This window comes from Panthera tigris, chromosome E3 (assembly GCF_018350195.1).
Source record: "Panthera tigris isolate Pti1 chromosome E3, P.tigris_Pti1_mat1.1, whole genome shotgun sequence".
Taxonomy (NCBI): Eukaryota; Metazoa; Chordata; class Mammalia; order Carnivora; family Felidae; genus Panthera; species Panthera tigris.
In genome coordinates this window covers 240,076-311,303 of record NC_056675.1, presented here as the reverse complement: position 1 = coordinate 311,303, position 71,228 = coordinate 240,076, and the positions used below count along the sequence as shown (strand labels likewise).

Here is a 71,228-nt window from a genome sequence, read left to right as displayed (position 1 = left end):
AGCCTCCTGGCCAAATCACCAAAGTTCCGGGTCTCCTCCAGTTGTTGGGTGCAAGCCCCAGGTGGGCCCTCCTCCTGAGGCTCCCTGTCGTCTGCACACCTCAGGCTCTGGCTGGGGCACGTGGTCCGAGGGGGTCCCCCCCACCCCCCCCCAGCCCTCGCCAGGGAGGATGCCCACCCTCGTCCAACCCAGACAAAACCTGCTGTTCCCAGCGTTACCGTAGGAACAGATTCAGGACGGGGCTGAGCTCCTCCTCCCTGGTAACTTGGAGATCCCGAAGGCAGCCGGCATCCTGCTAGGCCCCTGCCGTGCCGAGGCATCCGATGGCAAAGGGCACTGCACCTGAGCACAGCACTGCCACTTGTCACCCAGGGGACAGGGCCCTGTGCTCCCAGGACTGTCAAGCACATTCTGGATGCTTTACTGCTACTAAGGTTGGGGGGGGTGGGGAGCTGCTGGCGGAGGGAGTCAGACTATGAACATGTTAAAAGTCAGGGGGGGTGTAAAGTTATTGCACATAAATATTCTGCAAACAGCTGCCTAGAATATTCCTTATATTGGAAAGCATGCTTTGAGGTCATTACTCAGGATTTTATAGGCCATTTCTTGGCTGAGCCCCAGGATGGCTTATGGCTTTGCAAAAAGGCGACGCCACATTTTATGAATGACAGGTGGCTTTTATCACACCTCTGCATTATCGCTACGGTAACAGGGCCGTGGCGATGCCCTGCGGCCGGGGGCACCCGAGCGGGTGCAGCGGGCACAGCCTGCAGGTCTGGCCTTGATTAGGGGTCCCCGGACGACACCGACTGAGGTCCATTTCCCACTCTGTTTTCCTGCCAGTGGAGTCAGTGCAGCAGAACAGCTGCTGGTGCCCCTGTATCTGGGCACAGCCCTGAGGCACAGCCCTGAGGCGGGCCGGCCTCCGCGGGGATTGGGTGCCACCCCCTCCCCAACCCGAGGGCCCCGCACTGAGGTCTTTGTCCTTCCTCCTCCCTTCTCTGCTCCGTGACCATCTGCACGGACCGAGCTGACCAACCTCCTCTCTCTATCGGAAGGCAAAATCAATTCCTGTTTTCGAGCTCTTCCAATTCAGGCCTGTGTCTAGTGGTCAAGACCAAAGAGCCCGTTCTCTCCTGTCACTCCGCTGCTGGCTCCCTGCCCTGAACCTCCCAGACCACCCTCCCCACCCATGGCCAGGTGACCTCTCTCCCCATCGCTCTGAGCAGAGCCTGCTCCTGGCTGTCCCCCCGATGGGATCTGACCATGGTCCACGCCGGTGCCCTTAAGGCAATCTTGAGAATGCAGGTGCAGAGACTTGGACGTTCCCAGTCTGGGACATAATACAGGAAATAATATTTGGACATAATTACAGGAAAAGGACATAGATACAGGAAAAGGAAAGTGGAGGTGCAGGGCCAGGGGGTGGAGGCACGCGGGATGCCCACAGTGACTCCACAGCAACGCTGACGCCTTTGGGTCCAGGTCCCTGTGCTCCAGGGCTGGTTCCCCTCGGCTGCCCACACACCTCACTCTGCCGACGGGCTTGGGGGAAGCCAGGAGTTTTGGAGTCTGGCCTTCCCAGCACAGGCTGCCCAGGGATCTGGAATTGCTCTGCTCTGATTCCGGCCTTGGGTTTGGCCGCAGGCCAGCACTGCAGGGCGGCTGAGGCCCAGGTGCCAGCTGGGGGCATGCATTCCTGACTTCCTGGGAGGTGACCACTGGAACCATGCAGCCTGCAGAAGGGCCCTGGCCTTTGGACTGTGATGTGGCACCACCACTGGGGAGACCCCAGAGGGGGGGGGGGGGCCCTGCACAGCGGCCCGGCCCGGCCCGAGCCCGCACCACGGACCCAATCCTGCTTGATGAACCAGGGACAAAGTCGGTGTTTGGAATCTGGTCGATGCCATTTTAAAAACTTAACAGACTAAAATCAGTGAATGTGAAAGAGGCCGACTGTCCGTCCTGCCTTCTACGCTCTGGCCCCGAGCTCCGCCACCCCTCGTGGTTTCTGTAGGTAAACCGGGTGGTGAGACCCAGGCCTGCAGGAAGGGTTATTGCCACTGTCTGCACCTCCCTGCAGCTCCTGCTTTGCCCGCAGGTCCAGCACGGTGGGCACGGGCTGGCCCGGCTCCGGGCAGGGTGCCTAAGAAGGGGTCCGAGTCCACTCAGGTGGCTGGAGGTTGGACGTCTGAGACCAAGTCGCCACCCCCCATATTTGACGTCTGGTGAGGACTCACGTCCTGATCACTACACTGCTGTCTTCCCCCTGTGCCCTCACGTGGCCGACAGGACAGAAGGGCTCTCTGGGGTCTCTTCGTTTTTCTTTCCTTTTTTAAAATGTTTATTTATTTTTGAGAGAGAGACATGCATGGGGGTGGGGGCAGAGAGAGGGAGACACAGAATCCGAAGCAGCTCCAGGCTCGGAGCGGTCCGCACAGAGCCCGACGTGGGACTGGAACTCACAAACCACGAGAATCATGGCCCACGGTGGGCTCTGTGCGGACAGCTCGGGGCCTGGAGCCTGCTTTGGATTCTGTGTCTCCCTCTCTCTCTGACCCTCCCCCACTGATGCTCTCTCTTTCTCTCTCTCTCTTAAAAATGAATAAATGTTTAAATTTTTTTTTTTAATTAAGAAACTGAGAACTCATAAAGCCTGTGTTTGCTGAAATCCATTTGGTGCCAAGAGCAGGAAGCCAGCAGGAAACCTTAGAAGACCCTCACCAGGCTCCGGGGACCCAGGGCCTTTGTTTATGCTGGCCCCGTGGCTCGGTGGGTCATCCACTCACCTTCCTGGTGAGCTCCTACACATGCTTCAAGGGCCTCTTCTGGTGTCTAGGCATCGTGAGCCTGCCTGATCTTAGCTCGCCTCTCTCTCCTCCTTCTCGGTCCCCCTCCGTCCTCGCTCAGCTGGGCCCTGAGCAGGTCACAGGCTGGGCTCCTCTGTCTTCCACAGCCTGGCGTGCAGCTTGGAACCGGTGTGCTGGGGGAGGGCCCTGGCTGAAGGTAGGAGGCACCACGTGGCCGGAGGCCGAAGGAGGCCGGGCAGTGTGGACCTGGGAGTTAGCATCCAGTGCGCCTAGTGCGTGCCTTCTGTGTGCAATGCGGGGTGCCTTCCACCCGGTTATGTCACAGGACACCTCACAGGTGGGTACCCTCACCCCACCTGAGGCGAGGAAACCGAGGACCCCAGAGCCCATGTTGTTCCCAGCGAGGCCGTGCAGAGCGGGCAGGAGGGTAGGCAGAGACCCTCCGTACTTGGAGCCACATCCAGGGCCAGGAGGGTGGGCAGCCAGACCCTCTACCGCTCGTCTTCTCAGAGGGGAGAGGACCCAGCCTCAGAATCTCTGTTGGGAAGACCAGCAGCCACGTAGGGGTCCAGCCCAGCAAATCCAGCCTGCGTCCAGCCTGCCTGCTGAACTCACAGTGGTGCACGTCCCCTCTTCAGGGGCCCATTGCGTCCGTCCTTGCACCTTCTGTCTGCCTGTCCCTGGGCTGGGGTGCAGGATGCACCATGATTGGAGGGAAGCGCTGTGGCATGGCAGGGGGGCCAGAAGCCCCTGGACAGGAGGGGACCCCAGACCCCGGCCCAACTCTATGGGCCAAAGCCTTGATTTCCACTCTGGGAACAGGAGCAGGCCACAACCCCTACAAGTGTCATATATGGGTGCACACAGGCCCGCTCACACCTGCACCCACAGGCAAATTTGTGGTGTGCACGTGTGCACATTTATGCACACTCAGACACATGCGTGCATAGTGCTTTTGCACCTACACGCACGTACATAGGTGCACACACAAGGGAGTCGTGAATTACGCAGAAGCTAGGGAAGCAGGACGGCAGGGGACGTCCATGCCAGTGTCCCCACGGCCACAGCAGACAGGCACAATCAGCTATCGTAGGCAGCTCCTGGGACTGGTCCAGAACCCGCACTGGAGTAGCTTGTAAAAGACAAAACATCAAACGTGCCCACCCCGTCTCCAAAACACACCCTTGTGCTCCCTCCGGCCACGGCGCCTCACCTGCTCTCCCGCATGGATCTGTACTTTCTGGCCGCATCTGCATACCCTTCTGAGGCTTGCAGGAAAGTCTTTTGACTTGTTTCCCCCTGAATCTGTCCCCATCTCAGCACCTGAACGTAGAGGTACAACCGTGAGCCCCGAGGACCGTCCTAGAGTTTACAGAAGGACCTCTAGATCTCTGCAGACCTGAGTCCCGCGTGGGGCAGCATCGCAGCTCAGTTCTGGGTGCTGGATGCCAACCTCTCTGAAGACCCCCTGCCTCTCTCTGTGGCTCCTGAGGGGTGGGGGCTCCTCTCGTCTGGGAGAAGTGGCAGCGTGTGTGAGGGAGAATGGAAAGAGGCTGGTGTCCTGACGCCCTCCCCGCCCCTGCGCCCGGGTAGGAGAGATGCTGAGGCCCCTTCCAGATGCAAACCTCTCCAGTGTCTTTAAAAGATATGAGGCCTGCAATAGCCAGGTGCTGGGGTCCTGCCACTTCCCTGGCCCTGCCCTACACAGCCTTTGTGAGGGACATGGGGGAGGGCGGCCTGACACACAGCCTCCCACGGGTGCTGGAGGGTCCCTAGCCTTCATGGTCCCTTTGCAGGGGGCTGAGGCAGTTCAGGGGAGCAGAAAGATGCGGGGGCGGGGGGGCATTCCTGGCACGTAGCCAGACGTCTGCTGGGGTCTGGCTTCTGGCCAGAAGAGGAGGCATGAGGACCCGGCACGCCCCCCCAGCACTGCCAGCCAGAGAGCACCCAAAACAGTGCAGAGCAGGCAAAGCTACTGGGCCTGAAGCACCCTTCCAGCCTTCCAAAAAAAAAAAAAAAAAAAAGCAAAAAGCAGGCAGAAAGTTTCTCTCTCTAGGCCAAGGATAAATGAGCTAAGGACACATGCAGCGCGACCATCATCTACCATCACGCGCCGGGGAGGGTGCTGGGAGCCCGTCCTGGCCTCCTGACTCAAGGGCAGAAGCTTCTGCTCTCCCTCATTATTTCTATTTTTAACAATTGCGTTCAGGCCTTTTGCAAAAATAGCGAGTGCTAGCCCCTCTTTGTCAGAAAACCACAGGGATGCAGGAAAAACCGGCCAGGATTTCGGCAGCGTGGGGTCGAGTCCTCCACCGTGGGAGCTGAAGTGGCCCCAGTGTCACTCGCGCCCATCTGCTCACTGCACAAGTGGGTAAACTGAGGCCAGCCGGGCCAGGCAGGTGCCCAGGTCAGTCAGGGAGTGAGCCCGGGTCCTGGGCGCCTGATGGGCAGGGGAGCAGCGAGAACAGGCGGCCGCGGGTACCCGGCCGCACAGCGAGGCGTCTCCTGAGCAGCCCTGAGACCTTGCAGGCTGCACTCCTGTCACCATCCCGTCACAGGGAATTAGGACGAGCCCCTGTGGGAGGTGCCCAGGGAATGAGGAACGCAGTCTCTGGTGCACACACGTGCGCGTTTACCCGCGTGTACGCATGCAGGCACGTGTACTCGAGTGCACGTGAGTTGGCGTGTGTGTGCGTGCACAACCTGAGAATCAGCCTCCTCTGCAAGGATCAGGAGGCCCCAGCGGCACCCGGAAGGGCGGGCGTCCGCCCCCGTCCCGGAGCAGCTCTGACGGGAGTAAGCCCAGGCTCACGGGTGGGGGCATTAGGGCAGCGGGTCTCAGTCGGCGAGGCCCGGTGAGTCTGGAGGGGCTGGCTCTCCCCCGGCACACCTGCGTCCACACCCCACTCCTCTTCCCCCACGGCCCCTTCAGCGCATCGTCTGGCTTCAGGCCCTGGGAAGGAGAACAGAGGAGAAGCCACGACAGGACGGCAGGCAAACCATCCAGCCCCCGGACCCACCAGCTCCCCTCACCTTTGACTACGTGGCCTCCCAACCCTGACCCTTGGAAAGAGTCCTCTGGGGCTGATGGTGGCCTTGCCCTTACCTGGAGGCCTTGGACTGACCCTCCGGCCCACTCACCCCTGTGATAAGTGAACAGGCATCCCAGAGCAGCTGCGAGGTGGCATAGGAGCGGACGACTGCATCCACAGTCCGACGTGAAAGAGGGGTGTGCAAAGTCGTCAGGCCCCGGGGGGTAAATGCGTGGGGCGGGTGGGGGGCCGGGGGCTGACATACATTGAGCACCGACCGTATACTGGCTCTCTGAGATGCCCTGTTCCCTCACACCAGCCTGGCGGGGGAAGTGGGGAGTGCTCCAACTCTGCTTATAGAGCGAAGCCAGGGCCAAGAAGCCCAGAGAAAGAGACTGCCTCTGCCTGGGGTCGACAGGGTCTTGGAGAGGGAGGGAGGTGCCCCTTTGGAATCACCCCTGCAGGCCTGCGGTCAGGGAAGGCAGACCAGCCCCTAACCCCAGCCTGGCCACAGCTTGGCCTCCGTGCCGGACGCTCAGCACCTCCATCAGAGCCCCCGGCCCCTGGAGATGCTGCCCTCAGCTCCCTGCCATTTGGGTCTCTCCATCAGCAGGACAGGGGCTTCCTCAGAGGGAGCAAGCGGAGGGCGAGGGGGAGAGAGAGGCCCCGGACGCATTCTTCTCTACCCAGCCGTCAAGAGAGAGCCAGCCAGCCGTTGGAGGCAAGTCCCTGGGTCCTGGCCACACAAAGTGGGGGGCGGGGGGGGGGCACTGCACAGGGTAGCTGACGCCTGGGAGGAGGTCATAAAACACAGGGGTGAGAACAACCCTATGTGACCCCTGTTCCTTGCAGAAGGAACCCACCCTGCAGACCTGCACAACCTTTTTGTAAATCTGACCCCTTCAAGCTATTCGTCTCCATTGCCCCTGTAAAGACATTACTCAACTGAAGAGAGAAACAAACACATAATAGCAGCTACAAACAGGCAAGCTTCCGTTCTTAAAGATGTCTGTGGCGTTACCTGGTAAAGTAGATGGATCAGGGAAAAGGATATCCCAGCCCTGGAGGGATGGAGGGCGAATCTTGAATTTCGAAGTTACCGGAATACAATGCAACGGTTTCCAAAATGACTCAGATCTGGAGAAAATAGTGCCGTTATCTGTGAAAACAGTATTACATGTGCACTAAGAAAGAAACCACTTAAAATGTCCACACACACTGAGAATGTTATTTGACGTGAGCCAATGTAGAAGAGTATTGTTTGAGCATCAGAATTTCGGTACGTGTTTTTCTCGTTTCCCCTTGAGGAAAAGACACAGGTTTTGCCAACACGGAGTGGGGGATGGTGGCTGGTGGGACAGCAGCCAGGCGGGTCTGAGCAGGGAGGTTGACAGTGGGCGTGAGGACCTGTCGGCAGGCGGTGCAGGCCTGTCGGGGTGCGGGAGGCCTGGCCGGTGGGGAGCCTCCCGTGAGGATTTATCATAATTAAACAAAGATCAATGGTGTTAACATTCTCCCCAAATGATGATGGAGAAACTAATTACTGAGAAGAATTTCTAGGATATGGGAAATAAGGTGTGTGCACACAAATATTTTTACCTTTTAATCAATTGTGATTAGAAGAGCCAGCGCCTTGAGCTGCTGTCTGGTGACAGGACGCAGAGCCTCATTCCAGCGGCCTGGCCATTACTTAACCAGGGGCTTGATGGCAAGAAACACATCACCCACTGGTTCATTTTATGGCTCATTAAGCAAGCATAGCAGACACCCATTACTGCTTTTTGGCATTAAGGAGATTTTGAAACGTATGCACGGCTAATGATGCTGGAATTAGCAAAGGTCAGAGCGACCGTTAATGGAATTCTTAGAACATTAATGGAATTCTTATCTGCACAGAGTAAGTGGGCCCGTTTCCTCCTCCTGGTAATGGTGTGGGTGCTATTAAGAGTAAGGCCGACACCCACACAATGAGGAAATTGCATCCCCTGGCAGGAGGCATCTGATGCCCACCCAATGCACAGGAGCCCCTACACAGCCAGGGTGCTCTGGGGGGGGGGGAGGGGCAGCCAGAGCAGAGGGGAGAACACACCTGTGCCCTCAGGCACCAGGACAGGGCCGAATTGACCTAAGGATACTTGCTTTCCAGAAGGCTCCATTTAGAATCTCACAGACAGGGTCTCCCCCTGAGGCAGGGGGCAACTCAAGTCCATTTCCCCTTTGAACTTGGTTTTTCACATCGAAGTGTTTTGGATTCAATGATTTAATACTCTATTTGCAATAAGTTTTTAGATAAAAGTGGATTAAAAATCACAACAGAGTCGCTAGGGAGTTGCCAAGGTGGGGGCCTAGAATCTCCCCCAGGCCTTTCCTCACCCCCATCTGATGGCTCCAGAGAGGCCCCTACAGTTCTGCAGGGTCTGAGGGACTGTGTTAGAGACCCTAGACTTTGACAGGCCCCGGCAGTGCCTTAACATTGGGTGCACCAGCCTGACGACATGGGCACTCCCTCCAAGTGGACCCTGAATTGGGACGGCTGGCGGATCTGGCTTCTTCCTGCAAGAGAGGTGTGACAGTGGACAACGTGTGGCCCGGCCAGATCACAATGCAGGACTGAGAGGTCGCACACACACATTGGCAGCAACTGGCCCAGGAGGTCGGGACCTGCGCAGCGGCTGCAAAGTTAGGGGTCAGCCTGAATCGTTGCTTCCCATCACTTCCGACTCAAGACCAACAGAGGAAGCTGGTTCCCCTAACCAGTCAGGCAGGGTGCCGTGTGGCCAGGAAGCCGCCTCACTCCCCAGGCGAGCAGCTGCCACCAGGACCCTCCTGGGCCCCCGTTCAGCACGATGCCAAACCCCGAGCCAGAGCAAGCTGCAAACCGGCAGCCTCTGTGAGTCCTCATCCAGGCGTCCTTGCGGGTCTGCACACACTGCCCGTGCCTGGTCACGCACGGTGATGAGCACGTGTGCCAGACAAGAGACACGGGCACCCGGTGAGGGAAAAGGCAAATTCTCTCTATTTATTATGTGTCTTGGGCCTTTCCATTGCTGGTCCTGAACTTCCGATGGGGAGGTGACAGTAATAAACCAGGACAGTGGGGATCACAGTCCCCTCGGTTCTCGGACGTGGTGCTCTGATTAGGCTGAAAGTGTGTGCCTGGTGGGAAGATCGCTGGGGCCACAGAAGCTTGTTTTTTTTAAACTGTAAGAAATAGTCATGAGCAACCAAACAGAGCCTCTTTCCCACTAGGCGCTGATCGGGAACGTGCCTCCTCCAGAGCCACCCCAGACATTTGCTGACTTGACCAGATGACCGCCCCCCCAGCACCCTTTGTCCCGTGTGCAGGGGCCTGGGCTCCCCCTCTGCCTGTGCACAGAGACCCTACAGTCTCTCGGCCAGTCTGCAGACAGGAGATCTGGGTCTGTCTCTGGGCCTCCCTCAGATGCTCTGAGACTGACAAGCAGGGTGGCCTCACCGCTGTCTTGATGGCTATGCCAAGAAGTGACAAAATCAGGGAGTTTGGGGGACCACCCAGGAGGAGAAAGAGGAAGCCCATGAAGGTTGAGCAGCATGTCCTGTGTGTGGCCCGAGGTGGGGCGGAGGATGGGTGGAGCCGCAGGCCAGCACGTGGAATAGTCACAGAACACAGACAGCCGAGTCTGGGGCTTCCCTAGGGTCCACTCCTCTGGAGGCTCCATCACCCCCTGAGTCCTGCTCCTCCCCAGCGCAGGGCCAGCCCTCTCCTTCGCAGCCCTTTCTGCTCCCGGGACCTCGGCTTCCAGGTCAGGACACTGTGGGGGGTGGAGGGGGGTGGTCAGGGCTGGGCCTCTTGAGCAGTCTACAGAGTCACTGAGGGGGTTTGCTTATCAGCCAAGATGAACACAGACATTTCTCAGGCTGAGAAAGGGGTGTTTGGTTATGCAAATATCCTTTGTCACCAGGGACACAAGACAAGCATTCATTTGCAAAGAAGGAGGACACTTTCAACGCGCGTGTGGAGCCCACGTGTCATCCTGTCATGAGCAGCCAGGTCCCAAAGGTGGCAGGAGAGGACCTGGCATCCTGACTATGTCCCCGAGGCAGCCAGGCCCTCGCTGGGCCCTCAGAGGGCCGTGCTCAGGTGCCTCAAGGCCCTGCTACGTGCTATCTTTGATGAACATCCGTGTGCCCCACACGTGCACAGTGAGTGAAGCTAACCCATGAGCATACCTCCTCACATCCTCCATGAGCCCAGCACTTTCCTCAACTCATCACGCTCTGCCCTGCCACTTCTGTGCCTCCTTCCACACCATCTCCTCCGGAAATATGTGAGTACCTGCTCTTCCCCCGCTTCCACTCATTAAAACACTAACCACCACCCCCAAGGCCTATTCAGATGTTATTTCCTCTTAACAGACACCACCCACCCACTCAGTGGCCCAGCCTTGTCTAGTGGCCCACACCCCCCTCTGTCTGCCTCTTGCCATAGGTCTCTCCCAAGGTCACTGTGAGACCCTCACAGGTGAGGTGCATAATCAAGGAAGGAAGGAAGGAAGGAAGGAAGGAAGGAAGGTTGGAAGGATGGATGGATGGAAGGTGGATGGATAGATGGATGGTTGGATGGATAGATGGATGGATGGATGGATAGATGGATGGATGGATGGATGGATGGATGGATAGATGGATGGATGGATGGGTGGATGGATGGATAGATGGATGGATGGATAGATGGTTGGATGGATGGATGGATAGATGGTTGGATGGATGGATGGATGGATGGATGGAAGCTGGATGGATAGATGGATAGTTGGATGGATGAAATGATGGATGGATGGATGGATAGATGGATGGATGGATGAATGGACGGATGGGTGGATGGATGGATAGATGGATGGATGAATGGATGGATGGATGGATGGATGGAAGGTGGATGGATAGATGAATAGATGGATGGATGGATGGATGGATGGAAGGATAGATGGTTGGATAGATGGATAGATGGATGGATGCATGCATGCATATATGGACGGGTGGATGTGTTAATAGATGAATAGATGAATCAGTGTTCTTCTACAAACCAGCCACTCCTCTCTCCCATCAGGGTGGTCTGCACAAGACCACCCAATGGCTTTTATTCCCTTCCTTCCTTGTCCCAGACTTTAGTCCTGGAAGGAGTACATAATGACTTCAAAGTGGTACATACCTATGTGCACTTTAAAAAGTTAAAGATTGCCAAATATAATTTTTGAAGAGACAAAGTAACAACTCTCAAACATCCAGAAAATGGTCACATGTCAAAGATTTTAGTTAACTCATTCACTGATGAGGAAATCAGCAAGATGTTACTTCTGGTTGTTGAGAGCATCTGGAATGCAGGGTGTTTATAGGCAATTTAACAAAGAAATGTTATGATGAGATCATTTGACTGGTAAGAATTGTGGGGTGACCTATCCCACAAGACAGAAATTACTGCATTTCTGCCAGGGTAACGGTGATGTACCTGAGCCTGAGGTCTCTACTCAGCAGTGAACAAGAACATGAACTAAGTGCCCCTGGACAGGTCTCAGCGCCCCCACCCACCCCCTGAGCAGTTCTTGACAGCTTGCCTTATTTCCAAGTCTCAGCTTCTGTTTCTGACAACAGTTGTATATTCATTTTTAAGGTATATTAAGAGAAATGTATTACTAAAAGTTCAAACCCATGACTGAAAATTTCCGTGTAGATACATTTATCTGATGAACACCAGTTATTTTAAAAGAACATATTCTAAGTAAAAACTTAGGTAGATACTGAGCAAATGTGGGGGAATGACACAATCCCAGGATGTGGTGCTTTAGCTGATACAAACCTCACCTCCCAGGTGCACAGCAAATCAGAGCGAGCTCCCCCCGACTGGGTTGGTGCCAGCTCTCCCTGTCACGTGAGTGCTCCGTGGAGAGAAGACTTCCTTCCCGGTCTCTCTCCCCGCCAACATCACCTCATGCCTACCAAAAGATATTTCCTCGGGCTTCCGTGAAGCCCAGGGCTGGGGACCTAATCCGGAGAGAAGGTGGACATCAGGTGCATTAGGCGGTAGATGGAATTGCTTCGGGCACCACGGAAACCCTGGGGAAAGTCACCAGGAAGTCACTCCTTTGTCATTTCAGAGAAGTCGCACCCCAAGCCGGGCTTTGGAACTCAGGGGACCACATTATTGCTCTCGGAATGATAGCCTTCCCCCCACAATGCCAATTTATCGTTTTTGATGGAATGGCCCATCTCTGTCACCAACCTCAATTTTGGGCATTACATGCCTTTGCATTTTGTTCTCTGAGAAGAGAGCGGTGAATTCAGGAACCCCCTGAAGCCTGTCCCACCTCTGGGAAGGCTCTGGGTCCCTCAGGGCCCCAGACCCAGCTCCCTGCTCAGACTTCTGTCCAGAGTCCTGGGAGCAGTATGTTTTCTCTCTCCATAGGCTGGGTCTAGATTTCAAGTTTTTAAAAATAAAGATGCACACTTCCCAGCCCTCCTGGCGAGGTGTGTTTTCACAGCACCGTCCGTAACACCAGGCCGAAGCCTTTGGTGACGGATGACAAGGCCGTCCCGCACCGTGCCGTCTGCTCGGATCCTGATGTCCCGGTGTGCACTGCAAGGAGCCTCCTGGATTCCCTCTTCTCCAAGGCCAGACAGGGCTTTGTGAAGGTTCACAGCCAGGAAATGACCATCATAGCCTCTGGCGAGGTGATGGCCACTCACCGTGGCCACAGTGGCCTCCAGCACGGTGAGTGGTGCCACATTCAACCGAGGGCAAATCTGGTGTCAGTTTCCTCACACGTATTTACTCCTGCCACTCTACCTTCCCTTTGCGCTCCAGGTTCCAGAACTTTGTTCCCAAGTCCTTGTTCACTCCCGGCGCCCACAGCTGCTGTGCTCAACTAACTGCCAGGCTCGCACCAGGCTGCCTTCCTCCCAGGCACATTGGCGATGTCTTTGTTCTCAGAGGCAAGGGTGCTTCGAGGCCATTGTCCAGCTGATACCGCCCAGGTGCTTGGCAACTGAGACCTGTCACCCAAGCCCCCGAACGCGGTCCCCTCATTTGGGCTCTGGTTTCTGCCCATGAGCATAACAGCCTCGGACTGCTGGGCAGGTACCAATGGGAACATCCCTTGACCACCTGGCACTCACTTTCCCCACCCTCCTTCCCACTCCACTCAGAGTCAGGCAGGTGTGAGGCCTCCGGGCAGGAATCCCCAGACCGCTTGATCCGCAGTCTTTCTGCTAGAAACCCCCAAGCCCCCTGCCCAGCGACTGGACTCGGCGCCCTCCCATGGGACCTTCCTCCTAGCATTTCTGGCGGGCAGCCTGGAGCTCAGAATGGGACCCCGTCCCTCCCCAAATACGCCCTGCTGATTTCCCCCAGCCTGGAGGGTTAATAGAACTTTCCAGGTGCAGATGGAAGAAGCAGCATCTGTCGGCACAGACTGCGCGCCACGGTACAGGAGTGCCAAGCTGGGACTGCACGTCCACAAGGGCAGAAGGGGCTGTGCGTGGCCTTAGGGAGTTGGACTTGAACCTTGGGGCAGAGAGCTGGGAATGCAGTCTTACTCCTTCCTCGGGGTGTGTGACGGGGTGGGTGGCTGCTCCGTGCATATGACCGCAGCAGGCGCTGCGCTGAGCCTCACGGCTGCCAAGGCGGGAACAGACTTGACTCCTGTTCAGCAGGTACCTCTCCTGCCCTTGGCTGCCACGTGTGGAAACCGTCTGTCAGTGGGACGTTGGTGGGTGGGATGTTGGCCAGCTCTGCAGTGCGCTTGGGGGGTTGGGCTCTCTCTGGAGCTTCTGCCGCCACCACGGACCCAGAATGAGAGACACAGAGAGCAGACCCAGACCCAAGCAGATGCCTGGGCTCCTCAACTTGCGCGGGATGGTGCACGCTCATTCACAGGAGCTGCTAAATTTGGGTAATTCACTCTGCGGCATCTTTGCATCCACAGCCTGCGGAGAGGAGATTCTCCCGTGCACGTCAAATTAGAGGCCGGCCCCCCTCCCCGCCCTCCCCTGCAGCTCCCCAACCATTCACCCTACGAGCCTCCGACCAGCCTCCCAGTCCGGGCAAGGTCTCCGCCGGTTTTCTTATCAGGGCTGTGCAACCTCTGCTTGTCTTGCCAGCAGCTCAGGGCTCCTGAGGGGCCCGTGCGCCTCACCCACAGCCACGCTGAGGGGTGCTCACCGGGCAGCTGCAGATCTGAGTGGGCGGGTGACACCCAGGGCTGTTGGGGGGGGGGGCACTCTAGAACTGGTGCCTTCTGCCGGCCCTGGCCCTGTGCTCCTGGAGGGTCAACCTGCATCTCAGCCCTTGTCAGGCTGGGGCACCTCCATCGGCTCCCACAGTCCTGGTGCAAGGGTGACCAGTCACGAAGACCCCACAGATCTGGCCCACGTGGTTCGGCTGTCGGGCCGTGGTCAAACCCCACCGGTGTTCACGGTGCGGTGGGGAGGAGGCGGCTGCCCCCACGGGGATGCTGCAGATGGACAGGCCACTGTCCCCAGTGCCTCCTGCCCGCAGCTCTGAGGGCTGGGAGCCCCTGCTTGGGTTGGGAGAGTCGTGCTTGTGCCACGCTGTGTGGCCACCAGCCCTCGAGACAGCACCTCGCCTGAGCGCGTCGTGTGAAGCTAGTGGCACAATTTGACACGACGCTCCAGTTTCAAGAATGCCTGGCTCTGCCATCAGAAATGGTTGTGTGTTCACAGGTCGTCCGGGAACCCTGCTGTAAACGCGTCTATGCCAAAGCAGCCCAGTGCTGCATGGGGACAACCTGTGTGGGTGACTTGACCCTTTCTAGGATGCCTGCCGTCATGACTGGTTTGTAAAGTGTTTTCTGAGCACAATAGTTTAAAAACCACCGGCTTGTCCTCTGGGCTGGAAGGGGACTGCTGTGGCCCTAGGTACCTATCCAACCAACTTGTGTGTGAGACTGCTCAGCGATGTCACACCCCCAGGGTGATGGTGAGGGGACCCACCAAGGGGGAGAGACATTCAGCCTGTCTGGGCTGGAGGCTTGGCAGGAGAACCTCGTCCTTCCCTGCTGGCGTGTCCCCTCCCGTAAAAGGGTGGTCAGAGGTGGAGGGAAAATGGGGGTGGGGGTCATGTGAGGCACTTAGCAACTGGCCAGAAGCAACGTCTCTAGTCCCTTAGGAGGGGAGTTCTGTCTGGGGCGCAGGGAGCTTGTCCAGCCAGGTTGTCTGGTGCTCCAGACGACCACCGTGTGTGTGTGTGTGTGTGTGTGTGTGTGTGTGATCTGGCTCCAGAGCTGAGAGTCCTCTGCAAATTAAGCTCACAGCTGGGAGAGCATCGTCGTCTCTTACGGCAGGAGGGGAGGGAGGGAGCTGCCTCTAAGAGCACCCGCACATGGCTTCCACACATGGTTGGGTTGAGAGCTGACCTCCCAGTTCACTGCTGAAGAACTGGTCGCTCACCTGGCTTTGCCTCACAGCCCTGTCCTCTGGGACCCAGTGAGCCGAGGGTGATGTAAGAGGAGGGCACGTGTTGCCCAAGAACTCCAGTCCCCATCGGTAACGGTGTCTACTCAGAGCACACAGGACACAGTCCTTGCAAATGGCTCAGACCTCATGAAAAGATGTCCATGCGGGTGGCAGTCCAAATGAGAACATTGGGCTGGTGACGGGTTTGCTCCCTGAGCCCCAAAGGTCTTCCCCCAGGGGAGCTGAGGTGCGTGCTGATGAAGCTGGGTGCCGGGGGCCTGAGCTGGCCCCCTGGGGTGGCCCCCACCAGGCGCTGCTGCCAACAGAGGCCCTGGCTCCTCACTCTGCAGGGGTGGCCCTGGGCAGCACGGCTCTCCTGCTCCCGTGTCCTTGTGAACCGTCCCCCGGGCCCTCCTCCAAGGTGGGTGTGAGTGTCTTGTGTGGCCGGCCAACAGAACCAGCAGCTGAGACGAGTACCCTTGAAAATACTTCCATCAGGAAACACTCAGACACTTTAAGTATATGCCTCATATCAAGTTAAATGACTACTTTTCTGCCTCTGATAACTATGATTTCTTTACCTTCCAGTAAACAGGGACCTGGGCGTTTTATATTTACTTTGCAGAATAAAAGATTGCTCATTGAATCCTTCCCCGGCGGCTGCCAGTACAACCTCTCTCACAGGCTTCGGGGGAAGGGGCGATGCATAACTTCGCAGGAGGTCTCTGCCTCGATACCCCAGTGCCCGACCCCAAATCCAGCAGGGGCGGGAAACCCACCCGAGGGGCCAACAGAATCAGAACAGGGTGTGATGGTGATACCCTCTGCTCTAGCACGTCCGCATCAGGCCCCTGTGTCCTGGAAGGACCTGTGAACGTGACCTGGCCTGTCAGCAGGGCTGGAAGGCTCCCAGGGAATGGCACCAGCACCCCCAGTTCTACTCTGTGGAGGGCAGCCGCGGCCTTGGTGGCCCTGAGTGAGCTGTGCTGGGGCCACTCCCTCTTCTCTCCCTTCCACCCGCTGGGGTCGGGGGCACCTGTGGGAGCAGCTCCCTGCAGAGGCTGGCCCATCAGAGTCCCCGTCCCTCTGGTCACACGCCTGGTCCAGGGTCAGACCATCTCCCGGGCTGATGTGGACGCACATGTGGGGGCGGAGGTCGCCAGCTCCAAGGGTGACACCAGCCCCGGGGCAGTGTTGCTCCCTGGCTGCCCTCTGCGAGGGGCTTCTTGAGTGAGGCAGACAGAAGAGGGGGCCCAGGGACACTGTTGGGATCTTAGGAAGTTTTCAACGAACTGGGCCAATAAAATTATGTTTTAACTTTTATTTTCTCTGGCTATTGGTTTGGCTTTGATTTCTACCGCTTAGAACCAGAAGAATCTTTAGTTCTATACCATGGGAGGAAGATGTCACTCCAGTTCGCATCAGAGAAATTTGAGGCTTTGAAGGTGCATTGCACTGAATGCTCGAGTGCCCCCCAAATTCATGTGGTGCCTTTTAAGTTAAGAACACTCAGGTGCTGGTGTTCAGAGGGGATTAATGCCTTTATGGAAGGGACCCAGCGAGCTCTCCACCCTTCCACGGGTGAGGACTGCGGTGAGAAGCTGGCCCTCACACAGTCACGCTGGCGCCTTGATCTTGGGCCTCCAGAACTTCAAGAGATAGATGTCGTTGTGTATATGCCGCCCAGGCTGTGGTATTTGTATGGGAGCGACGAGAATGGACTAGGACGGACCGGCAAAGGGACTTGCCCAAGTCACCAGCTAGAACAGGAGCAGCCTCCCTGACCTCCAGCCACCTTAGTCACTACTCAGATGCCTGTGGCTCTCAGGCTTGAACAAACCTGGGATTCACTGAAGGGGCCTGTTTCATGGGAACGGCAGGCCCACTGGCACGGATTCTCTTGGTAGGTTCGGGCAGGTCCCTGGAGTCTGTGTCTTCTACGAACACCCCAGGTGATTCTGATGCAGGCCCGTGTCACCGAGGATAAAATCTGCTGGGTGACCCATGTGTTATCTCTACGCCTTGAGTGTTCTCATTGGATCCGCACTGACGAGGACCAGGGAGAAGGGAGGGGCTCGCTGCCCCACCGGCCTCCCCACCAGCTGCTGGGCAGTTCTGCGGGTCCCTCTGGGCCTGTGCTCAGCAGCTGCCGCCTCTCCCGGAAGGTGATGTACATGGGAAGGCCAGGTGACAGTTCTGAGGCTGAGCGCCACACCGGCACTGTCCTCGGGCCGTGACAGAGCTTAGCCCCCACAGGCAGCTGGGAGCTCGGCTCTGGAGGCTGGGGGGGAACCCAGGAGAAAAACGTCACTGTGTGCATATTTCCTCTTCCCTTTGATTCCCTCGAGTCTGTGCCTCACCATGTACGCCGTGTGGCTTTCTGGAAGGGGCCTCAGACAAGCCCAGTTTGGAATGAGAATGGGTATCAGAAGCAGGCCGCCTTGAACTGCACCTCATAATTTAGGACGTCTGTTTAGACCTGAAAATTTGCTGAGCGCGAACAGCTTTGATCATCAGAACTGCGCCATTAAAATTCATATTTCATAGGCTCTTCCTAAATAAAAGGGATGCAAATAATTTAGGGTTAATTGTTTCCCAACAGCTGAGTAACACAGCACAACTCAGGTCAGCAGAAGGGGGAGGGGCAAGAGGGTGGGAAGAGCCTTGTGCCAGAGGCACAACGTGATAAGAGGTTTCACAGTCCTCAGTGTAAACCGATTATTGAAAAGTCCTAGACCCGGTTGGTGGTTGGGCTCAGAAGAGGTAAAAGGCCACACAGGGTGGCCACGGCGCCTCACACAGACCCACGGCAGGCTTGCACAGGGCCACCCCTCCCTTGCGTGGCAGTGACGCGCTCTTTCCACAAAGCCATGGCCTCCGCATCGTGAGGTCCCTCTCTGCCCCCCTCTGATTGTGCTTGACCAGCGGCACTCTACACCATGAATTGCCCCTGACTGGTTCCCCCCTTCACCTCGTGCCTGGTTCTGTTTGCTCTAATCTGGCCTCCCGGCTCCTTTCCCCTAGGGACCTCAGCAGCAGAGCCCGCGGCCCCAGCCCTGCACGGCCTTCCTCCCTCAACACTGCCGTCTCTGCTCACACGCTCCGCCCAGCCTCCTCATGCGCTCAGGTCCACATCCCCCCTGCCTGTGCGGCGTGTCCCGTTGGTTACAGGCATGCTGGCCGTGTCCTCCAACATGTTCCCCCGGCCCGACCCACCACAGTCCCCCGTGCAGTAAACATCCGGCAGCCTGCCGTCCTGAGAGGCGCCGTCCCCTCTCTGTCCACACTCTGTGTGTCCCCATTCACACCTGTCCTGCCAGCAGATCCTGTGCCCTATCTTCATGACCTGTGACACTCCAGGACATTGGCTGCAGTACGTGGAGGAGAAGGAACCGGAAGGCTACTGAGGAAGTCCATGTTCTTGGGCTAACCTCTTTTGGAAAAAGGCCAGGCAATCTTTCTCGACCTTCTGTGTCACAACAATTAAGCATCTGGTTTATGAACCGTTAAGCTCACTGGGCTCACTGATGATATTTTAGGTTTTGTTGAAATTCATAAGCTGGTTCATCTTTCATAATAATCCAACAATGGGTCATCCATCACGTTTACAGCTTTGGAAAGAGAGGGCAGCAAGTGTCACATCCTGTAATGTTTCCAGCAATGTTTATTTTTTCCTCAATTACATCCTGAAAGCAACGTTGTCCGTGTGGATGGCAGAGAGGTGGTGAGGAAAAGCTCCTGCAGCTGCTGGCGGGGCCTGAATGCGGGTCTTACGGGCTGCCTCCTCATTCCAAGGAGAATCCAGAAGTGACCGGAAAGCCCTCCTCCCCTCCTTCCATCCAGGCCTCACTCTGCAGTTGTGCAGGCTCCTGGGCCAGTCCCAAGAGGAAGCTGGCTGTGGCTGGGTGGCCTGTGGGGACTGTCTCTAGCTTCACAGACTTCCCATGACCACCCGTCACCTGATGTCTCCGGGATTATCCTGGGCATTGTGAGTTGTACCCCATGTCGCACACACAGCCCCGTGTATTCCATGGAGGGCGGGGGGTCTGTTCAGAAGCAGCCTGGGCAAATACTCCTGCACCGTGAGACCCTCAACGTCTTCCAACTCTGTGCTCGGGGAAGGCCAGCCTAGCCCGGTCTTGGCATTTGCGGAGGTGACCCTTGCCATCCACACGGTATTCTGGGCAGGGACTGGTTACGTGCTCCCAGGGCCAGCCTTCTGCCCCCTCAGGAGTGCCCATGAATCAGTATTCCCCTAGAAGTCTCCGGAAAGACCAGGCCACTGAGGTGTGAGCCGTAAGGCTGCTTGGTGCTTTTCAGCTGCTGCTGCAGGAACCTCTCAGCTCCCTGTGAGCACAGATGTGGAACAGAGCAGGTCCCAGACCAAGAGAGCATGGCAGTGGGAGGGAGGGGACAGCTCGGGGAAGGGATGGCCCAGAATCCTGGAGACTCCAGACGGGGAGAGAAGAGGTGGAGCCATCTAGGACCAGCCTCCTAGAGACTGCTGAGAAGGAGACTGTGATGTGTCAGCCTTATTTAATCCTTGTACCAAAAAGAACGGCGCTTATAAATTTTAAGAACTAAAGCTATTAGTGTAAATATAAAGAAACTTAAATGTGGCATGATGTTAGAGAAGAAATGGCACAGATGGAAAAAGTATTTGGCCTTAGTGCTGGCAAGGTTTCCTTCCCACTGGCTCAGGCTCGTGCTTCTGGGCCAGCAGGGAGGGACTGCTGTCCTGGGCCCTAAATACACTGCCACACAGACACTTGAGGCCAAGGGAGACTTAACTATGGTTACGGAACAAAAGAGATATCTTACTAGCTTTGCAATATAAAAATAACCATCTGATAGGAGCTGGGAGAGGCAGAGGGACCGGCAGGGCACCAAACTCCTCACGTTGTCAGAAACGGACAGAACAGATTGGTCCCAGACGTGCGGCACAGCTAGCATAATCCAGTTCCCCTCATGGGAGGCACCGGTGTGGCCCTGCCGCCGATGTGCTCACTCCTGCCTTGCTTTCAGGTGCTCTCTCTTGGCCCGGGGGGCCCGTCGTTTGTGGGCATCTCCTCCGTTCCCTTATTTCCCGAGGCCCACCAGCAATGCAGCACTCTAGAACAGCTTTTCTCTATTACAATCCATTTATCCCAAAACTCTTCAGTAGCATTGGAAATATCAGTTTAAAAAATCAGCCAGAGGATTACTGACAAAACAGAAGCTATTTCCCAAAGAAATTTTATCTAAAAATATAGCAGTTTCTATTCTCACCTCATTTAGCAGAGCACTTTGGAGGAAACACTGGGACCTGAATCCAGGTGATGGTCATTTCTAATGCCTCTTCTGCCTTATTCCCAGGAATTACTCAAAAATAGATAGAAAATAATCTATGACAATAGAGAGGGTTGTCTAAAAAGAAATGTGCATATAAACAAGTCTTCCCAGGTAAGCCAAACAAATTTTCTGCACAAATAATTCAGATAAACCAGGATAAATGGTGTATTGATCGTGAAGGAACTCAGGACCAAGCCATCCGGGTTAGACGTTGTTGCTGATGGATCTTGAAAAGATCGTATCGAAGGATTCTGCGAGCTGTCTCATCTATGTCCATCATTATTCCCTTGATCTCTGAAACGCTTTCATCACCCCAGAATTAAGTTAGGGGCTTCTGCAAGGGCTGTGAAGACAGTTCAATGGACTGGGTCTTCCCGCCCAGGGCTACTTTACTTAACTCCATTAAAGTTGCTGATGATGAACAGATCCTGTTAGTGTCACATGCACTTGATTTCATTCCCCATTTGCAACAGTGAAAATTGTCTAATGGCATTGTTAAGTATCCCAGAATTATAATTAATTCTAATTAGCTAATAAAATCTTAGTGCTCTAAAATCTTGATGAACCAGAACTGAAATAGCCAGAATTGTTATATTGTATTCCATTTTTAGGAGAAAGAGACAGATCAAGCAGAAATATAATCTAAAACCAAATTATAATAGAAATGCCAGAAGACGTTCTGGGACTGATACATATCTATCTTGGTCTAACATTGCTCTCACCTGTAAGGCAGGGCACATTCAAACTTGCCCATGAGGACCTTGCTTCGGCTGCTTGGCCCCTACAGTCTGCCAGGTCCAAGGCTTCCTCGCCTCCCCTCCACCCTGGAGGTGCCGGGTCCCCCGCCCTCCTCCTGAAGGCTCTCTCTCAGCCTCCGTTTCAGCCTGGGCCTCGACTGCTCAGTCTCATTTCAAACACTGGGCTGCAGGAGTGGCCATGATTCTCTGGCTTTTGTTTTCATTGTCTTTTACGAATACATCACTCCTGCACGTACAGTGATTAAGACCTACCTCCCACTCATCTCCCCATTCCCATCCCCACGAACCCGAGAGCCACAGCCCCCACATCTCAAGAAACACAGTGGTGACAAGCTTCGGCTTCTCAGGGGGTGTGGAGTGTGAGGGGGCTCCCCGGCACCATCACAGGGGGCAAACTCTGAACAGAAGCCTCTGCAACCCCACCCAGCCCATCTCTCACGTTAAGGGTAAAGGAGGCATCACTCTGTCCCCTCAGCCCCAGACTGCACAGAGCCTATTTGGCCATGGTGTGTGTACCTTCTCTGTCCATTATGTGCAGGTTAACTTATCCCCGGGATTGACACAGGCACCTCTGTATTGCACGCTGGGCCATGTTCTCTGGCTTTTCTGACCCAGCCTCTCCCACCCACTTTCTGGACTGTGAAGCACCGCGCATTCCCGCGGGCCATCAAAGGAAGCCTGGCTGCCCTCTGTGTTTGGAGCAAAGGCAGTGATTCCTGCGACACCCCTAGTTGACTCCCTCCCCCGCAGATTTCCCCATCTAAAACTGGAAATGCTCCAGTCCCTTCTGGTGCTGAAGTCGTCAGTGAACCAGCTCTGAGTGGCTTCCACCCACTTCCCAGATTCATTCCTCCAAGGTCCCCCCTGGTCTGACCCCACGCTCCCCACAGAGTCCAAGCTGGGCTCCTGGTGGCTGAGAACCTTGCGGAGTAGCGACCTCCCCCACAAAGACCCCGCAAGGTAGCGAGGAGCTTCGCTGGCCTCGGGCCTTTGGAACTCAAATTAGGCCAAGATGATCAGTGGTACCGAGGCCACCACGAGGGCATTAAAGTGTGACCGTTCCTATGTACGTTCAAAACAGATCATTAGTGTTTAAGAAAACGTAATTCATGACGTCCTTGTGAAGGGTTACACTAAAAATGAAAAACTCGAAGAACTGTGTGTCCGAGCAGGTGGCGACCCTCACAGGTGCAAACTCAGACACAAAAGAACCCCCCCCCAAAAAAAATGGGGTCTCGCGCACGCGCAGACCGGAAAGGCTCAGCGCCACATGACTCCACCACAGGAGCCGTCTGCGTGGGGTGGCTCAGCGCACGCGTAGAGCCTATCGCAGGGCGCCGCACGACACTCTTGTAGAGACGGCTGAGGGAGGAAGGAGAGGCTCTGCGCACGTGCAGAACGGACTGCCTTACGACACCGCCACCCCAAACGGCTGAAGGGGGGGGGGGGGGTGAGGGGCTCCGCGCACGCGCAGCGCGGCACAACAGGGCTGCAGGACGTTAGGAAACGGGGAGGCGGCTCCTGCGCTCTCGAGCGGAGACACGGGGGTGGGTGGGGGAAGATCGGGTCAAGATGGTGGTCGAGCGAGCTAAAGAAAACCCAGATAGTGTGTGTGCCTCCGAACTGAGCGGACGACGTGTAGCTTCTCAGCGAGAAACTTGAACGTGCCTGAGGAGAAAACGCGTTGAAGACAGCGCTGCGCAGACGCCGCTTGCAGCTGGACTTGCGCAGGCGCGGAGTGTAGCTCAGGCCGGCACAGGCGTACTGTGGCGGCAGCCCCTGCGCAGGCGCGGTTTGGAGGCCAAGACTCTGGAAGTCTGGCGGGCTGAGGGGGAGGCTGGCCCTCTGTCCTTCAGCGTTTGTCGCCCGTCTAGTCCGCAGGTCCCCCTTCCGCAGGTGTTTATTGGTGCCTGTTGCGCGTGGCCGCCGCGGGGCAGGAGCGCGCGTCGAGAGCCGGCCCCGGCTTCGACTTGGGCCCGGGTTCCAGTCGGCGAGCCTTAGGGTGACGCGCTGTGCGCTCAGGGTGCGCGCAGGCCTGTGACTCCATCGGGAGGCGACGGGAAGCCCCCGGCCCCCATCCGCGTCCCCGCCCTATGACATCGCGAGAAGGTGCCTCCCGTCCCGTCCGTCCAGCTCCCTTCCTCTCCTGTCACCTTCCCCTCGTCCCCTCCCCGCCCCCGTGAACGTGGCACCTCCAGTCGCTAGCCACGACCCCCTTCCCGGGCGGCGCGGTGCCCCTCGCTGTCCTCGGGAGGGAGAGCCCCGCCGTCCGGTGGTGGCCGCTCTGCGCTCCCCCCACCCCGGCTGCGAGCGCTCGGGTCTGCCTCCGCGCCCCTCTCTTGCGCCGCTTTGTCCGTGTCCCCGCCGGGGGACCGAGCCTTCCCAGGACTGCAGAGAATAGGGAGTAAGACGGCGCGCCCGAGTCCCCGTGGCCCGGACATACTGCCTGACTGTTGTCAACTGTCTGTGTTTAAAGAAAGGAAAATAGGCAGCATTCCTCCTCATCCATTTGTGGGCATTTCGTGTTTCGTGTGTACTATGATAGAATGTGATTTTCATTAATGTTCCTTAAAAGCAACTTGGCTGAGAAAAATAACGTCTTACATGGAAATGAAGAACACTGTATATTTTTTGATATTTTTCGATCATGAGCATACATTAGGGTTTTAAATAGTAATTTTTTAATCTATTTGTAATTATACCCATGTATTATCAAACCACTGCCTTTACAAATCTTGTGTAACTCTCCTTGGCAATTCTGATTCCCCCCCTCCCCCCCACCCCCCCCCAGTGAAGAGTTGGTATTCTGGATGAACCCAAAAATTCTTTGGTCACTTTCCTTCTCCATTTTTGTCCCTTCAGGAGTAAGTGGAGTTGTCAGGTTGGCAGATAAACATGTTCAAGTATGTGAATGGCTGGTTTTAAAGTACTAAAATTGTACTGTTTATTACCATAATGTCTATAAAAAGAATTGGGTAATGGAAGTTGGTACTATCAGAGACAGCACCTGTGAACGAAGTCACGCGTATGTGTACATATCTGTACCTTAATACATTTTTTTTCCTCCAGCCTAAGCTCCTGCTTGATGGACTGGTTTTGCCTGCCCCTCCTCCCCGCTCTCTCCCTTCTCTGCCTGCAAGGAGCCTCTGCCCTGCTCCCTGCATTCCAGGTTTACTGAACTGCTGTGCTCCCCCAAGTGCCATGCTGTTTCATCCATTGTCCCATCTCGTCATTAATTTATCGTCTGTCTGATGCCCTTTCGGACGCTCCCTCGTTCCTCCATCTGCACTGTGTCTTTGGAGACCTACCTCAGGTATCATCTCTTGGTAGCCTTTCCTGACAGTGGAGAAGACGCGGGTCCCTGTTGCGTGGGCGTACTGTGCTCCAGAACTTGGCACAACCGGTTACTGATCGCAGTACTGTGCTGATTTCACTCTGTGTCTCTTCACCTCTTCTAAAGTACAGGGTGGACTTTGTCATTTGTACTCCCAGCTTCTCTTAATACAGGGCTCGGAGCTGACAGACACAATAAATACTTGCTGCCTGACCAGCTTAATGAATGAATAAATGAATGTACTGTTTTCTGAAGTTTCTGTCTTGTTCAGCACAGGAGAGAGCAGCAAGGCAGGCACCTAGAGAGAACGAAGAGGGTGTTGATGTTGTCGAGACAGTGCTCCGGGACTGTAGACACAAAGCGAAGGTGTGACTTGGTGGGTGGTGTGCAGGCGAGAGGAAGAGAGGAGTCACATGATGAAGAGGTATTGAGTCCAGAGCAGCATTTACTTCTTTTTAAAAATCAACTCTTGGGGCGCCTGGGTGGCTCGGTCGGTTGAGCGTCCGACTTCGGCTCAGGTCATGATCTCACGGTCAGTGAGTTCGAGCCCCACGTCGGGCTCTGTGCTGACGGCTCGGAGCCTGGAGCCTGTTTCGGATTCTGTGTCTCCCTCTCTCTGATCCTCCCCCGTTCATGCTCTGTCTCTCTCTGTCTCAAAAATAAATGAACGTGAAAAAAAAAAAAGAAAAACTCTTTGAGGTATAACTTACATAAAATGCAGCCACTTTAGATGTACATTTTGACAAAATTAGGCAAATGTGAGCACTCTTGTAACCATGACCGTATTCGAGACGTGGAACCTCTCCATCACCAGAGATGTTGCCATGTGCTCCTTTCCAACCAGGCCCTCATACCCCAGTCCCAAGCACCTCTGATCCCCTCCCTCCCTCCCTCCCTCCCTCCCTCCTTCCCTTCCTCTTTCTTTCTTTCTTTCTTTCTTTCTTTCTTTCTTTCTTTCTTTCTTTCTTTCTTTCTTTCTCTCTCTCTCTCTCTCTCTCTCTCTCTCTCTCTCTCTTTCTTTCCTTTTATTTTTGAGAGAGAGAGACAGAGCGTGAGTGGTGGAGAGGCAGAGAGAGAGGGAGACACAGAATCCGAAGCAGGCTCCAGGCTCCAAGCTGTCCGCACAGAGCCCGACGTGGGGCTTGAACCCACGAACCGTGAGATCATGACCTGAGCCGAAGTTGGACGCTCAACCAACTGAGCCCCCAGGCGCCCCGTCCTCTTTCTGTCCCTATAGAGATTTGTCCTTTTGTTGAGGCACCTGATGCGTGGTAAGCCAATGATTGACATAGTTCTTGAAGCACAGAAAGCTTTATTATCAGAAGGGCAGCCCAACGAGGAGGCAGGGGGTCATTCCCAAAGCTGCCTTGCCTTGTTGAATCTAGGGGCAGTTTATATGTGATTGGTTAGGAATGCGAGTATGTGAAGGGAAGTTTATGGGCTTCTTGAAAGTTGAGGGTAGTCTTGAAACCACTGAAGGTATGCATTCTTCTGGACAGTGAGGCGCCATCTGGGATCTGCCTGGTACATCAGATAGTTTTAAGAAAAATGTTATCTGTTTTCCGTCAGATTCTTATAATCAATGTGCAAACAAGGGATAAAGTGTAAAGGGCACAGTTAATGATGAGTCATGCACAGGGCTTAGAGAAACACAAGAAAAGAATGGGATGGGAGGCTAGGTTAGTAATACGACTATCGTACAGCTTCTGCTTTCAGCAGGCCCCAGAACCAAGTGTCTGGCCTCGCTTTCCATAATGTTGTGTAAGTGGAATCACACAGCACGTACCGGTTGGTGGTTTCTTCACTCGGCATGTGTTTGCTGTTGAGCAACACTGGGTGAAGCGGTAGCTGGCAAAAAAAGACTGATGATAGATGCGTAGAAGGATGGAAAAAATAGAATTGCGTGACGAACCAAAGTGTTAATGTAGTGAAAGTATTAATAACAATATCATTAGTAATGGTAATTAGTAATAGTAATGGAGTATCCCTATATGTCTGTACATTATAAGTCTTTTTTTTTTTTTATGTTGATTGATTGGAGAAAGCGTGAGTGGTGGAGGGGCAGAGAGCAAGAGAGAGAGAGAATCCCAAGCAGGCTCTGGGCCAGCAGCACAGAGTCTGACATGGGGCTCAATCCCACGAACTGTGAGACTGTGATCTGAGCCGAAATCAAGAGTCAGATGCTTAACCGACCGAGCCAACCATGCACCCCTGTACATTATAAAACATGTTTTATGTGTGTGTGAAAGTTTTCATACACCTTGAGAAAAATACATATGTTTTTAAGTCAGAGGTTCCTACTTTAAAAAAAAATTTTTTTTTTTAGTTTATTTTTGAGAGAGACAGTGTGAGGGGGAGAGGGGCAGAGAGAGAGAGGGAGAGAGAGAAAATCCCAAGCAGGCTCTGCACCACCAGCATAGAGCCTGATGCAGGGCTCGAACTCATGAAACTGTGAGATCATGACCTGAGCCAAAACCAAGGGTCAGACACCGAACCCACTGAGCCACCCAGGTGCCCCCAGAGGTTTCTACTTTTATCCATTATCTTAAAGTAGTGGTATCCAGTTATGAATTCCAGTACCTCTTAGGGATGTGAAGAGGTTGACAATGGGATGCTTCCAGTTTTTTTCTGAATATTTTTAAAAGGCTTTGGAAATTCCACCACTTATCCATAGTTAGCCACACTTGCTGATGTGTCCACTATGTTTTATTTCAGCCTGTTGGAGTCACGCTGGTTATCTTGTGCTTGAAACATGCTCAGAAGGTGCTTGAAACGTGCCAGAAACGTGTGGGCAGGTCATGCTTGACAACGACAACTGGGGAGACTCCTCATCTGTTGGGTGCTGTTCGGGAGGCCTGCATCTTAACACGTGTGTGAGGTTCATGGCTGAGAAATGATGAAGGGCGGCTGGTCATGGGGAGGAGATGAAGGGCAGCTCCCAGGAGCGACCTCACCCCCACGTGACAGTGATGGGGATCTGCACACACCGGGAGTGGTGACTGGGGTGGGTCCTGTGTGCTCGAGGAGGCCACAGGGCCACCTCCAGCTCATACAGACCCTTTGTGCCGATGGAAGAAGGCCTCCACTGGGGAGGTGGCCAGAAGATGTGTGCCCACTCCGGCGGGTGTGCCCCTTTGGGCACCAGGCCTGGTGGACAAAGCACCCCCTTGGTGGCACACACTGTCCGGCTCTACCTGGTGGCCTCAGGGTAAGACGGGCTCAGTCCTCAGCCTCTTGCAGCTTGTATTTAGGGACAGGGGCAGACCAGTACACGGAGAAACGAAGGTTGGGAGCGGTTTCCGTTCGCTCGGGGGGAGGCCTGAGGAGGGGACCTGGCGTCAAATGGCTGGTGCGGCACGATGTCACGAACAGGCAGCGTAGGAGGTACAGGCCAGTGTTGTGTCGTGGACGGTTGCTAATGTCTTCAGGTCTCCTCCCCACTTGGGTTTTAGCTCATCCTGGGCCTCTTTGGCTTCTCTGTGGTTGTTTGAAGGGTCATGTGGAGCCGGGTCAGGCCAGCCAGGGACTAGTCCCATCTGAGAGCTGTGCGTGTTTGGGAGTGTGGGTGCAGGGGCATGGGAGTCTGCTCTTCTCTGGGAGGCTGAGGTGCTGGTCTCCCTTTGACTCCGTCGCAGCCCTGCCTTCGCGAGGAAAGGGAGTACCCACTCCTCCCCTTGTTGCCCTGGACCTGCGGGCCTGCTTGGACGGTAGACACCAGCGGCCTGAGTGTAGGTAGGACCCCGGCATCCCAAGGAGCCCCAGGTCCCTCCGGGAGCTTAAGGAGGGAATTCCCTAAGCAGAGTACACCACAGATCAACAAAACTGGGGTGTGGGGGGACACCGAGACCTTAAAATACATGGATGAATGCCCTAGTGTGCACCTGGGATGTTTTGGAAAGAAACCAGATGACCTCCTGTAGCCTGGGTCAGGGCATCTAGGTGAAGAAAGAGCCACTGTGGGGCCGTTTGGCATGCAGGGTTGTGTAAGTCGCATGGAAAACTGCGTGTTGGTTCGTGGCATTTTCTGTGGGCAGAGGCAGGTCCCTTCGCCCTGCTGTCCCCCTGCCCTCTGATTTGCGTGTTTCTCCTGTACAAGACGGGGGCCCTGAAGCGTCTGGGAAAAGAAGCTGGAACAGGCACAGGACCTAGGCCACCAGGATGCTGGTCGCCAGTGGTCGTGCCCAGTGGGGATGCTCCCCTGGACCCAGGGTTGTCCTCCCTGACGTGAGGCCACCAAGCTGAAAAGACTTTCTTCAGTTTCTTCCGGCGTAAAAGGCTTCCACTGCGCGAGGATTCAGGAATCATGCATAAGTGTGGCTTCTTGGCCTTTTCAGGGGCAGCGATGGCTGAGAGGATCCACAAAGGCCCAGGTGCATGGCCGTACAGACCTTCCCATCCCTGCTGCCCACATTTCTGCAGGCGCTGTGCTCATATCACATGCCCTTAGCTCTCTTTCCCCACGCTGAGAATCCTCCCAAGTTCTTATCCCATGTCTAGACTCAGGAATGCTAGGACAAAACCACAAGCCTACACATTCCTCCTCCCTCTGGAGGGGCCCGCTTCTCTGGTATGAAGCTGAGCGCTGCCCACAGCAGTTAGACTTGTCTGGACGTGTCCGGAGTCAGGCCACGAGCCCCTGCGCTCCAGCCATGCAGATGCACAGAGCGTGTTCTCAAAGTTCTGCCCGAGCCTTCATACGTATTCTGAGTCCTCTCCCCAAGTGCAAGATTACCTTTAATACAAAGTGATCACCAGCAATTTGAAAACCAGACAGAGATCCCTCTGAAAAGGCTGTAATCCTGGTGATGCCAACACTGAAAAGGGCCGAGTAAGAGGGAGGAGCTGCCACTCCTCGGTGTCCACTGTGTATGATTTGTTCCTTTGGAAGGAGTGTTCCTGCAGGTACTGTAAGTGACAGAGTGTCTGTTTTACCCCCACACCACCCTTAAAAGTGGCCCAAACTTGCTGGCGCTCCCCGAACTGTCCAAGGGTGTCCCCTCTGTGGCCCCATTGGACTTGCTATCTCCAGACATCGCCATACACTCACCTCCTTGCCTTCCCTGGTCTCGGACCCTGGGATCTTGGAAGTGCACGGATTAATGCAGCGGGCGCCTGGCTCCAGAGCAGCTGCGGAGGGACTAGATTGCAGCCTCCAAGCTGAGCCTGGCATCAGAGAGGGTCAAGGCCAGGCACAGCTGTGCAGGGTCTGTGCTGGGTCCGTGCTGGGTCCGTGCTGGGTCCGTGCTGAGTCCGTGCTGGGTCCGTGCTGGGTCCGTGCTGACTCTGTGCTGGGTCCGTGCTGGGTCCGTGCTGGGTCCGTGCTGACTCTGTGCTGGGTCCGTGCTGGGTCCGTGCTGACTCTGTGCTGGGTCCGTGCTGGGTCCGTGCTGAGTCCGTGCTGGGTCCGTGCTGGGTCCGTGCTGGGTCCGTGCTGACTCTGTGCTGGGTCCGTGCTGGGTCCGTGCTGGGTCCGTGCTGGGTCCGTGCTGACTCTGTGCTGGGTCCGTGCTGGGTCCGTGCTGGGTCCGTGCTGAGTCCGTGCTGGGTCTGTGCTGAATCTGTGCTGAGCCCTGACTTTGGTGGGGGTGTATGGGGGGGTCCTGCACCAGCACAAGTGACCCCCACCCATAGAGGGCCTGCACCCAGCGCCTCTCAGCAATTCACTCCTGTATCCCACCAATCAGTGAAGCATCCTTCTTCTTCACTGGGATTTGGTGAAGGCTTCTCTACGTTCACTTCAGGTACCTCCTGGGTCCTGGGGTGAGGCCAGAATCAGCCCCACAGGTAGCGCTGGACTCCCAGGCCGAGGTCAGGAAATCAGTCTCTCTCTCCTAGGGAGCCTACTTCAGGGCTTTTCCTACCTTAAGTCCTAACAAGAGTGAGTCTGTCCCATCAGGTCTCCCAGGCCCCCCAGTAGTGTCTAAACTCTGGAATGGGCAGAAGAATCTCAATGGCTCGAGGTCCCCTGTCTGGGAGGTGCAGGGTGGGAAGTGACCCGTGCTGCAGCATTGCCTGGAACTGCCCAGAACACTGGCCTGGGCTCCATCCACTGCTCCCTGTAAATGTGAGTCAGCTGGGCCACTGTGGACCCAGGTGTAGTGCAGTGTCCCCACCAGAGATGCACCAGGGTCCCAGGCCCAGGAGGGCCAGTCCAGCCTCCAGAGCCACAGCCATCTGCCCCTGGCCTCATTGCCTCACTGGCAAAGGGACTTTGCGCCCTGTGTCACACCTGGGCTTGCAGAGAAGGCACTGACTGTCCCGTCTGCAGGACTCCCTCCAGAAGTCAACACCATCACGGTCAGCCTGGTATTGGGTCTCTGCAGCCCGCCGGGGGCCTGGGGACTTGTTTCTGAGGGAAGGATGAGAAGCGAACACTGAGGCCGATGTAGAGGAGAGGGAGGGGCCCTCGCAGGCTCGTTTGCTTCTGTGATCATTCCCGCAGTCAGAGGCCACATGTCCGATTGCAGCGCGTGCGAGGGTGAAATTGGCTCTTCCAACAATGTTTAGAAACATTGTCACATTTATACTCAGCACGTCTTCACCACTGCTAACAGTGGCAGCCCTCTGCCCCACAAGGAAGCCCACCTGGGTGCCTTCCAGGGGTCCTGTCATGGCCCCAGGTGGCCTGTTAGAGAGCTGTGGCCACGCAGGCTCCCCTCCTGGGTCCTGGGCACCAGTCACCCACCACGAAAGGAGAGTTGGGGTGAGTTTCTGCCCTCTGCTTAGAAATCTAAAAGATGGAACATTTTCTGTATTTTAGGCAACTCTCCAGGACATTTGTGTTCCCTCAACCTCACTTAAATCTCTAACTGGAAAAGTTCTTAGTCTAAGGTGGATGGTATTTCCCTTTCATACAGGATCCTGCTCCTACCCCTGACAATGATGAAAATCATTAAATTTTATTTTATTTAAAATACACTTATTCTTTCATTGTGAAAGTAACAGAAGTAGCACTTTTAAAAAAATGTATATGATTTATGGCCAGGTTAGCTACGTACAATGTATACAGTGGGCCCTTGGCTTTGGGAGTAGATTCCTGTGATTCATCGCTTACATACAACACCCAGTGCTCATCCCATCAAGTGCCCTCCTCAATGCCCATCACCCATTTCCCCTCTCCCCCACCTCTCTACTCCCTCAACCCTCAGTTTTGTTCTCTGTATTTAAGGGTCTCTTATGGTTTGCCTCCCTCCCTCTCTGTTTGTAACCATTTTTTCCCCTTCCCTTCCCCTATGGTCTTCTGTTATGTTTCTCAAATTCCACATATGAGTGAAAACATGATATCTGCCTTTCTCTGACTGACTTATTTCACTTAGAAGAATACCCTCCAGTTCCATCCATGTTGTTGCAAATGGCAAGATTTCAATCCTTTTTCATTACTGAGTAGTATTCCACTTTATATATAACTCACATCCTCTTTATCCATTCATCAGTCAGTGGACATTTGGGCTTTTTCCATAATTAGGCTATTGTTGAAAGTCCTGCTATAAACATTGGGGTGCACGTGCCCCTTCGAATCAGCACTCCTGTATCCTTTGAATAAATTCCTAGTAGTGCAACTGCTGGGTCGTAGGGTAGTTCTGTTTTTATTTTTTGGAGGAACCTCCACACTGTTTTCCAGAGCGGCTGCACCAGTTGGCCTTCCCACCAGCAGCGCAAAAGAGATCCTCTTTCTCTGCATCCTCGCCGGCATCTGTTGTTTGCTGAGTTGTTAACGTGAGCCACTGTGACAGGTGTGAGGTGGTATCTCAGTGTGGTTTTGATTTGTATTTCCCTGATGATGAGTGATGTGGAGCAGTTTTTCATGTGTCGGTTGGCCACCTGGATGTCTTCTTTGGAAAAGTGTCTCTTCATGTCTTCTGCCCATCTCTTCACTGGATTATTTGTGTTTTGGGTGTCGAGTTTGATAAGATTTTGGATACTGACCCTTTATCTGATATGTCATTTGCAAATATCTTCTCCCATTCCGTCGGCTGCCTTTTAGTTTTGCTGATTGTTTCCTTTGCTGTGCAGAAGCTTTTTATCTTGATGAGGTCCCTGTAGTTCATTTTTGTTTTTACTTCCCCGCCTTTGGAGACATGTTGAGTAAGAAGTTGCTATGGCCGAGGTCAAAGAGATTGTTGCCTCTTTTCTCCTCTAGGATTTTGATGGCTTCCTGTCTCACATTTAGGTCTTTTATCCATTTTGCATTTATTTTTGTGTATGTGTAAGAAAGTGGTCCAGTTTCATTCTTCTGCATCTTATTTATTTATTTCAATGTTTATTTATTTTTGAGAGAGAGAGACAGAGACAGAGTGCAAGTGGGAGAGGGGCAGAGAGAGAGGGAGACCCAGATCCGAAGCAGACTCCAGGCTCCAAGCTGTCAGCACAGAGCCCGACGCGGGGCTCGAACTCATGAACTGTGAGATCATGACCTGAGCTGAAGTCGGCCGCTTAACTGACTGAGCCACCCAGGTGCCCCTCATTCTTCTGCATGTTGCTGTCCAGTTCTCCCAGCACCATTTGCTAAAGAGACTGTCTTTTTCCCATTGGATACTCTTTCCTGTTTTGTCGAAGATTAATTGGCCATACATTTGTGGGTCCAATTCTGGGTTCTCTATTCTATTCCATTGGTCTAGGTGTCTGTTCTTTGTGCCAATACCATACTGTCTTGATGATTATAGCTTTGTAGTAAAGGCTAAAGTCTGGGATTACGATGCCTCCTGCTTTGTTTTTGTTTTTCACCATTTCTTTGGCTATGCAGGGTCTTTTGTGGTTTCATACAAATTTTAGGATTGTTTGTTCTAGCTCTACAAAGAATGCTGGTGTTCTTTTGATAAGGATTGCATTGAATGTGTAGATTGCTTTGGGTAGTACCGACATTTTAACAATATTTGTTCTTCCAGTCCATGAGCATGGAATGTTTTTTCATTTCTTTGTGTTGTCTTCAATTTCTTTCATAAACTTCCTATAGTTTTCCGCATACAGATCTTTTACGTCTTTGGTTAGGTTTATTCCTAGGTATTTTATGGTTCTTGGTGCAATTGTGAATGGGATCGATTCTTTCTCTTTCTGTTGCTTCATTACTGGTGTATAGAAATGCAACCAATTTCTATACATCGATTTTATATCCTGCGACTTTGCTGAATTTATGTGTCAGTTCTAGCAGTTTTTTGGTGGAGCCTCTTGGGTTTTCCATGTAGAGTATCATGTCATCTGTGAAAAGTGAAAGTTTGACTTCTTTGCCTATTTGAATGCGTTTTATTTCATTTTGTTGTCTGATTGCTGTAGCTAGGACTTCCAACTCTATGTTAGACAACAGTGGTGAGGGTGGCCAACCCTGTCGTGTTCCTAATTTCAGGGAGAAAGCTCTCAGTTTCTCCCCCATTGAAGATGATATTAGTGTGGGCCTTTCATATATGGCTAGAAGAAACAGTTCTGTGAAGCCAACATGATCTGTCATTTAAATATAAAAGCTGTGAAAATAGGTAATAGACAGGAAGGAGATACAGGCTACATATATTTTGACTTAAAATTTGTAGCTATCTGTGCATTAATTTTTAACAACTTTATTGAGATCACTTTTCATAGAGTGAAACCTTCAGGTTTTAACTGCACATGTTGGTAAGTTGTGACAAATGTGGAAAGTCGGACAAGATGCATGACAATGTCATGGCTCCAGGAAGCCCCCTGCTTCCTTCCTGGTCAGTATCCCGCCCAGAGGTCACCACACCCCTAACCGCCTTCCTAATGTGGCCACTTCTGGCTCCTGTCACAACTCTGGATGTTTCTGTATGGGGCTGAAGAGTCTGAGTGAGCACTTGTCTCACAACTGGATTCTTAGTCTCCATTTTTAGTATAAACCGCATCCTTAATTTGTCTTCCTAAGATGTGTGGTTTCAGTGTTTTTCTAAAGTGGACTGAGAAATCGAGTGTATTTGTAAGGCAGTCTAAGACCAGAATTCTTCCAAATATTCAAAAATTATTTTCTGTTTAATAGTTATCTTGTCTATACCTAATTCAAGATCCATTTTTAAAAGAACCTCAACTTGCCTTTATCTTGATTTTCCAAGTCAAGTTTATCCTGGTTTTCATAGAAACCACTTTCTTTCATTAGCACTAGCCGGAAGCTGGTTTCCATAATAATAAACGAGCTCAGCAGTAGGGAGAGTGTGGACAAGCGGCATAAACGTGCTTGGGTGCAAACCTGAGTGTCCTGGTGAAGCTCACAGTAAGAAGTGGTCTACTGCGTCTCACTGAAGTGATGAGCCCGCTGAGCCCGCAACCACGTGAGTGGCAGAGCAGAGGCGGGTGTGTTACAGGTGCTTTACATACACATACAGACTGATGAGAACACACATGTGCGTGCTGCACCCCAGAGGTATCTACTTTCAGCATTTTTCCAGATAGTTTTCCGGGCTCTCAAGTGCTCTCATGCACATAGAGCTAACATTATTGCAGGGTTTGAGGGAACAGACTGCAAGTAGGGGGTGCCCCAGTAGGACTCTCAGAGCTCAGTGAGAGCTGATGTACTCAGGGCCATGGTTTATTTTTTTAAATTTATTATTTTTTTTAACGTTTATTTATTTTTGAGACAGAGAGAGAGCATGAATGGGGGAGGGTCAGAGAGAGAGGGAGACACAGAATCTGAAGCAGGCTCCAGGCTCTGAGCTGTCAGCACAGAGCCCAACGCGGGGCTCGAACTCACGGACCATGGGATCATAACCTGAGCCGAAGTTGGACGCTTAACCGACTGAGCCACCCAGGCGCCCCAGGGCCGTGGTTTATTACAGCAGAGGGATACAGGCGAACGTAACACAAGGAGAAGGCCACAGGGCAGAGTCCAGACGGAGCTCCCAGCTGTCTGTGGACAGCAGTCCTCCCTGGCATCCACGTGTCCTCACCAGAGCCCAGACTGGGCCACTGGGCCCCTGGGCCACATGTGCTTTGGTGTTGGCCTCTGGCAAGCAGGGCAGGGATGGTCGGGTTGGGGGGTGTTTTCCTTCCTTTAGATGCCACAGAAGCTCAGACTTTGCCCAGGTACTGTTAGCAGGCAAGTAGAACATGGTGACAGAGGTAAAATGATCTCTGCCGGCAGGAATGCCCTTCCGTCTGGCCCGCCCATTCCGCTCTTTCCATCTTCTCCGTCTGTCCCACTTGTCTCATCCGTCCTGATGATGTTTTGGGGTGATGGGTTCATAGGGTCTGGGGCCAACAGCCAAGAAAGAATTCTTGAAGATATCTTTGATGCAAAAAGTTCATTTTATTAAAGTGTGTGGACAGGACCCATGGCGGGAAGAGCTGCTCTGGGGTCGTGACAGGTAACTCATTCTTTACCCGTAGGTTGGGAGGGGGTCAGGGATAGAGTAAGTCTCTAAGGAATTTTGGAAACAAGGTTTCTGGGACCTTGAGGGGTTAGCTGTTGCTAGGGAAACACCATTTATTACCATTTAGTAAAACCTCGGTCATGAGACCCCCCCAGATGTTTATCGGGGGGCCATAAGTTTGGAGTGCGATTGCCAGCATGTATCTTGGGGCGGTTGAGATAAAGGAAGTAGACTTACAGGAACCTTGAGGTTGGGATAATGTTAAGCTAGGGTTCTGTTTTGGCCCCGGCAAAGTGTCATCATCGAGGCATCTGAGCTCCTAGCGGGAGGTCATTCTGCGGGTCTCAAGGACTTGTCAGTGGGCTGTAGGCAGTAAGGAAATTTAATTTTTCATTTGCTGCAGTTTCCCACATCACCATGGCAAGCACTTAAACCCCTTTCCTTTGTTCTTGGGCAGCCAGGAGTGTCCGAGGAATATCACACATATTCCACCGGGGAGGGAGGTGGGGGTGATGCCAGCCTGCGTTTGCCCTCGTCGTGCCCCAAGCTCCCTCATCACTTCCATCCGCCCCACCTGCCTCACTGGCCCCATCGACCCCACCCCTTCCGTCTACCCCATCCGCTCCACCTCACGTGGCCCAGCCAGAGTGTGTGCAGGTGCACCTCTTTATGGTTCGAGAAGCCTGCCTCTACTGTGATGACTTCCCCGGTGGTCACAGCTCCTGCTTAGGGCAAAGGCCAGTAGACGCTTGGAAGGGTCTTGACCAACCTGAAGAGACGGGCAGATAAATTGCTTGCCTTTTCTCTAGAAGGTCTAGAGAGGCAGTGGTTCCCTAAAGTCTCCCTGAAGATAACTCAGTGAGCCATCATCTTGCTGTTTCCTTTATCATCTGTGGCAAGCCAAAAAAAAAAAAAAAACAAAAAAAACCCAAAAAAACCCACCAACAACAAAACCAAAGGGCATCACTTTGTATTTATTCCCCTTTCTTCCCACTGACACTCCTGCTCCTGCCTCTTACTCCTTCCCTGGGATTGCAGCCCTCACCCCATTCCCAGTGCACTGGTCTCTGGCTCAGTTTTCTGAAAGACACCATATCACCTCATGCAGAGGCCTAGCCATGCTGAGACAGAACTGAATGTTTGCCCTGTTAGAAAAAAATGTGAAACATTAAGGTAGAAAAACAAAAAAATTATTGTCGTTCCCCCTCTAGGTTTTGTGATTCAGTTCGGGCCTGTGCCTTTTATTGCCTTGAGCTATTTTACAGCTTTTAAACTGTAGGAAAACTTATAATAATGCAACTAATTGTTGCCCATAGAAATGCAACTAAATTTTGTCCTTTGGAATGCAATTGCCCTGTTGATACTGACATCTATTTGTAGATTTATTTCAGCATTTCTGATTGCCTGTATACAAATGTGTGTGAACTCTGCCTTGAACTGGTTGTAATATCTTACGTGTTCCTCACAAGTTAAGCAAAGTATGTGCCGTGTTGCCGTGTTTTTGTTTTTGTTTTTTTTTTTGTGTAGGACTCATGACTTTGAAAACAAACGTCCTTTACAGCCCCCACCCCCAGCCTGTGCCTGGAGTCTGTCTGGAGCAGGTTTGGAAGGGCTTCCCTTATGTGTCTTTCAGCCAGAACACGGCACGGTGCAAACTGTCACTCGTCTTCCTACTTGTTCACCGTAAACGGTGGCCAAACACGCCACCCCAAGACGGCCACCCCACTTTGGCATAAGATGATTCGAGCAAAAGGCACTTGAAAAACAGCAGGTACAAGAAGAACGTCCGTACCTCCCCCTTTCTTCCTGAGAGCAGGACACAGACCAGGGTGAAGTCGCTGTCCCTGCACCAGGGGGAAGGAAGTGGTCTTGCCAAGGGGACGGGAGCCCAGGCCGAGAGGGTTCTTGTTGAAATAACTCCTATCCAGGTATTTTCTGTTCACACTAGCATGAAACCTCTCGTTTTTGCCACTCCTGGGTCTTCATTCTCCTTATGAGGGCTCCCTCCCATGTGATGAAAAACTTATGTAAAATAAACTTGTGTGTCTTTCTCCTGCTAAGTCTCAGGCCCAGGCCAGAGACCCCAAGAGGGTTGAGAGAACGGCATTCCTCCCTCCACCAGACGGAGTGCCTCCAGCGCAGGACCCTGTCCGTCTTGCTTCCCTCCCACTGACTCCTCAGTCCCAGAGCCCCTCGGGCAGGAAGTGGGGACTGTCTGCCGAGTAAATGATCTGTGTCCACAGCACCCACCCATCTCCTTCCCGCCTCAGCCCATTCACGCTCAGACCAGCATCAGCATAAGGGAGGACAGTGGTTTGCTTACACGCATCCTTTAGGAAGACACGTGCCCTTACAGGGCTTGAGCGGCTGACAAAACAAGGACTTCTCTGTGTATACACTGGCACATACTAATGCTCCACGTTCCCAGTGGAGCTCCAGGAGCTAAAAATAACCACGCGTGTTCTGTTTTATACAGAAAAGAGGAAATGTGGAGCTTAGTTTGTAACATTTACTATTTTTGAAAACCTGATTTTTTTCCACATGTATTTTTAAAATGTCTTTGGAGATGTCCTTGCAGGAAAATGCACAATGCAGATTTCACCAGAGGTCCCTCCATTCTGTAATCCACATCTTCAGGAAACAATTGCTGGAGACGGGATACACTTGACGAGATGGGTTTTCGGGAAGCCGCCCAGATGCAGATCACCAGGGGTCATAGGAGGGCCAAAGGGCCCCGGGACCTCGGAAGCCAGGTCTCTGCCTAGTCTGCCCCCTGTTCAAGGAGGGGCACATGATCCCATGACCACAGGCTGACAGTGGGAGCGCGGGCCTCTGTTATCCTGAGAGATGAGCGAGAGGTGACCGTCATGCAGTGTCGCTCTGACCGCCACTGAGCGCGGTCTTTCGTGAAAAGACGGGAGGGAGGTGTGTGTGCTATAGGTCTTCATTTCATACTGCGTATTTGCTCCTTAAGTGAGTGTGGGGAGGGTCTCGGTTTCTAAGGCTCCCCTGTAAGAGACGGCAGGCTATGATGAGCTGGTGGTGTTCAGTGTTGTTCGCTGCCCTTCCTTCTCACAGGGATTCTGGGAGGTTGAAAAATATGTAAAGAACAAATGAAGTAAAAAGAAAGAGACACAAGTTGCCTACAGCACAGGAAGTTGGGAACGTGGGTGAGTAATCACAGACCACGGAGGTATTTCCATGAGCAAAGAGCACAGGGACTGCGGGTGGGTGTGTGGGTGTGGGTTTGGCAGAAGAGGGTCCCTGCTGGCTCTGGGCACATCAGAGGGTAGGGCTGCCTGGACGTCTTCTGGGGGGTTCTTCCCCAAGTCCACCATGGTGGGCCCTTCCCATCAGGACCTCTCCTTCCAGATGCAGGGAGCTGGCTACATGGCTGGCCACTGCAAACCTGAGCAAATGTGTCTGGGGTATAGAGCCAGGGCGGTGGGGGGAGGTGGGAAATGCATAGTATTTTGTAGTGAGGACAATGGCAACAAGATGTATGAAATGAGCATGTTTCCAAAGAAAGTCCGTAGTGATTTGGAAAATGTGATAGGGACAAACTGAGGCCTGATCTCAGTGGTAAGTACCTAGGAATTAACTTCTCCAGAAAGACAGTGGCTTAATGTGGAAAATGCTCACTATCTCACTGAGGTTTTTAAAACAGTGAGTGAAAGAGACACCATCACCGGAAGGCAAAGACTGAATAGCATATGCGTTAATTCTCCTGGGTTTTAGAGATGTCGTATGAGTCACGACAAAATTATATCTCGATCTTTGAAGCCTGCTACTGTGATTCAAGCTCACCTGGAGAAGAAGTGAATGTGAAGAACCACAAGCACTTTAAGAGAAGAGGTCTCTCTTGAGGTCAGAGATTACTTATCAGACCTCCAGCTGTAGTCCAAGCTGCAATCAGCCACGAAAGGTAGTGTGCCTGCAGGAGCCCTCATTTATATCAATGGAAGATCATAGATCACTCTGGAAAGAATCAGAATTTATGCAATAATCTTACGTGTTCATGTAACAATCTACTAAATGTTAATAGGATCATCATTAATCAATGAAGAACAGTTATTCAGTCAATCATATGGGACCAAGAAATAAATTACATACACTAAAAGTAGATCTTAGAATGTGCTAAGAATGTACTTAGAATGTAGTAAATTCTAGGCAGATTTGATTTCAAAATAAAACCACAAAAGAACAAGAAGACAAGACAAAACAGGACTCTAAGTAGAAAAGTCTAAGTTTTATCCACTCTAAGATGAAAATGTAATTTTTAAGAAAAAAATGTAAGCGAGCACACAAAAAACAGATTTGAATTGACATTGAAATTATAAATTAAGATGAAAATAAGGATGAAAAATTAGGAAGGTAATTTAATTATAAAAAATTTATAGGCCTGCTCCCCTAGTATGTAAGAATTTCTTAGAAATGATTATCAAAAGGCAAAAGACATGGAAGACAAACACAAAAATGAGAATAGTAAACACGGAAAAATGTTTAGCATCGTTACTGAGCAAATCAGACTTAGATAGGAAATTGTTACTGACTTTAAGAGGATTGTATGCAGCGTTGGTAATGAGGCATTTCAAGTTCTCGTGGTGGTACTGGTGGTAGGAAAATACAGACTTTCTTCAGCCTTAATTAATGAGAGATGTTGACACGGCTCCTCTTTTTCTACTTCCCTTTCACTGTTCAGTCCCTTCCTAAAGATTTCAGGGCCATTCTTTTCGGGGAATGAGCCCAGGGGCAAGGGCAGGATGAGGCCAGCATGGTGGGTCATCACTCAGAGCTTCCTTGGAGGAGGCAGCATCCACTGGGGAGCCCGCAAGTAGGCAACCCGGCACTCTGCACACAGCACCCCGAGAGATTGGCCCGAGTACCCCTTGCACTAAAAGAAATGAGGACTTTTTGGGCCGACAGCTCATTTTGGCGCTGGAGCAGGGAAAGATGAGCAGGAAACATCAGACTGTGTGAGACAGGAAATGTTTCCAGAATGGTGGCAACACATCAAACACCACAGAAGCCAGTATGGAGGGTCCCACCTGCCAACTGTAGGACAATTGCAGCATCAGAATAAGTAAAATTAGGGACAGCTTGCATATACTAGAAACCACACATTAAACTGATGTAAAGAAATGCACAAATAAGTTCAAAATTCCATGAGAAATGGAACATTGAAATAGACTCAAAGTTCCTCCTCTCAAAATTCTTTTTTTTTTTAAGTTTATTTATTTTGAGAGAGAGAGGGAGCACACACGGGTGGGGGGGGGGGAGGCGGAGAGAGAGGAGAGAAAGAGAATCCCAAGCAGGCTCCGTACTGTTAGTACAGAGGCCAGTGCAGGGCTCAAACTCCCGAACCGTGAAATCATGACCTGAGTTGAAATCAAGAGTCGGATGGTCAACTGACTGAGCCACCCAGGTGCCCCTCTCTCAAAATTCTTATTAACTGCAAAGAAAATAAGTGGAGAAGACTAGGGGACACGGGGGTAGTCAGGTGACAGGAACATCATCCGTAAGGGGACAAATTGCCACCTGATGTGTGATTAGGACAGTTCCTTGTGCAGGATTCCTGCTAGAGGTGCATCTAATCATGACGAGACATCAGACAAACCCAAATGGACAGATGCTCCACAAAATAACTGACCTGTATTCTTCAAATGCACCAAGATCGCGAGAGTCCCGACGAGACTAAGAGCTTCTCCTGACTGAGAAGAAAGAGGGTAAAGAAGCCAGCACACAGCTCTAAGCTGGACCTTCTTTCTCTAATGGCAGCATGGGGACAAATGGCAAAACTTGGATGGAGCCCAGGATTAGGTTAGTGCAGTGTAACGGGATTAACAAAGCATCGTGTCCCTTTCCTGGTTTGATTTTGATGGTTGTGCCACCCTGATGTAGCACAGTGTCCTCGTTTGTGGAAAGATTCTGGGGGTGATGGAGCCTTCCAGTCAGCAGCTTATTTTTAGAGCAGTCAGACAAAAATCCTTGCACCACACTTGCAACCTTTGCGTAGGTTTGAGATTGTCACCCGCACCCACGTAAACACACGCACACACACATGCACACACGCACACACATGCAGCCTTGGAGTAAACAGACGTGCTCTTTGGCCCAGCAGTTGTCCTTCAGGAATCTTTCCTAGGACAGTAGCTAGAGTCCCCACCCAAGCTGCGTGCAGGAAGAGGTTCACTTCATTATCGTGACACGCTGGAAACCAGGTGAGTGCCTACTAGCAAGGAGGTGCATCCTGAAGCTATCGTGTGGTGAATGTCTGTTTCATCACTAGGAGCCGTGTTTATGAAGAATGTTCGACAACAGTGGAATCTGTCCACAGCATGCTGTTCATGGAGGTAAGTTTACAGACTAGTGTAGCCAAAGTTTTCCCGGTCAAACAAATACGCAGAGATGTGAAGGTCGGGGAGGTTCGGGACAGCAGGCGGACTTGGTATGAGATTCGGCACACACAGAGACAGGAGGATGGAGGAGGGGGAGGGGCTAGAGCACCTTTAGGAAGCAGGGCGACGGGGGACCCTCCCAGGCTTACTTATGGCTGGGCCTTCCCTTGGGAAACCAGCCCCAGGATCAGCTCAAACTCAGAGTCTGGTGGCGGTTGGACTCTCACAAGCCCCCCAAGCTGGGCACACTCCCAGGGCCGAGCACGAAAGGAAGTGAGCCTTCCAAGGACGTGGCTCCCATGTCTCCCATGGCCTCTGGGCTGCAGCTGGGGCTCTCAGGGAGTGTTGCGTTCCCCAGGCTGGACCACATGCTCCCCACCCTCCATGCTGCTCCTTCCGCATACGGCCACCTTCTGGAAGGACAGCACTCTCCCCCAGACTCCCACCATGACTCTCCTGTCCTGAGTGGACCACATCCCTCTGTGGAAGGGAGCAGCCTCAGTGCAGGCCCAGGCTCTGGGAGGAAGCTCCAGGCACAGCTGCCAATAGTGAACATTCAGGCGCAGCCAGCAGCCGACGCAGGGCCATGGTGACAGGTGCTGTGGACAGGTCTCTGTCACTGGGCGTGTCCACCCTGATTAGCGTCTGTGTCTCCAGCCTGGCTTGTCTTGGGCCCTGCCTGCGCCAGCCTGTCATTTGCCAGGAACTGGAGACGGGGAGCTTCTGTAATGAGAAGATGGCTGTCAAGCTCTGTTTCTCTCCAACACCCGAATCTCCCGACAAGGATTACAATCGAAGCCTGATTTGCAAGGACATGAACCCGTTCTCTGGCGGCTGTGATGCTGCTTCTTGGGGTCTCTGGGTCCAGCGTGTGTGGGGTGGGCGGCTCAGAGAAGGGTTCAGGTGCAAGGGAGGCAGCCCCAAATGATCCACAGCAGGGCCGGTGCCTGTGGGCCTGGGGTCAGGCTATGGGAGTTCAGAACCCAGCAGTTAGTCACTCTCTTCATGCCTCAGTTTCCCCAACTCTGCAGTGGGTGTGATAACAATACTTACTACTTCATAGAGCTTTTAAGAAGCAGCTACAATATGTAGAAACTCCAAGAGCAGAGGCTGGCCTGGAGGGAACTCACTCCGAAGTGTTAGCAGCCTAATGTCAGTTCTAATAACAGAGTAGGCACCAGGCATGTGTGGGGCCCTTACTTGGCCTCTGGCCACTCAGTGCAGAGCAGGTGAAGGGCTCTGGGCTGGAGTTTTGTCACTGCCCATAAAAAACACAGCTACCCGTTGGTTGCTTCCTAAAGGGTAGACAGTGAGAGGGGTCCAGGGTTACCCCACTCACCCCAACCATTTGGCACAACCTGCTCTGGTGCCCCAGGTGCCCCTGTAATTGATCTAATTAGCCTGGACCATGAGAGGCCAGGGAGCTGGGCTGTGACCTGCGTTTCGCAGCCAAGGGTGGACTGATGGGATGTGTCTAGCAGGCCCAGCCCCTCAGCAGCTCTCCTTAGTGGTATTTTCTGACCCATCTGGGAGCAAGGACTGGCTGGAGCCCTGGGCCTCACAACAAGGTTGTTTCCCCTTCCTTGGACTCACGGGGCAAGCAGTGGTGTTGGGATGTGTTCCTTGATGGTGGCCCAACTCGAGGGGTCCCCGGGCTCCCAGGAGATAGCCAGCCTGGGGGAATCTCCTCCTGACAGGAGTCTCACTGGATGGACACCTGCACTTCTAGTGGTGGAATGAGGATGAGGGATGTGCGCTTTCTGGCCAGATCGAGGCCCAGGCTCACTGGCCGGTGGTCTTCTGCCACCCTCTGCAGTTCTCCCAGGTGGACCCCAGCACAGAGATGCAGGTAAGGCTGGAACTAGAGGGAAAGTTGTAGCCTCAGTGCATATGTGAGAATATAGGAACACCTAATCACTGATAAGTTCAGCATTTGTCGTGCATTAGGAAAGGAGAAGTAAAACTACAGGTGACCCTTGAGTAACATGGGTTTGAACTGCATGGGTCCACTTATACAAGGGTTTTTTTTTCTTCAATAAATACAGTACAGTACTTTAAATGCATTTCTTCTTCCTTATGATTTCTTAGTAACATTTCTTCTCTAGCTTACTTTACTGTAAGAATACAGTCTATAATACGTGTAACATACAAAATATGTGGCAATCAACTGTTTATGTTATCAGTAAAGCTTCTGGTCAATTGTAAGGTATGAGTAGTTAAGTTTCTGAGGAGTCAGAAGTTACACATGGATTTCCAACTGTGTGGGGAATTGGTGCCCCTACCCCCGTGTCGTTCCAGGTCAACTGTCTTCTATAATACCCATACGTAGTGAACCCAGTGCCTGAAATGGAAAGACTGACAGTCCTAAGTATCAGCACAGGTGTGTAGCTGCTGAGATTCTGCGGGCCTGCAAGTGGATGTTTGTAAGTGCATGGGATCTTTTTTATTTCTGGATCTGAGTACAAAGTACACACGTGTTTTCACTTTATAAAGCTTTTGTGTATGTAAGCCACACCTCAGTAAAAACATGTATTTATTTATTGTATTAAAAAATATTTAATGGGGGCACCTGGATGGCTCAGTCGGTTAAGCGTCCGACTTTGGCTCAGGTCATAATCTCACGGTCCGCGGGTTCGAGCCCCGCGTCGGGCTCTGTGCTGACAGCTCAGAGCCTGGAGCCTGCTTCGGATTCTGTGTCTCTCTCTCTCTCTCTGCCCCTCCCCTGTTCACGCTCTGTCTCTCTTTGTCTCAAAAATAAATGTTAAAAAAAATTTTGAGACAGAGAGAGAGAGAGAGAGAGAGAGAGAGGGACAGAGCATGAGTAGGGGAGGGGCAGAGAGAGAGGGAGACACAGAACCTGAAGCAGGCTCCAGGCTCTGAGCTGTCAGCACAGAGCCTGACGCGGGGCTCGAACTCACATACCGTGAGATGATGACCTGAGCCGAAGCCGGATGCTTAACTGACTGAGCCACTCAGGTGCCCAAAAATGTGTATTTAGAGAAAAAAAAAAATGAAAACACATTGACAGTGGGGCCTGCAGTACTGACCTGTGCGAGGCCCCTCTGTGACCTTGGACAGCCCCTTTCTTGCTCTGGGACTCGTTTTCACAATTGCAGAGCAGAGGAGGCCACATAGATCTTGCTGTTATTCTGACACAATGAGGTGGCACCCCAATTACCCTCCGAGGTGGGACCCACCAGCGCACACTGTCCCAGGGACCCGTTGAGAGCAAGGCCACCCCAGACAACCGTCCACGTGGGCAGGGGCTCCAGCACATGTTGGAGCGGTGGGGTAGCAAACGTCAGGGGGCTCCAGGCTCCAGCGTGCGGGCACTAATACAAAACCCAGTTTTGCACAAATGCCAAGCATCAGGCCTGGAAATAGACCTCGTTTCCCCCTGCGCCCTGATTGCACAGGAATGTTTCCTTCACTGCTGGCCCTGCAGAAGTCTCTTGTCAGTATTATCTACTCCTTTGGTTTTCCTCATTTTGTTCAGGGAGAGAGGGATGCCTGCGGGATCCACGGCTCTTGCCACGGCTCCCCCCGAGGGCCTGGAATGTCCCATTCTTGTGTATGGACGCAGTAGCATTTTCCACACTGTGTCCATTTGCATCTGGCCAGCAACTAGCATCAGAGCCCCAGCCCCTGTCCGTGGGCATCTTCACCATGACCTTGACCTTAGGGCCCCATGGCCCTGAGCAGCCTGGCTCAGTCACCCATGACTCATGGAGTCCACAGACTCCCACTTCCTTTGGATTGTCTAGAATTGGCCCATCTGTCAGGCTGATCTCATTTTCCACTTGGAGAGAGAGAGGGGCCTCCAAGTGAACCCTCCACTGCCGAGAGGGTGGTAGGCCCACAGATCTAGGCTGAGGCCGTGACCTTCACCCAGGAGCACAGTTCCCATTTTCTGTCAGACCCACTCCCGGTAGCTGAGAAGGAGCCTCTGACCGTTGCTGAAATGCCCATTGGTTCAGGAAATCTTTTACTAACATATAAACACCCAGACAACACGTGTCAGTCTGTGCTACAGACTGAAATTGTGTTATCGCGTTTGCTTTCAAAGCATCCCCTCGCCGGAGCGGCCCCAGGCCTGCAGGCGGCAAGAGCACCGTCTCACAGAAGGGCAGACGCAGCTCCCCGAGTGAGGTAGGCTGCTCAGCCTCACAGAGGTGGCCCCGGTGCTGGCCGCAGTCCCCAGCATCCAACGTCAGGCAGTGCTCACTAATTTGCTCCTTTTCCCAGTTTCCTTGTTCATTCCTTCTTCCTTTTGTTCACTCAAACAGCTTCACTGAGCTGCGATTCACCTAGCACCCAAGTCACGCATTTAAAGGGTATACTCCTGTGGTCTTAGTGTGTTCATAAATGCGTAACCACTGGCCACGGTAAATTCTGGAACATTTTCACCAGCACAGGTGCCCGTATGCTTTACCTAGCAGTCCACAGTGACTATACGGCCACAGTTGGCCAGGTGTTGTGGAGAGCCACCTGTGGCTTGGCTCCTGGTGCCATGGCCCCTGACCTGCCCTTGCTGGTACCCAGCTCAGCTACGGCTCTGCTGTGCTTCCCAGCCCTGCCCAGCTCCTGGTACAGAATGCCTGCTTAGGGGCAGGAATGTGGGACCGGGGCCTCAATAAAGTGGTCCAGACCTGGGTAAAACACCAACATAAAATAGGAATCGCATAGACAGGCCTCATCTTAACTATTGCAGTGGCACCTGCCCTGCGTTCTCCAAGGTCATAGCACAGTTTGCCTTAAAACCTCCCATGGTGGCTGTGGATGCTTGATGTGGCATGGGACCCAGGGACCCTACCCCCAGTTAAAATAGTTACTGAGGCCCTCTGTGAATCAAAATCAGGCCCTCAAGGATTGAGACCTTAGGCAAGTGAAGGGCGATTATTTCCACACTTGTCCAGTCAACAGCCTGCCAACCAGGAGAGCATAGTCCCTTGGTAGTGGCCACCACCTCACTGCTGGGGGCCCGCAGTGAAGCCCCGCACCCGACATTACTGAAGTCACTGAGCCCATGTGACAGGAGCTGATGGGGATTTTGCTGTTGCAGATTTGACCGATCGGTTCTATGGATGCCCATTTCAGCCGCAGTGTCTTTATGCTGGCAGACATCTTGGCCTGTGCTCACCACCCTGCAGTTTCTCTGCCCCTGGGAGCCGAGGCTGTAAGGCCCTGGGCACCACTGCCCCCTCCTTCCCAGAGACACACCCTGGACAGACTGTGGGGCCTGGGCAGCTGAGTCTGGATTTGGGGTTGCCGCTGGCCCTGCTCCTTCATCCAGGAGCTGTGGCTCAAGAGAGTGAAGCATGCAGACATTTTTGCTGGCCTGGCAGCGTCCCCTTGCCCGCAGGCAGAAGGAACCCTCACATAGGATGGGCAGAGAAAGCACTTCGGGGCACCAGCAGGCTTAGCTGCCTTCTGGCTGCAGAGCGGTGCCCGAGGCAGGCATGGGCCCACCCGCCTTGTTCCCCCAGTGCATTCGGGCAAGGCTTGGCTCCTCTGGGAAGACAGCTGATCTGGGAATGAGTCCATCTGGGATGGAGTTCAAGATCTGTACTCACCAGCTTCATCATCCCTTGACCTTCAGGTGCAAGCCCCAGGTGGGCCCTCCTCCTGAGGCTCCCTGTCGTCTGCACACCTCAGGCTCTGGCTGGGGCACGTGGTCCGAGGGGGTCCCCCCCACCCCCCCCCAGCCCTCGCCAGGGAGGATGCCCACCCTCGTCCAACCCAGACAAAACCTGCTGTTCCCAGCGTTACCGTAGGAACAGATTCAGGACGGGGCTGAGCTCCTCCTCCCTGGTAACTTGGAGATCCCGAAGGCAGCCGGCATCCTGCTAGGCCCCTGCCGTGCCGAGGCATCCGATGGCAAAGGGCACTGCACCTGAGCACAGCACTGCCACTTGTCACCCAGGGGACAGGGCCCTGTGCTCCCAGGACTGTCAAGCACATTCTGGATGCTTTACTGCTACTAAGGTTGGGGGGGGGTGGGGAGCTGCTGGCGGAGGGAGTCAGACTATGAACATGTTAAAAGTCAGGGGGGGTGTAAAGTTATTGCACATAAATATTCTGCAAACAGCTGCCTAGAATATTCCTTATATTGGAAAGTATGCTTTGAGGTCATTACTCAGGATTTTATAGGCCATTTCTTGGCTGAGCCCCAGGATGGCTTATGGCTTTGCAAAAAGGCGACGCCACATTTTATGAATGACAGGTGGCTTTTATCACACCTCTGCATTATCGCTACGGTAATAGGGCCGTGGCGATGCCCTGCGGCCGGGGGCACCCGAGCGGGTGCAGCGGGCACAGCCTGCAGGTCTGGCCTTGATTAGGGGTCCCCGGACGACACCGACTGAGGTCCATTTCCCACTCTGTTTTCCTGCCAGTGGAGTCAGTGCAGCAGAACAGCTGCTGGTGCCCCTGTATCTGGGCACAGCCCTGAGGCACAGCCCTGAGGCGGGCCGGCCTCCGCGGGGATTGGGTGCCACCCCCTCCCCAACCCGAGGGCCCCGCACTGAGGTCTTTGTCCTTCCTCCTCCCTTCTCTGCTCCGTGACCATCTGCATGGACCCACCTGGCCATCCCATTCTCCCTATCAATTCTTGTCTTTCTTTTTTTCTCTGGCTGTAATCCAGGCCTGGCATGTAGGGGTAGGGGACTGACACTAACTGTGGCCAGATCTGCTCCAGCCCTGTTTTCATTGTAGCAGAATTATTTAAAAAATGTTTTTAAGTGTTTATTTATTTTTGAGAGAGAGAGCAGGAAAGGGACAGAGAGAGAGGGAGACACAGAATCTGAAGCAGGTCAGCTCTCAAGAGCTGTCTGCCCAGAGCCTGATGAGGGGCTCAAACCCACAAACTGTGAGATCATGACCTGAGCCAAAGTCGGACGCTCAACCGACTGAGCCAGCCCCACAGCAGAATTATTTTTAATAAATATATTTAATTTGCAACCTGGGAGAAATCGCTGCATTTGACCAAAAGAGGCGTGACTTATGATTTGAAAATCAGCCCTGCTCAGAAAATAGTTAAAGAAAAGATGGACACACACATTCCGGGCTCTTCACATGACTTCCAGAGAGCATCAGAAAGAAGCCCAGGGAATGGGGACTAATCCACGGCTGATACTGTTGTTTTTCCAGCAGGTCACAGGGCAATGAGTCAGGAAGCAGAGCTAGGCTGAGTCAAGGCCACAGCCCAGGAACTGCGGTAAGAGACCTGGTGACTCTGTGGACTGGCCCTAGAGGAGCAGGGGTCGGGGCTCTGGGGGCGGGGGTAGGAGGGAAGGGGATGGGGCAGGTGGGGAGTGTGCTGGCAAGAGCCGGCAGGGCTGGAGACTGGGGGCAAGGGCCGTGACTGTCTGGAGGGTGTCAGGCGTGCCGAGGTGCTGCTCCCTCCCTGAGACTCATAGCCAGCAGACGGGCTGGGTAAAGCGAAGGTGTCTACAGAATACCTACGTGCCACACTTATTCTGCAAGGTGGGTGGGCCCGCTCACCCTCACAAAGCCTAGCGTTTCCTGGGGCATCGAGCTGTGCTCCGTCAGCTTCAAACAGGAGCAAAGTCGAGTGTTTGGAATGAGAGAGAGAGCTCTTGGGCCCCACAGCTGCTCCTGAGAGAAGGGCGGGGAGGTCGGACCGAGGCCCAGCTTGCAGCATTCCAGGAGCGTCTCCATCCCACGGGGCTGGCTGCTCCCCACTCTGGAGCCATGTGACTGGCCAAGCTGTTGAGCCACCCCAGCCAGGGTGTCCCATCGGTGATGGGGTGGCAGCACCCCTCTGCGTGTGGGTCCTGAGGCCCCAAAGCCCCTCGGCTGTGGCACGGCCAGCACACTCTGAGGCTCTTGGCTCTCGGCCCAGGTCCCCTCCTCACTTCCTCCCACTCTGTCACCCAGGCAGCTCAGTGGGACCACTGGACAACCCCATGGGGTCTGTGGGGCCTCCTTTAGAGATGGCCAGGCTGGGCCGAGCGGAGGGCTGCACGGGGCAAGCAGAGCATGGGGCCCCTCTCACTCTCCCTGACCGTGGCGGAGCTGCTGTGTGGCTCTCCGTGCCCCTTCCCAGTGACGGGTCTGGCTGGGACAGGGAAGCTTGCCTCACCTGGGTCTCAGGCTTTCAGCGCTGAAGAAGACAAGGGCAGTGTAAGGAGAGTGGAAGGCCCCTAACTCATGCTGGGGAGTCAGGACAGGCTTCTTGGGGGAAGAAGGAACATTGAGATAGTCCTGGTGGATGAGGCAGGTGGGGGCTGGGCCCGGAGGGGCTGCACCTGGGGCCGGAGGGAGCCGGGAGAGCCCTGTGAGGGGCACTGAGTGGGGGAGGAGTGGGGTGCCGTCTGGAGAAGCCTCCGGGTGTGGAGGGGAATAGAGGTGGCAAGGAGCTGAGCACGGGGCTGGGCCAAGGAGCGGCCACGAGGTGGAGGGGAGACTAAGTCAGGCAGGTCCTGCGGAGACTTCAGGTCGGGGTGGAAGGGGATGATGTTGAAGGGAAGAGGGGCGTGGCCCCTCGGCCAGAGCCGGAAGTTGTGCCGAGACCCGGAACCTGAAATGGAAGAGGCCTGCCGGGTGCCCTCTGTCGCTGCCTTCTCCCCGCGGTGCCCACCCCAGCCCCAGCCCTGGACCAGCGGACTATGGCTCTTTACGAGGCTGCAGTGTCCCCTGCCAGACAGCAGTGTATTTCTCGTCAGTGCCACGAAGCCATGTGACTTTGAAGCGGATGAAATGTGCACTGTCCCCAAGCGTGACCCAGAGGATGTGAAGTTCATGCCGGAGGCAGTTCTAAAATTGGACGGGTAACTGCTGCTTCTGCTTCCTGTGATGGTTTTTGTAAGATCACACCACACTCACGCCTTCACAGAACACAACCAGAAAATCTGTACAGAGTGCAAACAGGAGCCTCGTGAGGGTACTGAGGAGCAAACGGCGCAGAAGAGAACGCTCCTTTCCACCTCCAGCTGGGCCACGTGCAGGGGCCACATGCAGTCGGGCCGTGCGGGAGCCAGTCTGAGGGGAAAGCCGGTCTTGGTGGCCTGGAGAATGAGATCAACACGGCTGACCGAGCTTGGCCACTGCGGTTTGGGGAAGAAATGTACAGGGAATCTGCACCCCTGCCTGCCCACCTTCCCGACTGACCGGACCGCATGCAGACAGCATTCCGGAAGCAACCGGGCAAGGACAAGACCTGAACGGAGGCTGGAGCTGCGGCCCCAGGGACCTGGGTTAGCGCCGCTGACATCACCACCCGCTGAACCAAATGAGACACAGCACTGGCAAAAAATAACAGAATCCAGAACCGCCTCCAGACCACATTCACAATGTGGACACGACTCAAAATCGCCACCCGACATGCAAAAGACTAAGTCAGTGGGACATATTCCTCAGAGAAAGGAACGTGAACGAAGAGAGAGCCCAGGGTGCCCCAGGGTGAGGACAGCAGGTGGGGCTTGTACTTCATGCACCACGACTCTCGGCGGCTAGCTGCAGAGACGTTGGCCTTATGTCCCCTTGACAAGTGACACTGTAGGACTTGCACCGGGACCTTCTTTGTCCCTGGGTCAGAAATCTATTTCAGCTCATAATAACACAGCTACTACAGCTCTTTCAGTTAGCGTTAGTGGTAGGGTTCTCCAATCTCTTTTAATTTTTTTAATATTTATTTATTTATTTGAGGGAGGGAGAGAGAGAGACTCCCAAGCAGGCTCCACACTGAGTGTGGAGTCCAACACGGGGCTCGATCCCACAACCCTGCGATCATGACCTGAGCTGAAATCAAGAGTCAGACTCTTAACCGACTGAGCCACCAGGAGCCCCTTATTTGTGTCTTTCTATTTAAAGTGGATATGGGGCAGGCAGAACATAGCTGAGTCTTGCTTTCTTACTCAGTCTCACAAATTATGCCTTTCGATTGGGGTTTGTAGAGCATTTTCATCTAATGCTACTGTTGAGTAGAGTCGGCCTTAAATCTATGATCTTGCTATTTTTTGTTATTGTCCATCTGGTTTTCATTTCCCTTTTCCTCTTAATCTGCCTTCTTTTGAATAACTTGAGCATTTTTTATGATTCCATTTAATCATATCTTTCCTGGTTCCCTGTAATTGTGTGTGTGTGTGTGTGTGTGTGTGTGCGCGCGCTCACACGCGTGCTTCAGGGTTTGTAATGCACAGCTTTAACTTATCACTGCCCATTTTCACGTAATATCACTCCCCCTTGATGACAGTTTGGTAACCTCACAGCGGCACAGCTCCCTCCCTTGCCTGTGGCCTCAGTGGTGCTATCCTCGTGCATTTTGTCCTTCCTGTGTTAGACGCCCCCCAAGAACGCACCTCTGTCTTCACATCAGGTCTCTGTGCAGCATCATCTTCTTTCTGCCTGGAGGACTTTTTTTTTTTTATGTTTTCTTTATTTTTGAGAGAGACAGAGACAGATCAGTGCGCAAGCCAGGGAGGAGAAGAGAGAGAGGGAGACACAGAATCCGAAGCAGGCTCCAGGCTCTGAGCTGTCAGCACAAAGCCCAATGCGGGTCTCGAACTCATGAATTGTGAGATCGTGACCTGAGCCGAAGTTGGATGCTTAACCGACTGAGCCACCCAGGCGCCCCTGAAGGACTTTCTTTAACATCTCTTAGTGTTGATATGCTGGTGATGATGAATTATTTTAGATTCTGTAGGTCTGAGAAAGTTGTTTTACCTTCTTCACACCATTTGTTGCTGGGCATAGAATCATGAATCAACACTTTTCTCTCAGTGCTTTGCGGGCCTTGGTCCCCTCCCCCTGTTGCCCGATTTCCAATAAGGAATCTGCCTCACCTTTCCCTCCTTCTCCTGTGGGTAGCATGTGTCTTTATCTGATCTTAAGATTATCTTGTTATAATCCTCTATAAGCAATGTAATTATGATGTGCCTCCTTCAGACCTCTTAGACTCAGGGTTCATTAAGCATCTTGGACATGCAGGTTTACAGTTTTTTAAAAATCAAATATGGGAGATTTTCAGTCATTATTTCTTCAAATATTTTGTCCTGTTGTCTTCTTTTCTTTCTCTTTCTGGGACTCTGATGACATGTATTTTAGGCCATTTGAAGACATCCCCCAGTTAACTTTCTGCTCATTTTCTCTGGTCTGTTTTCTCTCCATATTTCATTTTGGATGGTTTCTATTAAATGTATTCAAGTCCATTAACTTTCTCTTTCTCAGTGCCTGATCTGCTCTTAATCTCATCTGGTGAATTTTCTTCACAGACCCTGTAGGATTCGTCCCTCAAAGTCTGATTTAGGTCTTTTTCATTTCTTCCCTGTCTCCGCTGAGCATCATCCATGTTCTCATAGCTTCTGGAGCACAGGATACGGTGACAGTAATGACATTCCGTCTTTGTCCATGAGTTACTTCATCTGCCATTTGTGTGTCGGTTTCAACCAATGACTTTTCTCATCACGTGATGTGTTTGCCTGCTGTTTTCTGTACCAGGTGATTTCCCTTTGGCTGATAGACATTGCATATTTTCTTTGTTGGCTCCTGGACGGTTTTGTATTCCTGAAACCATTCTTGAGCTTTATTCCTGGGATAGAGTTGTGTGACTTTGAACAACTTGTACATTTATGTTTGATTTTAAGCACTGTGAGATGGGATCGGAGTGACCTCAGTCTCGGGCTGATCACGCTCCTCTCCTGGGGTAACGCCATTCTGAATACTCCACACGGTCCCCTCTGCATTACGAGGCCTTCCTGAGCCACATGTTACCTGGTTGGAACCCAAAGCCATTCTTGGTTCCGCGTGAGCTTCACGGGTTATTCCCCCTCATTCTCGTTTGGTATTTTATTCTGTACCGTTGGGCAGTTCCCTTACATTTGCACACGGTTCAGTATTCAGCTGAAGACTCAAGGGGACCCACTGAGAATATGCAAAGCTCTCTCCCTCCTGCCACAGTTCTTTCTTCTCTCGTGGTCCTCCAGGCAAGCATGAGTCACCTACCCTTCCCGGACTCCCAGGGCCATCCCTTCACACGGGGAGATCACCGGCTTCTCCACCCTGCGCTGAAGCCGGAACTCTTTCTCTGCAGACAGCAGTCCCAATACAGGGCTCACCTTGTCAGCTGCACGTACCAGTGGTTTCTGTCTGGTGCTGCCTGAGGCCCACTTGCTAAAAACAACTATTCAATATATCTCTCCCTCCACCACAATCCTTCGTTTTTTAGTAAGAAGGGTGAATTTATTCCTTGTTAACTTTGTCTTGGCTGACAGGGGAAGTATGAAAGATTTTAAAGCCGTTGTCATAAATATCTTCAGTGAAGACAAATAACTGTGCTTGTAAAAAATGAAAAAGTCAGAAATGTTGGCAGAAAAATCTGAACAATTGAAAAAATCTAGAATTCAACAATACGATATCAGAAATAGCAAATTCATGACATGGACTTGACAGCTACGCGGAGGTGACGGAGTAGATAATGAATAGAGCAGCGGAAATGGTCTAATGTGAGAAAGAGAGCCGCAGGCACCCTTAGTAAGATCAGACTCCAATGTGCATGCAGTGGCTTCAGAGGAGGAGAGAAGAGGGAGGACGATAGACCAAAATATTGGAAGGAATCGTGGCTGGACGCATCCACGTGTGGGAAGACAGATCTTTGCGAATACAGCTGGTGCCAAGCAGAATAAGGACACTGCCACAGACACAGCAGGATCAAACAGATGGTCAGCAAAGCCCAAAAACAAATATTGAAAGCAAAAGAGGAAAAGTGGCACTTTACATAGAGGGAAATAATGCTTTGATCAACAGCCAACCTCTTATTAGACTCTATGGGGATCAGAAGAGAATGACAAATGAGAGTTGAGGTGCAGAAAACAAACAAAAAGACCTTTCAATCTAGAACCCTGTATCTTCTATTTTCCCAGTATGTCCCATATGTCCCCCTATATCTCCTATGTCCCCTGTGTCCCCTGTATCCCATATGTCCCTCTATATCTCCTAACATTCCCCTATGTGCCCCTATGTCCCCTTAAATCTCCTGTGTCCCCTATATCCCCCTATGTTCCCCATATCTCCTACATTCCCCTATGTCCCCCTGTATCCCCTGTCACCCTGTATTCCTGTCACCCTATACCCCTATGTCCCCCTATTTCTATGTCTCCCTATATCTCTTATATCCCCTGTATCCCATATGTCTCCCTCTATCCCCCTACATGCCTCTATGTTCCCCTATGTCCCCTGTCACCCTATACCCCTATGTCCCCCCATATCCCCTATGTCCCCCTATATCTACTATGTACCCCTATTTCTCCTATGTCCCCCATATCTACTATGTGCCCTATGTCCCCTGTGTCCCCCTCTGTCCCCTGTCACCCTATACTCCTATGTCCCCCGTATCTCCTATGTCATCCTATATCTACTACGTGCCCCTATTTCTCCTATGTCACCCTGTATCTACTGTGTGCCCCTATATCTGCTATGTTCCCCATATCTCCTATGTCCCTTATGTCCCCTTATACCCTTTGTGTCCTCGATGTTTCCCCATATCCTTTATATTCCTCTGTATCTCCCTTATATCAAGTAAAAATATCCTTAAAGAGTGACTGTTGAAATAGAACTTTTTCAGATTTTAAAAAACGTAGAGAAATTATCACCAAAAAACCTCACAGTTAAAGGAAGTTCTTTAGGATAAAGGACATTATACCAGAAAAAGGAAACTTAGATCCTCAGAATAGAATAAATAGCCTCAGAAATGATAAACATAGAGGTAAATGTAAAAGGCTACTCATTTTATTTTGCTTCTTCCTCCTAACTTCTGTAAAGTAAGACCTATGATATCATTGGGGATGTGGAGGGAGGAACACGTGAAGCTCGGGATCTCCGGGGCAGGGAAACTGCTCTGTGTGGTGCTATAGCCATGGATGCCTGCGTGTTGTACGTTTGTCCAAACTCAACGTACAGCACTGAGAGTAAACCGTGAACTGTGGGTGAGTGTGATATGTGAGGACAGGTACCTCTCTGGCGGGGATGCTCGTAACAGAGGAGGCTGTGCGTGTGTGGGGGCAGGGGGCATATGAGAAATCTCAGTACCTTCCTCTGAATTTTGCTGTAAACCCCAAACTGCTCTAGAAAAATTAAGTCTTCAGATAAAACTGTAATATTTCTTCTGAGCTTTATCAGGTGTGTAAATGTATTATTGCACGCTGCAGCATGAAGGGGGGGAGGTGTGGCCAAGATGGCCGCAATATGTCTACATCTCACCGGAAACGGTAAAATGTTAATTGTAAGCGGCATCTGAAAAGTTAAAGGTGGATATTGTGAACTCTGGAGAAACGACTAAGAATAGAAGCCAGTGGGACAAAAAATAAAATAATGCAATCCACTTCCATTATATTGGCAGGTTAAAAAAAAAAGAACGTGGCACATAGAAAACACATTCAAAAAAACTCTACATCTATTCATAATAAAACAAAGTCCAGAGAAGTAGAAATAGAATTTCTTTAAAATGATATAGGCATCTGCAAAAAACCGACAGCTAGCATCAGTAGCAAAAGATTAAATGCCTTCTTTGTGAATCAGGACCAAGGCGAAGATACCCATTCTCATTTCGCCATCCAACATCGTGCTGCAGTTCTTAGCAAGTGTGAAATAGCAAGACAAATAAATAAAAGGGGAACGGATTGAAAAGGAAGAAATAAAACTTTTTCCGTCGACGGCATGATGTCTAGTATAAAGTACTAAAAAATACAAACAACCAAAAAGGCTACTAGAACTCATAAATGAGTGTAACAAGGTCATAGGACACAAAGTCAACATATAGAAATCATTTGTTTCTCTATACACTACCAATAAATGATCAGAAATTGACATTTCTAAACTCTAAATTTCTAAATCATAACATACTTAGGAATAAATCATATATAAACAGGATCTATATGCTGAAGACCACAAAAACTGATGGAAAAAATAAACTGAGTGGGGAATTTGTCTTAGTCCACTTGGGCTGCTGTAACAAAATGCCACAGACTGGGTGACTTCGAAAGAACAGCAGTTTGTTTCCCACAGTTCTGGAGGCTGGAAGGCCAGGATCAAGATGCCAACATGGTCATGTTCTGATGAAGGCCCCTTCTTAGTTCATGGCCAGCACCTTCTCTGTGTCCTCCCATGGTGGACAGGACCAGAGATCTCTCTGGAGCCTCTTCTGAAAAGGCACCGATCCATTCGTGAGGACTCCAACCCTATGATCTAATCACCCCAAAGGTGTTTGGGCCTGTTGTTAATTTCTTGAGGAACCTCCATACTGTTTTTTGGAGTGGCTGCACCAGTTTGCATTCCCACCAACAGTGCATGAGGGTTCCCTTCTCTACATCCTCGCTGATACCTGCTATCTTGAGTGTTGTTGTTGTTTTTTTTTTTTTTCTCAATAATAACCATTCTAATGTATGCGAGGTGACATTATGGTTTGGTTTGCATTTCCCTGAGGATTAGTGATATTGAGCATCTTTTCATATATCTGTTGACCATCTGCATATCTTCTTTTGAGAAATGTCTCTTTGCATCCTTTGTTTATTTTTAATCGAGTTGTTTATTTCTTGCTATTGAGTTGTATGAGTTCCTTATATTTTCAATATTAGCCTCTTACCAGATGTACAATTTGCAAATATTCTCTCCCCATCTGTAGGCTGTCTCTGCACTTGTCGATGGTTTCCTGTGCTGTGAGGCAGGTTTTCAGTTTGACTGAATTCTATTTGTCTATTTTTGCTTTTGGCGCCTGTAATTTTGGGGTCATAGCCAAGAAGCACTGTACAGGCCAATCTCAAGAAGCTTTTCCTCTATATTTTCTCGTAATGATTTTATGGTTCCAGGTCTTAAATTTAGGTTTTTAATCCATTTTGAGTTGATTTTTTTTTAAATTTTTTGTTTTAGCATTTATTTATTCTTGAGACAGAGAGAGACAGAGCATGAATGGGGGAGGGGCAGAGAGAGAGGGAGACACAGAATCGGAAGCAGGCTCCAGGCTCTGAGCCATCAGCCCAGAGCCTGACGCGGGGCTCGAACTCACGGACCGCGAGATCGTGACCTGAGCCGAAGTCGGACGCTCAACCGACTGAGCCACCCAGGCGCCCCCATTTTGAGTTGATTTTTACATGGGGAGTGAATTAAGGATCCAATTTCATCCTTCTGTGTGTGGAAAACCAGTTTTCCAAACACTATTTGTTGGAGAGAGTTTCCCCGTTGTGTGTTCCCGGCACCTTTGTCAAAGGTCAATTTACCATAAATGTGGGGAGTTATTTCTGAGCCCTCTATTCTGTTCTGTTGCTCCAAATGTCTGTCTTATGCCAGTACTATGGTGTTCTGATTCCTATAGCTTTCTAGTACATGTGAAATCAGGTAGTGGGAAGCCTCCCACTTTACTGCCTGAACAACCTGTGCTGGTAACTTCTGTACTGCCATCTGGGTTCATATTTATTGTAGGCGTTTGTGGGTCAAGGTTAAGTTTAGAAGGCAGCGATTGTCAGGGTGGATACAAAAATAAGAGCCAAGTATATGCTGTCTATGAAAGCTGCGCTTTAAATACAAAGACACGGATAGTTTGAAATAAAATCAAAATCAAAATCATAAAAATTGGGAAGGGAGAAGTAAATCGCCTCTTTACACCTCTTTGTGCACATATCATAAATACATCTGTATCCAGAATCATACATAAAGAAATTTTTTTAAGTTTCTTTATTCATTTTGAGAGAGAGAGAGAGAGAGAGAGAGAGAGAGCCAGCGAGCTTGGGAGCGGGGCAGAGAGAGAGGGAAAGAGAGAATCCCAAGCAGGCTCCATGCTGTCAGCACAGAGACCGATGCAGGGCTTGAACTCAGGAACCGTGAAATCATGACCTGAGTCGAAATCAAGAGTCAGACACAACCGACTGAGCCACCCAGGCGCCCCAGGAAAAAATCTTAAAAAAACTTGCAAACACTTACTACAGGTGAGGGGACAACTGGATACCCACATACAAAAGAATGAAGTTGAACCCTTATCTCACCCCATAAAAAAATGAACTCAAAATATATCAAAGGCCTATGTGTAAGAGCAAAATTATAAAATTTGTAGAAGAAAACATAGGCATAAGCCTCCATGACCTTGGATTTGGCAGTGACTTTTTTGTTTTTTTCCATTTCATTGAGTTTTTATTCAAGTTTTTAATTGTTTTTAAACATTTAAATCCAAGTTAGTTAACATATAGCGTAATAATAATTTCAGGAATAGAATCTTACACACAACACCCAGTGCTCTTCCAACAAGTGCCCCCTGTAGTGCCCCTCCCCCCTTTAGCCCATCCCCGCACCCAACACCCTGCCAGAAACCCTCAGTTTGTTCTCTGTATTTAAGAGTCTCCCTCTCTGGTTTTATATTGTTTTTGCTTCCCTTCCTCTAGGTTCATCTGTTTTGTTTCTTAAATTCCACATATGAGTGAAACCATGTGATGTTTGTCTTTCTCTGACTGACTTACTTCACTCAGCATAATATACTCTAATTCCATCCATGTTGGGGCACATGGCAAGATTTCATTCTTTTTGATCACCGAGTACTACTCCATTGTATATATGAACCACATCTTCTTTATCCATTCATCAGTCGATGGACATTTGGGCTTTTTCCATAATTTGGCTATTGTTGATAGTGCTGCTATAAACATTGGGGTGCACGTGCCCCTTCGAATCAGCACTCCTGTATCCTTTGAATAAATTCCTAGTAGTGCAACTGCTGGGTCGTAGGGTAGTTCTGTTTTTATTTTTTGGAGGAACCTCCACACTGTTTTCCAGAGCGGCTGCACCAGTTGGCCTTCCCACCAGCAGCGCAAAAGAGATCCTCTTTCTCTGCATCCTCGCCAAAATCTGTTGTTTGCTGAGTTGTTAACGTGAGCCACTGTGACAGGTGTGAGGTGGTATCTCAGTGTGGTTTTGATTTGTATTTCCCTGATGATGAGTGATGTGGAGCAGTTTTTCATGTGTCGGTTGGCCACCTGGATGTCTTCTTTGGAAAAGTGTCTCTTCATGTCTTCTGCCCATCTCTTCACCGGATTATTTGTGTTTTGGGTGTCGAGTTTGATAAGATTTTGGATACTGACCCTTTATCTGATATGTCATTTGCAAATATCTTCTCCCATTCCGTCGGTTGCCTTTTAGTTTTGCTGATTGATTCGTTCGCTGTGCAGAAGCTTTTTATCTTGATGAGGTCCCCGTAGTTCATTTTGCTTTTGTCTCCCTGGATTTGGCAGTGATTTTTTAGGTATGATATCAAAGCTCCAGGAACATAAGAAAAACAGATAATTTTTCTCCCTTAAAGTGAGAAACTTTAGTGCATAGAGGAGAAAATTAAGAAAGGAAAAGGATAATTCACAATCCACAGCCCAGAATGGCAGAAAATATTTGTGAAGCGCGCATCTGCCGAGCCGTCTGTGGTCCGGGGGCCGCCCCGTCACCCTTCCTGCTCCCCTCGGAATCTGGCGAGTGGGCCCTGGTCATCTTCAGCGTGGTTAAGGAGTGAGTGCTGGATTGTCGTAATCCAGAAACAGTGATTGAGCTCAGAGTCATTTCCACTATCACCCTCAAAGGCCTATTGCCTCAGTGTGCTTCCTGAAGAACACGCAGTATTTGCAAATCTCTGAGAACCACGAAACTGTCTTCACTTTTCTGAGAAGTGTGTCTTCTTGTTTACATTAGTGACCCTTTTCAAGCTGTGTTTGATGGTGCCGCCACCCCCCCCCCCCCACTCTGGTTTCTTTCTCTGCAAGTGGCCGTGGCGGCTTGGCTGGTGGCTCCGTCTGCCCTACGCTGTGTGTCAGGGCCAACCACTCTGACTCCTGGTGGTGTTTACTTTCTCTGGAGATTTGGAGATGAGCTCAGACGCTCAGCCTGCGACTGAAAGTGACCGCCGGCTTTTCCTTATCACCACTTCCCACCTCCCGCCCCCTCTTTTCTTCTGGCCTGTCTCGGAGGTACAGAGATTTCTCTTTGAAGAGAAGGTTCTGGAGAAATCAGACAGATACAGAAAGAATGCCACCAATCCCTGCCTTATGCTGATGGCCAGGAGGACGGACGCATGGCGGTGAGTGGTTTTCCTCAGTAGAATGTTAAAAACCCTTTCAGTAATAGATCATTTTGTAGTGTCCTGTGTTTCCTCGCTCTGCTAAGAATCTGAATGATGTTAAGGAGGGAGGTTCTTTGTCTCCTAACAATGTCGAGAGGGAGACCCATTTTAAACGATGTTATCAAGGTAACTTCCGGCTCACGATGAATGAGGACCCAGCCCCGTGCCCCGTGAGGTCTTCCGCCAGGAGCACGGGATCCCGGCAGGCAGCTGTCTGGAGATACAGGGAGAGCAAAAACAGCTCACCTACCGTGGGCCAAGCCCGGGGCATAGCCTTGGGAGCCTGGAGTGCTCCAGCAGGACCTCATAGATTGGCACACCTCACCATGGGCTCCTGTAGGAAATCATGAGGGAAAGAGGAGGAGCTGTGCAGTGGGGAACGTGACCCTGAGCATAGCTTCTGCTCTCACCCTGGCCACAGGTTCCTTGATGGGTTTCCAATAAGCCCCTCCTCTTCCTTGGCCCTGCTGTCCTCGCTTCTGGAAAATCGAACTGGACGCATCCACATCATGCGAGAGGTGCCTATGTGTTGGAGGTGTGCACTTGTCTTCCCTGGCATCAGTGCACCTGTAAGACCCCAGCCCCATGGGTCCTCCCCTGCCCAACTCCCCTCTAGGAGGAGCTTCAGCAGCACACCTAGTGGTTTGAGGTCCTTCGCTGGTGCCATGTTATAGGGCCCCCAGCATTTCCTGAGGACAGGTGGGAGGGAGGCTAGTTGGTTGCAGCGAGAGGCGGCACCACACCGGGAAGGCCAGGCTTGTTCGCTTTCACTTGGTTCCCTCACATTCATCAGTGGGGGGCTGAGTGTGGCTTGTTCTTCCCAATCATGTGCGAAGTGTATAATTTATCCCAAAGGGATTTTATTTTAATGAGAGGCTAGATCGTAGGAGAGAGTCATTATTTAGGTAATATGCACATATCAGGTTAATTTTAAATCAGCTTTTAGGTCAATCTATCTTAATTATTCAATTAACTGGTTTTGACTAGGAATTCCAATAATTATATTAGCATAACACTTGGCAATGTGATTGCCTTTTGGATTCTGTTCCTTGCGATGCCAGAGTCAGCTCCTCGGCTCTCACCCTGTGCATATGTTCAGTGTGTGCGTGCATGCAGGTGCTCCCGGTGCATATGTAAAGTGTGTGTGTGTGTGTGTGTGTGTGTGTGTGTGTGTGTAGGTGCTCCCTGTGCGTATGTTAAGTGTGTGTGAACGTAGGTCGCCCCCTGTGCGTATGTTAAGTGTGTGTGTGCATGTAGGTGCTCCCTGGGCCTATGTTAAGTGTGTGTGTGCATGCCGGTGCATTGAGGGTGTTTTTCCTGGTCATTAATGAATGCATTTGCATGGCACATATTGATATCAGAGAGCCCTGCCTTTATTTAAAAAATTGTTTTTAATACAATTTTAATTTTTGACTATTTTTAGATTTAGAGAAAATCCTGACAATAATTTCTCATATACTTCACCTCCAGGCTCCTCTATTATTAATGTCTTACTTTAGTATGGCCCATTTGTCACAATTAATTAACTAATATCGGTATATTATTATTAACTAAAATAACACATTATGTCAGGTTTCCTTGCCTTTTTCCTTCACGTACTCGATCTGTACCCAGAATCCCATCCAAAATACCACTTTCCAGTTAGTTATCACATCCCCTTAGAAGTCTCCTGGCTGTGACAGATTCTCAGACTTCTCCCATTTTGTGGTGATTTTGGCAGTTTTAAGGAGGAAGGTCCCTCAGTCAGGATCTTTCTGTGCTCTTCTCAGGATTACACTGGGGTGGCATTTGGGACACAGACCACAGAAGGGAAGCGGCACCCTCACCACACCCTGTAGGGTTCATGCTGTCAAAACAACTCGTCACTCTGGATGTGACCTGGGTCACTTGACTGAGCTTGTGTCTGTCATATTTCTCCACCGTGAAGGTACTGATTCCCCTCCTCTTACACTGTACTCTTTGGAGAGCGGTCATTTTGCGTGCAATGTCTTTATTTCTTAAGCTGCTTTATTGAGACATGTGGAGGGACAATTGTGTGCCCCCAGATGTCAGTCCGGGGAGGCTGTGCATGCCGTTGGTTACTTGAGCTTGAATTTGGGAGGTCACAGGAAGCAACTTCCCGCAGAGGCCTGGGTGCTCTGAAAGCAGAGAGCGTCAAAGCAGCCTGCTACTTTGCCAGGAGGACGTGATAGGGGTGTGGGAGATGGGGGTGGGGGTGGGGGACAAGCTAAGGAGCCCCTCTTACTCACTAATGCCTGCAGATCCTACACTGAGCCAGAGCCACCACCCTGATTTCCTGGCGGCGTTGAGGCCTCAGGCAGGTGGCCGTCCCCCTTCCCCACGCCCCAGGGAGGAGCTGTCTTCCTGGAAAGGGAGGCCATGTCACCACCATGGAGCCTCAGGCAACATCATCCACCGTCCTGGCTTCCTGGCAGGACTGGGAGAGAAGGCAGGGGCACCTCCTGAGCCTGGCCCCGCCCACAGGAATCGACTCCGTGGACAGATTCCCTACCCAGCATATTTAGGAGAGAAAAGAGGTCCGCTACAGACCAAATGTTTGCGTCCCTCTAAATGCACACACCGAGACTGAACCCTCCGTGTAATGCTGTTAGATGCTGAGGCCTTTGGGGTGCTTAGGTCATGGGTTGGAGCTTAGCGCCCTTGTAAAGCAGGCCCCTCACCCCTCCCACCGAGCCTGCACACACACGAGGAGACGCCGTCTGTGAACCTCACCAGACACCAGATCCGCTGGTTCCTTGATCTTGGACCTTCTGCCCGCAGACCGGTGGATAATCGTCCGCTCTTCCTAAGCCACTCAGGCTGAGTGATCTGTGACGGCAGCTCGAGGGGACTCGCTGTTCGGTGGTAAAAACACACAACATAAAATTTTCTATATTAGCCTTTTTAAACCAATCGTTCAAGGATAGTCAGCCTATTCGCACTATTGTGTAGGCATCCCCACGGTCCATCTCCAGAATGTTCCATCTCCCCACACTGAGACACTGGCCCTGTTACACACAGACCCCCTCCTGCTCCCCCAGCCCCGGCTCCACTGTCTACTCGGTGTCTGTGAATCTAACGACTCTGGGACCTCGTGTGAGTGGATCCTAGTGTGTGTCCTTCTGTGTCCGTGAGTCTGATGACTCTGGGACCTCATGCGAGCAGGTCCTAGTGTGTGTCCTTCTCTGTGTGGCTTCTTTCACTCAGCACGATGTCCTCAAGTTTCACCCATGTGGTAGCACATCACAGGATGTCCTCCTTTCTAAAGCCTCAGTAATATCCCATTGTGTGCCTGTGTTGCTTATCCATTCATCCATCGCCGATGTCTTGAGTTGCTTCCAGTTATCAGCTGTGTGAATAGTGTTGCTGTGAACATGGCTGTACAAATATCTCTCCTTTTTTTTAATTTTTAGAGTTTATTTATTTTTAAGAGAGAGACAGAGCATGGGCAGGGGAGGGACAGAGAGAGAGGGAGACACAGAATCCGAAACAGGCTCCAGGCTCTGAGCTGTCAGCACAGAGCCCGACGTGGGGCTTGAACTCGGGCATCACAAACGGCGAGATCGTGACCTGAGCAGAAGTCGGACGCTTAATCAACCGAGCCACCCAGGCGCCCCTACAAATATCTCTTCAAGACCCTATTGCCAGTGCTTTTGGGGATAGACGGGAAGTGGGACTGCTGGATCACATGATGATCTATTGTTAGCTTTTTGGAAAAACAAAAACAAAAACAACCCTACTGTTTTCCATGGCAGCTGTACCATTTCACAACTTCCACCAACAGTGCACAAGGGTCCCCATTTCTCCATGCGGGTTGCCAGCACTGGTTGTTTCCTGTGCTTTTTGTTTTTCTGATAGTGGCCTCCCTAATGGGTACGAGGTAATGAGGGGCTTGGTTGCCTCCCTCTCTCTCTCTCTCTCTTTCCTTTCCTTTCCTTTCCTTTCCTTTCTTTCCTTTCCTTTCCTTTCCTTTCCTTTCTTTCTTTTTTGTTACTTGTGTGACATTCTTTTGACTTTAAACACAGTCTATGCTCAGTACAGAAACCCTAGAATGTAACGTTATGAACATCAACACTAAAATACTCACAGGAACTGACCATATTTTGGCATCCACATCCTGGTCTTAGAACCCAGAGAACTGGCCTGAAACATTGCCTGCGCTCATTAGGTTTTGAAGCGAACGTGTGTCCATGACGACTGCTTGGGCATCACTGTTGCAGTTCATGATGGTGGACTGCTCAACATGTTTGCCTCCAGCATATCTACACTCAAAGTGTAATTATTGATGCATATAAAGAAATGTCCATGGCATCAAAAAAACCAGGGTTCCAGTAGAGACAGAAGTTATGAGCAAACTAGAGATCTCAACAGATTTTAGAAAAGAAAGATGTGTTCAGGGTATGTTCATGCAGAAAATCGATGGAGAGACCCCACACAAAATATGCTCATTTCAAGAAGAGATGCCCAGGCTGGGCTGTGACGTACGCCATCCGGTCCACTGTGAAGAGGTGAGAACACGACCTGTCTCCCAGGCCAGTTGAGTCCAAAGAGCCACAAAGCTACGACATCATTTGTCTTCAGATTTCCTGGATCATCCACAAATCTGCTTATTCTCGTGCCCAAGTCCACACAGGCAAACACTCAACTGGTCTTGTGACTTGAAGCCTTGGTGTCTTCAGATTCCAAAGATTAATTAATCGGGGTGTCCAGTCGGTTTCCTTCTCCTGGGACCACATATGGGCTGTCCTGCCAGGTGGCCAGAGGCGTCCCTTGCCCGGGGGTTTATCAGTGAGAAACTCCTAAATGAAATGAATTTCCTTTTTGTACAGACTAAACTCTTTAGCCCAGCACCTTCCGTCTGCACTGGCCAAAGATGAGCATTGAAGATCCTCATCTGTAATGAATTGCTTGGTCTACCCATTTTGGTCACAGCTCTGTTGGGTTTTATAAGTAAAACTCTGGACTGTGCAAACTACACAAAGCTGCATGCTCTCTCTCCCTTTCTCCAGCGATGAGCCCAGGCAGGCAAGGGAGTTAAAATGCATGACTTAATTTGATTTTCTTAATGTCCTGCTGGCTAACAGAGCTCCCTTCTCTGTATTATTGTTTCAAATGCCAGGTTTGATTCCAAGACCGAGGTTGGAAGTGAAAGGTGTTTGCAGCAAATTGTTCATTAAGAAGCATTTCCAGCCTCTGTGTGGAGGGCAGCTTTCTGTGGGAGGGGGTTTCAGTTAACTAGGGACCAGGATTACGCTGTGGGCCCACAACCGTTAACTCAGACATCCCTTCTTTCCTCTGCATTTACTTAGGGGTTTTGCCCACGACCTGGGGATGTGTGCCTGCATGTCCCCCCGTCCGGGAGACCTGCCCCCAAGGCTACCCTCTGTGGCAGGTGTTATGTGTCCCACCTGAGAGAGGAGGATGAGCTGCTGGGAATGGCAGAGCCAGACGTCAGCCTGAAGCTACCCTGCAGGAGCCCTTCTGGGACATAGAAGGCAGGGCCCACGCAAGGGGGAAAGGAAGGGAGAGCACCCTGGATCTTCCCGCCTGAGTGACAGTGGAGGAGGCCCTGAGTGGGTGGACTGGCCCGTGAGGCTGCCCTGGAGGGGAGAGGGTGCCAGGGAGGGAGGGGAGCAGTCGCGTGGACACCCGGACCTGCCGAGGAGCTGGGGAAAAGATGCGTGGGGTAGACATTACACCTGCATGAGACAGGCTGCTCCTTCCCCGGGCCTGGGACTCGCTCCTGCTTCTAAAAGAGAGAAGGTGCTGGGCCCAGGGCGAAGCCCCCAGAGCCGGATTCCTGGCTGGGGAGGTGGGGTTTGCCTCCAAAAGGAAAACCGCGTGGCTCTGGGAGCACATGCGCCATGTGAGCCCCCGGGTCGCCCTCTTACTCCCCACTGCACCCCCTCCCCCGGGCACACAGATGTGGGGGCCGGCGTCTCTACACTCATGGATAAGGGGCCTAACGGGGTCTGGAGCGGAAACCCTTCTGCCATCAGCTCCGTCACAGGGAGACACATACGCACAAACACAGGGTCATGCAACACACACACACACACAAACACCCATGCATATACAGAAACACACACCTCTCTTCAGCTCGGGGCCCACAGTCCCCTGCTCTGACCTTTACAGTGGAAGGAAACAAAAACCACCAAAGTCTGGCATCCGTGGCATTTAGCTGATTGTGAAAACTGCACACTCACCCCCGGAAGAGAGTTTCTCATGTTTATCCTTCGGATAACAGTGGATTGAAATCAATCCAATCCCACACGGAATTCATTCTGGAGAATTTCACGTCTCCCCAGACGTGGGGCCCTGCCCAGGGTGGACATTTGGCCTGGGAGCCCTTTTGTCCTTCTCCAAGGATGTTTTTGGATCTGACTGCCCTTTTCTCCTGCGGGGTTTTCCCTCCGGAAAGAAGAGAGGAATCGCTGGGTGTGGGACAAGAAATAGGACCCTTGCTTCCCAACATACACAGAACCAGCCACACCTGGACCCATGGCATAAATTCAGGGGTGCTCTCAAAAACTTTGCCTGGAATGTGTCAGTGAGTTATTCGCGACGTTGGAGTAAGCATTTCTTAAAGACACTGTGAAGAGCTCTAACTATAAAATAGGAGACTAATACTTTGGAATACATTAAAAACCCAGTCAATGAAAATCACCTTAAAGAAAGTGAGGGGGGAGTTCAAGATGAGACGCTCACACCAGAAGGAGCGGACACAAAGTGATAGCCGCACTTGCGTCAGCCCCGGGGAGCCACGGTTTACCCCTGTCCTCTCAGCAATCAGGGCGTTGGGCAGAGAGGGTGTTGCAGGCCCCAAGGCGGCAAGGTCCCTGGGCGCAGAGGGACCCTGGGATCCGCCTCCTCACGGCTCCCTCCCATGTCCTCGACTGCCCTTCCCGGGACCCAAGCCAGCTAGACACAAGCAGGTGGGTGAGTCAGGCTGTGGGTCTGCGTTGTGGGTGCCTGTGTTCCCAGCCTTGGGGGCGGGTGGGGGCAGGAGGAAGTGGCTCTGAGTCAGAGGTCCTATGGGGCTCATTTTCCAAGACACTGACCTCCCTGTGGCCCCAAAAGTAGGCCAGACAGAGAAAGGCGTGGGCTGTGGCTTCTGACTGTCCCGTGAGCAAGTAGACACAGACACAGACAGACACACAGGACAGAGACCTAGATACCCACAGACACATACACAGAGACACATGCAGACACAGGCCCTCAGGCAGAGACAGCAGCAGTCACTGCTCGCTCGTGGCCAACGGCACCCTCTGCTGGGTGGGATCCCCAGAACAAGGTGAGAACTGGGCCCTGTGGGCTCCGGGGCAGCAGGAGGGAGCGGTTCCTTGTGCAGCCCCAGAGCTCACGTGTCCAGCTGCCCCTCTCCTCGGGGACTCCTGCCCCCTCTCCGGGCCCTACTCAAACCTCTGCTCCAAAAAAGCCATTCGGGGCTCCTGCTGAAATCGCTGGTGGCCAGGTTTTCATCAGCAATGGAGAGGGGGGCCTCAAAGGGCTAGTCTACAAGAAGGTGGCCTCAGGGGGACTTTGAGCAGCAGGACAGGGCCTTTGGGAGGCAGCAGAGCCTGCCGTGGGCCCGGACATAGGGCCTGGGTCAGAAGCCCCAGGGATGTGGACATTCTGCATCGGCCAGACGGAAAGTTCTCAAGGGGACAGAGGACTCCGAGGGAATCACTGGAGAACAGACTCCGGACCCCTGGCCTCTGCTCCCACAGGTCGTGCAGGGCTGGTGGGGTCTGCCCCTGGTCCCGACAGACCCTCCAGGGTTCAAGTCCGCAGGGCTGGTGCTCGGCCACCCTCTGTCAAAACAGCAAAACAGAAGCGCCTCCTTGGTGGCGGGGGGCAGGGGTGGTGCACGAACTCTGCAGCCTGCCCTGTGTGCTGACAGGTCTTCTTCGTGTGTTTGTGTGATACGTGATTGGCAGCATTTGCCTCTTTCATCTCCTAAGACATCAAGTGCCAGCCCATCCCCCAAGGCTTTTGCAAGAAGAGTGATTCCTCAGTCCAGGCTGATGAGAGCCCAGTGGAGCCAGCGGCGCCCAGGGACTGGACCGGTCTCTCATCAGGTCACCTCTCTGCCGCCCTGTGGCCCCGAGGGTCTGTTAACAGGGTGATGGCTTTGGTGTGGCTCCGCTGGCCTTCTCCGTGGCATCCTGCCTTACTCGCGTGAAGGGAGCGGCAGACAGGACCTGGGCACATCGAAGGTCCGGACGCTTTCCCTGGTGTCCACAGCTCTGTGCCAGCAGGGCAGCGCCGCACGGCTCACGGGGACGAGAAGCAGCTGATGTGCTGACTTGCCAGGTCTCCAGTCTGAGGGCGGCTGCGGCCAGCGGGAAGCAGACCACCCTCCCTCACCCGGGACCAGCCCGGAGGCTAGGGCGCGAGTCTGAGCTGCGAGCCTCGGGCTGAGGGCACAGCCTGTGGACCAGGGAGCAGCTGTCTCAGCCCAGGGCAGCGGGGACATAGCCCTGCCCCTCCTGCCCCGTCCTGCTACGCATCCAGCACCAGGCGAGGGAGGGCCCCCGCTCAGACCCACAGCCCACCCCGCCTGGGCTTCAGATGCTGAGAGCCACCAGCTTCCCTCATCGGGGACGAGGCAGAGACACCTGAACCCCACCCCGGGACAGAGCCACCAGCTTCCCTCATCGGGGACGAGGCAGAGACACCTGAATCCTATCCCGGGACAGAGCCACCAGCTTCCCTCATCGGGGACGAGGCAGACACCTGAATCCTATCCCAGGACAGAGCCACCAGCTTCCCTCATCGGGGACGAGGCAGAGACACCTGAATCCTATCCCAGGACAGAGCCACCAGCTTCCCTCATTGGGGACGAGGCAGAGACACCTGAACCCCACCCCGGGACAGAGTTACCAGCTTCCCTCATCGGGGACGAGGCAGAGACACCTGAATCCTATCCCAGGACAGAGCCACCAGCTTCCCTCATCGGGGACGAAGTGCAGCCACCTGAACCCCACCCCGGGACAGAGTTACCAGCTTCCCTCATCGGGGACGAGGCAGAGACACCTGAACCCCACCCCGGGACAGAGCCACCAGCTTCCCTCATCGGGGACGAAGTGCAGCCACCTGAACCCCACCCCGGGACAGAGCCACCAGCTTCCCTCATCGGGGACGAGGCAGAGACACCTGAATCCTATCCCGGGACAGAGCCACCAGCTTCCCTCATCGGGGACGAGGCAGACACCTGAATCCTATCCCAGGACAGAGCCACCAGCTTCCCTCATCGGGGACGAGGCAGAGACACCTGAATCCTATCCCAGGACAGAGCCACCAGCTTCCCTCATCGGGGACGAGGCAGAGACACCTGAACCCCCCCCGGGACAGAGTTACCAGCTTCCCTCATCGGGGACGAGGCAGAGACACCTGAATCCTATCCCAGGACAGAGCCACCAGCTTCCCTCATTGGGGACGAAGTGCAGCCACCTGAACCCCACCCCGGGACAGAGTTACCAGCTTCCCTCATCGGGGACGAGGCAGAGACACCTGAATCCTATCCCAGGACAGAGCCACCAGCTTCCCTCATCGGGGACGAGGCAGAGACACCTGAATCCTATCCCAGGACAGAGCCACCAGCTTCCCTCATCGGGGACGAGGTGCAGCCACCTGAACCCCACCCCGGGACAGAGTTACCAGCTTCCCTCATCGGGGACGAGGCAGAGACACCTGAATCCTATCCCAGGACAGAG

At 52.3% G+C, this 71,228-nt stretch overlaps 1 long non-coding RNA gene across 1 annotated transcript; it reads left to right on the top strand.

The window, feature by feature from the left end:
• The first annotated feature begins 22,862 nt into the window (after positions 1-22,862).
• Positions 22,863-49,662, top strand: LOC107180322. Its single transcript, XR_006212427.1, has 8 exons — positions 22,863-23,481; positions 27,422-27,575; positions 37,646-37,940; positions 38,650-39,182; positions 39,796-39,937; positions 42,302-42,365; positions 44,709-44,833; positions 49,560-49,662. It is a non-coding gene; the product is annotated as an uncharacterized LOC107180322 (long non-coding RNA).
• The last annotated feature ends 21,566 nt before the right edge of the window (positions 49,663-71,228 follow it).